At 49.7% G+C, this 71,292-nt stretch overlaps 1 protein-coding gene across 2 annotated transcripts; it reads right to left on the bottom strand.

Moving 5' to 3' along the window:
- Positions 1 to 5,595: 5,595 nt before the first annotated feature.
- Sbk1 (SH3 domain binding kinase 1) lies at positions 5,596 to 58,569 on the bottom strand. 2 transcript variants are annotated; one of them, XM_057779276.1, is made up of 4 exons: positions 57,815 to 58,569; positions 13,846 to 14,078; positions 12,592 to 12,794; positions 5,596 to 12,008 (listed from the first exon to the last, which is right to left on the bottom strand). In XM_057779276.1, exons 2-4 carry the CDS (start codon positions 14,069 to 14,071, stop codon positions 11,199 to 11,201), a joined length of 1,239 nt encoding a protein of 412 aa, XP_057635259.1. In that variant the 5' UTR covers positions 14,072 to 14,078; positions 57,815 to 58,569; the 3' UTR covers positions 5,596 to 11,198. The 2 variants fall into 2 exon arrangements, with proteins under 2 accessions (XP_057635259.1, XP_057635257.1); XM_057779274.1 differs by lacking the exon at positions 57,815 to 58,569 and adding an exon at positions 30,604 to 31,249.
- Between the last annotated feature and the right edge of the window lie 12,723 nt (positions 58,570 to 71,292).

Here is a 71,292-nt window from a genome sequence, read left to right on the forward strand (position 1 = left end):
CATTGTACCTGTCCATCAACATGTATTTTTTTCCATTTTCTTGTGTCTTTCTTTAAGTTTTTCCGTTTTCATTGTAGAGGTCTTTCACATCCTTGGCTAGGTTAATTCCAAGGTATTTACTATCTTGGTGTTATTGTGAATGGGAGAGTGTCAATAACTTTTCTCAATTTGTTTGTTGTTGGTTTATAGAAAAGTTACTGATTTTCATAAGTTGTTTTTGCACTTTGCTGAGGTTGTTCATTGTTTCTATAAGTTTTCTAGTGGAATTTTTTGGGATCTCTTATATATGATAGCACCTGCAAATAGGTATAATTTAACTTCTTTCTCTATTTGTATCCCTTTAATTTCCTTCTCTTGCTTTGTCACTGCAGACAGCAATGCCCATGGGTTGGTAAAGGGTGCTGAGATAAACCATTCTGGAGGCAGTTTTAGAAAACACTGTCTGTTTTATTGCCTGTGAACAACCACTCACATAGTGGGAGCCTTCCAACTGTGACTGGCTGGCACACTGTTTCAGGTTGGATAGTGAGCCTCATACCACCAGGATCTCTTCACGGAACACACGGAGAGTGCAGATCACAGGCCAGCTCCCGTCTGCTCACACGACTTCAGAATTCCATGTTCTGACTTTAGCAGCATAGTGTGCCATGCTTCTTATTTAGAAGCACAGCGTGCTAAGTCAGCTGCCAGGTCATGCTTGCATTTTCTCCTACTAGCTAGTGTTTCCAGTACTATATTGCAAAGGAGAGGGGAGAGTCACATTCCTGATTGTAATGGGATTGCTTCAAGTTCTTCTCTGTTTAGGATAATGTTGGCTGCGGGTTTGCTATATGCAGCCTTTGTTACAATGAGGTTCCCTTCAGCCACACTCTTTTAAGGACTTTTATTGTGAAGACATGTTGGATTTTGTCAAAGTCTTTTTCTGCATTTATTGAAATGACCATGTGATCATTATATTTAAGTCCATTTATTATTAAATAATAATTTCCCATATTTATTGACTTATTTATGTATGTTAAACCAATCCTGACAGTCTAGTCTTTATGGAAGTCAGTATGGATGGTTTTTTTAAATTATATTTTTATTTTATATATGTCCAAGTGTGTTTACTTACATGAGATTTTGTGTATCATATGTCGAAGAGCTCTTGGAGGCCAGGGGTGTCAGATCCCCTGTGGCTAGAGTTACAGGCAGTTGTGAGCCAGCGGATGGCGCCACACCCATGAGTATATGGACAGATTTTTTTAAAAAAGAGTATAGGTAGTTGGGAGAGGGTAGGGAGGAGTTAGAGGGAGGAGTGGGGTGAATAGGATCAAATTATATTGTATGCATGTATAAAAATTTCAAAAATTAATAATAATATATTAAAGAAAAAAGTGAGGTGGATATAAGTCATTGTATTTTATTTAACCATAAAAAATGGTTAAAGAAAAAAAATGGGATCATGACACTGGCTGGAAAATTGATGTGAATGAAGTCATCAAGTTAAGTGGAATAAGATCCGGAAAGACTAAAGCCATGTTTCCTTCATATGTAGGATCTGCAGCAGGGTGAGAGAGGGTCACGGCATACACATGCCATGAACATAGAAGCAGGTATTCATATGTGGGATCAGCGGCAGGGAGAATGAGGGTGATGGCATACACATGCCATGAATGTAGAAGGGGGACATTTGAAGAGGTAGGGTACCACCATGCAGGGAGTAAGGGACACAGGAGAGGACACTGTGGGAGAGGGACAAGTGGAAATAAAGTATGGCTGTGCACATGAAGATGCCAGAATCTAGAGAGATGACTCAGTGGTTAAGAGCTTGTGTTCTTCTTGCAGAGGACCTGAGTTCCGTTCCCAGAACTCACATAAGGCAGCTCACAACTGCCTGTAATTCTAGCTCCAGGGGATTCTCTGGCTTCGGGGGCACCTGCAATTAAATGCACATACCTGTACAGAGATACACGTAATTAAAAGTAGTTAATAAAAAAATGCCACAATGAAACTCATTGCTTTGTATACTAAGTTAAACGCTAATAATTGTTAAATGTTTTCCGGTGAGACTTCTTGCCTTGGAGTGTCCAGAGGCCACTTGGGGCCCTTGTAAATGCTCGCTTATAAAACAATCTGTTTATAAGAGAGGGGAACTGCATGATACACCAACTTCTATTATGGAATTTGAGAATGTACCACATTCATACACATATATGTGAATGCGTTTAAGAAATGACAGAAACTTTTTACCCAGTAATGACTACAGGCCCCTACTGAATAGGGAGTATGGACTTACTAAACAGAATGTGTTTGTGCTAGATAAAAGATGTATAATCAGAAAGTCCTCTCGTGCAATGGAAAATTGCCACATAATTGCCCATCCTGCTAACTGTGCTCTGAAAATTATCTGAGCCCAAACTGCACAAAGGCCGCATTGAGCAACAAGAAATGTGTGCCTGAAGACCGAGCTGTCTGTGCCGTGAGAAACAGAGTCACAGAACGGCCTTGCTCACAGAAAGCGGAATGTGCACTCTAATCCACCACAGAGATGCATTCCAGAACATGCCGAGAAGTTTCCCCTATGCACACACAGGCTGACATTGAGCAATAAAGGATGTTTGCTTACAGGTTAGAATCTGCGTCACACGGAAATCACCTCGGCCTGGCCTCGCTGCCTTGAGAGGCATGTGACATAGGTTTTGCAGGTTACAGTCTGTGGCTCCTGGTACATTGTGTGCCTTCCAGTTCCTGGCAGATCAATACACTCCCTCAGGCAGTGAAACATTCAGGCTGCTTTTTGTTTCTCTGTATGTTCCCTTAGAAGTCAAGGAAGCATGAACGCTCAACAGGACAGTTGGTAATAGACGTTAATCCTATGGATCCTATATAGCTCACAAATTTCATTGTATCCTGGCAACAACAACTGTATTGATCCTGACAATTGCCACTATCCTCCTTTTCTGATTAAAAAAAAAAAAAGTCTGATTGTTCTCAATAAAACTCTCACAGTCTTGGTCTTGCTGTGGCCCTCCGCCCTGGGCCTGGTTTAATTCCTTGACTGGCCGTATCAGGTAACCTTGGCCTGGTAAGTAAGCACAGACACTTCCATGCCTCAAAGACACACTCTATCAGAGTGGCAGAATGTGCTTCGTTCTTGTCCATCACTTATGCTTTTAGAAACAGTCTAGAAGCAACTTCTCCCATGTGCAGAGACCTCCACTGAGTAACTGCGAATATGTACTTACAGAACAGTCTGCGTGAGCTGCTTACAATGGATCAAACAGCTGGATTGATGGTTCCATGGTTAAGAATACTTATTGCTCTTAGAGAAGACCCGGGGTTAGTTCTCAACACCCACATGCTGGCTCACAACCATCCATAATTCAAGTTTCAGGGAATCTGATGCCTTCTTCTGGCCTCTGTGGGCACTAGACACACGTGTGATACATGTAAGTATATGCAGGTAGAACACTCACATGCATAAAATAAAAATCAATACATCTTTTAAAAAATGTATTAAAGGGGGCTGGAGAGATGGCTCAGAGGTTAAGAGCACTGCCTGCTCTTCCAAGGGTCCTGAGTTCAATTCCCAGCAACCACATGGTGGCTCACAACCATCTGAAATGAGATCTGATGCCCTCTTCTGGCTGCAGACACACAGAATATTGTATACATAATAAAATAAATAAATATTTAAAAAAAATGTATTAAATACAGCCTCTTTTGTGGAATGTTAGAATCCATCGAATTTATGCCATTCTCTATGATCTTTGAGCTAAGAAGCAGGTTGCTCAATAAAGTAGATCAGTCCATCCTGAGAGGGGAGCAATATACTTTTAAAGCAAATGACAAATGAAAGATCTACTATGTGCTGTTGTCTTAGTTGGGGTTCCTATTGCTGTGATAAAACTCTGTGATCTAGAGCAACTTAGGGAGAAAAGGTTTATTTGCCTTACACTTCCACATTGCAGTTCATCATCAGAGGAAGCCAGGACAGGAGCTCAAGCAGGGCAAGACCAGGAGGCAGGAGCTGATGCAGAAGCCATGGAGGGTGCTGACTGCTGACTTGCTCTCATGGTTTTGCTCAGCCTGCTTGCTTTCTCTTTGCCTTCCTTCCTTCCTTCCTTCCTTCCTTCCTTCCTTCCTTCCTTCCTTCCTTCCTTCCTTCCTTCCTCCCTCCCTCCCTCCCTCCCTCCCTCCCTCCCTCCCTCCCTTCCTTCCTTCTTTCCTTCCTTTCTTGTTTATTTTTTGAGAGACCATTTCTCTGCATATCCCTGGCTGTCCTGGTATTTGCACTGTAGACTAGGCTGACCTTGAATTCAGAGATCCACCTGCCTCTGCCTCCCAAGTGCTGGGATTAAAGGCATGCACCACCACCACCCAGCTCAGCCTGCTTTCTTATAGAACCCAGAATCAACAGTCCAGGGATAGCACCACCAACCATGGGCTAGGCCCTCCCTCATCCCAACCACTAATTAAGAAAATGCTTTATGGGGTTGGAAAGATGGCTCAGAGGTTAAGAGCACTGACTGCTCTTCCAGAGGTCCTGAGTTCAATTCCCAGCAACCACATGGTGGCTCACAGCCATCTGTAATGAGATCTGGTGCCCTCTTCTGGCCTGCAAGCATACATGGAAGGAATGTTGTATACATAATAAATAAATAAATAAATAAATAAATAAATAAATAAATAAATATTAAAAAAAAAAGAAAATGCTTTACATCTGGATCTTATGATGGCATTTTCTGAATTGAGGTTTCCTCCTTAAGATGACTCTAGCTTGTGTCAAGTTGGCATAAAACTAGCCAGGACATATGCCAACTTCTTTAACGGGGCTGGAGAAAGTGCCAGTCTCACGACTGTTCCCACAGGCATGTTGGAAGTGCTCTCTCAGACTTGCCCCAAGTGCATGTGACTACCCTGAGCAACAGCGAACATGTGCTTACAAAACTGTTTATGACAGGAGTATGGCATGCACCTTTAATCCCAGCTCTCAGGAGGCAGAGGCAGGTGGAGCTCTGTGAGTTCGAGGCCAGTCTGGTCTACAGAACAAGTTCCAGGACAACCAGGACTGTTACATAGAGAAACTCTGCCTCAAAACAAACAAACAAACAAATAAATAAATAAATACAGCTTATGTTCATCCTAGATGAAAGATGTATTAGCCATAAACTTCCCTAATGGAACGGGAAGCGATGCCACGCTCTCAATCACCTGTATCTGATCTGACAAACGTCTCGTCCATCAGTTCGTATATACTACATGAACTCGTGGGCAGTACGTGCTTATGAAATAGCGTCTGTTCATGCTGTATGAACGTCGCTACATACTCATTCTTCCTCGTGGGTTTTGGAAACTGGCTTACAAACTCAATGGGGGAATACTCAGCACCAGAACTGCTTGAATTAGGAAATACCTTTTTTTTTTTTTTTTTTTTTTTTGGTTTTTTCAAGACAGGGTTTCTCTGTGGTTTTGGAGCCTGTCCTGGAACTAGCTCTTGTAGACCAGGCTGGTCTCGAACTCACAGAGATCCGCCTGCCTCTGCCTCCCAAGTGCTGGGATTAAAGGCCTGTGCCACCACCGCCCGGCAGGAAATACCTTTTTTAAAAGCTACATTTACCTATATACCGGGCATGTGCATAGAAGTCAGAACACAGCTTGTAGAAGTTGGTTCTCCCTTCCACTCTATGGGTTCTGGGGATTGGACTCAGCTCATCGTGATTGGGGACAAGTGCCTTGATTTGCTGAGCCATCTTCCTCACAGTGAGTCCCTGACCAGCTAAGGATAGCCAGTAAAAATTTTATCTTGGAGAAAGAGGAGGAGTACATAAGTAAATAAGTAAGTAAATAAGAATCGTATGCCTAACGGCAGCTCTCTCTCTCTCTCTGGTTCCCACCTGAAGTGTGTACTATCCCTCATCTCTCCTTACGTGCTAACCTCACGTCACTCTGACTCTCCTGAAATTCTTCTCTGTCCTATAGGCCGGAGTGGAGTGGGACTGCTGGACTCCACTGCCCTGCTCCTACTATGGGCCTGCTTTACCTTCCTGGTGAGATTTCTCTTTTCCTTCCCTGCAAGGCTGTCCACACAGCTTGCTAGTGTGTGCCTGCTTCCTTCCACTTGGTTACCCTTCTGCTTCTCCACACTTTTTAAAAGAGACCTGTTTTCATGTGTGTGTGCATGCACGTGCGTGCGCAGACACACAGACACACACGCACGCACGCTCTGGAAGAGCAGGATGCTCTCTTGCCCGCTGCCATCTCTCTAGGCCTGTGTGATTTCTGATGTTATTTCACTCTTCTTGGCTTTAGGACAGGACAGTGTCTCTCAACCTGTTGGTCTCCACCCCTTTGGGGGTTGAATGACCTTTTCACAAGGTCACCTACAGCCATTGGAAAACACTGATATGTAAATTATGATTAATAACAGTAGAAAAATTGCATTTATGAAGTAGCAGCAAAAATAATTTCATGGTTGGGGGTCACCACCACACGAGGAAGCGTATTAAAGGGTCGCAGCATTAGGAAAGTTGAGGACCACTGGGGTAGGGTGTTTGTTGCTTGTCGGCCTGTTTGGCTTCTTCCTGTGTCAGAATGCCAGGAACCACCACTAGATGGCATACAGGACCTTCAAGCTTGCTTCTGAAAGTGCTCCCTCTGAATCCTTTGTGTTGCTATCAGGGACAGGCAAGGAGTTGGGAAACTTTACAAAGGACTCAGGAAGAATTTTGTGCAGAAAAGGAACTTACTTCTGAAGTTCAATGTCAACTGGAACTTAAAAAAAAAAACTAAACTATATTTATTTATCGGAGTGGGGACACACGTAGACTACAGGGTAATATGGAGATCAAAAGACAACTCACATGTGGTATGGCGCACACCTTTAAGACCAGCACTCGGGAGGCAGAGGCAGGTGGATCTCTGTGAGTTCAAGGCCAGCCTGATTTACAGAGTCACTTCCAGGACAGCTGAGGACACACAGAGAAACCCTGCTTGAAAAACCAAAAACCAAACCAAAATCTAAACAAAAAACCCAAACCAAACCAAACAAACAAAAGAGAGCTTACAGAACCCAGTTTTCTCCTCTACCATGTGTGTCCTGGGGACCCAACTCATGGTGGTAAGGTACTCTCACCATGTGGGTCATCTCATTGGCCCAATCAGAACTTTGGATTCCGAGTTAGAGTGAAGAATCTGGACAGGGAGGGACACTAAGACCCCAAAGTGAACATCTCAGGGGCTGTGTGGGGACAGCCGGATCCTCTGGTAGCAGTAGTGACGCTGGATTCTTTATGACTAAACATTGGCATCCATGGCAGACAATGGTTTTATCTACAGAGGCTGCAAGAGTGTCAGATTTCACAGCAGGAGGAGGTTCACGCCCCCTGGTGGTAAATATTGACATTCTCCTCCGACGACCCGGGAGATGGTAAACCGAGCTGTGTCAGCCTGCTGTTTGCATTTGCAGACTTTCCTCCGCCCTCCATCATTTCAGAGAAGGGACAGGCTCTCTGAAATAACTGTTTTATTTAATCACGGGTAAGAGTTCTCACTTCTGATCTGCTCAGAGTGGGGTTTTCTTTTTTCTCTCCCCTCTCCCAGTTCATAAACAATTACGTAACCTGTCAAATATTTTGTTTTAGAAATTGAATTTCTAAGGATGAGCTAGGTATTGTTGTCTTGCTTATTTGCGACCCTCAGCCCCTAAAATAGTCTTGGATGTTTGTTCATGAATTTGACAAATTGTGACGTGGTTTTCTTAATGTGCCCTGTCGGACACGGAAGAGACAGAAGTAGCAGCTTGCTCTCTCCTGTCTCCACTCTATGGAATTTACAGTCTAGCCAAGAGACAGGAATGATAAGCACTGTGCTGGTTGCAAGGAAGCACTGTCCTTCTGCTTGATGGAGACTTTTCTTCGCGTCCCAGCAAGGGTCTGAAGAAGGGCCTGGGAAGGTCTGGGAGATCAGAGGGAAGTTAAAAGTCCTAGGGTGTGAGCATGCTGGGTGTCCATGGAAGAGGACACCGACAGCAAGTAGTACCAGTAGAGTTAGGGGGAGGAGGCTGGAAGCCCACTCCAGGGACCTCAGCTTTGACCCGGGGTGCTACTTAGGACTTAACAAAGCAATGGATCTTTTAGTAGGAAAGAAAGCTTCCAGGTGCTAGAACCCAAGGGTACTCCAGAGTTGCTGGAGACCAGCAGGGCTGTTGAAAGGGAGGGGTGCTGCATGGAAGGTGGGTGTGGAGGGTATGTTAGGTGCTCAATTCTTGATAGGATTGGGCGTGGAGGGGCAGGCACAATGCTCTGCTGACTTAGTAGGTAATTAATATTCACCGCATACTTCCCTACAGCCCCCCTCTGAAGCATCACAACGTTTACTTGGCTCTGAGACCACTATTGCCCCACTCTGCCCTCACCCAGTTAACTTAGAATTCTCTGGCTTGTCTTTCCAGAGCTTTCCCTGCCATCTCCAAACCTGGTGACCTCCAAGCCCTGGCCTTCTGTAAGTGACAAGCTTCCATCATTAAACAGTCACTGCTGAGTGTTGTGCTGTTTGTACAACTCACTTTTGTACCACTGACATGCACACCGAATGTGCTCGCTAAATACTGTCAAGAGTGGTGGCCATGAACTTTCATTTTGGCCCAGGGTGAAGGAGTCTAAGCTGAAGTTGAAGTCCAGGCCAGGACCATTCTCTGCCCCTCCCCCAGAAAGTCCATGTGCATGCTCCCCCTTCATGGCCTGGCCACTGCAGACGCTACCTCGGAGCCTGCCAGAAAGCCGCGGCAGGAAGACCTGCATACCCCTCCCACCCTGCAGCTGAAACAATCATCTTTCTAAATTTTTATTTTATAGCAATTGTCATAGTTAGAGATGTAAATAACACATTTAAAAACCTCCCCAGGGCCAAAGGATGCCAGAGTATTTACAAAGACATGGGGTAGGGGAGGCAAGACAGGAGCGTGAGGCTCAAGGGCTTGGGTTCAACCCAGGCCCTGCCCCAGACTTGGACAGTTGCCAACCACCAGCACTGTGCTGTGGGCTCAGGGAGCATCACACAGCCTGGGGCCCTTTACTCACAGGATCTGGTGGGAGACCTCTAGCTAACTGAAGGCCCCACTTCCTATCCAGGAAGCTCCCCTACACCCCACAAGCCAGTTCAAGGGGCCCCTGGGAAGCACCAAAGGACAGGGGCAGTGTGAGGGACACACAGGCTGGGACAGGTGTCAATGGATGGTCTGGCCTGCCCTGGGGTGAGACAGAGACACACACATACGTGTGCGTACATGAACAAACTATACCTTCACAGAAAAACTGCAAAGGGGGAGGTTTCTCCTGTGGGTTTTGTCTTCTAAGTCTCCATGTCTACGATGTTATTTTTTTGCTATTATTATTATTATTTTGTTTCTTCAACAGTGACAAACTGAGGTAAACATCTGTAACCAACACCTTTCCTAAGGGGCAAAGGGTCCCAACCCAATAGACAGAGACAGTACCAGTGGTGGCAGCAAGAGCGGAGCCTGACCCAGCCTGAGTCCGGTTCAGGGTCAGGCTGGTTGCTGCCTCTGAAGGATAGGGCTGGGCTACATACCTAAAGTCTCTTCTGAGGACTACCAGATACTACAAGGGAGAGGCCTCCCACACAGGATCTCAACAGAGAGAGGGTGCACATGGGACGCGGGATGTCTACTGTGGAATCTCGCTTCCTTGTTATTGCAGATCAGGGTGGAGAGGCCTAAGGCAAGAGGAGAAGTAGCGGCTGGGAAGGAGGGCCTGGTGGCCCCAAGTGGGCCAGGGCAGTGATGGGGGCCTTCTGAGATTCGGCTCTCGGCAGGAGGAGGGGTTTGCTACTTACCTGGCATGTGGGCCCTGTGTCCACTAGGGAAGTGGTGGCACCCCAGGAAAGTGGGACCAGGCCCTGGAGCAACCACAGTTTGTAAACTGGACTCAGGCAGGGCAGGGAGACCTATAGCCCTTTGTGGTGGGAGCAAGGGGTTATGTAGAGAGGTGGGGGCTCCAGGCTGAGGAGTGGTTGGTGCCCCTTGCAGCTAGCCAGCCAGCCCCACTATGGAACCTCCTAGAATGACCCAGAACTTTTGGAGGGACCCTAAGAGAGGCAACCCAGGCTGGCCAGTTGGGTGGTGCCAGGTGGAAGGCACAGCCTCCCTGTGCTGAGGTTATTACAGGGGTTCCTTAAGCCTCCACATTGAGTAGGAGTCCCAAAGGAGAGCAGGGGCAAGGTGAAATCCTGTTTTGCTGCCGAAGAACCTGAGCCAACAGCAGGTGTCTCCTGGGATTCCCTGAGGAGTGTGGTAAAACACAGGCCTGGCTCTTGGCAGCTGCCTGGTGAGGTGTCTGGACCCTCAAAGTCACCAGACACACATCACACTCACTCTGACTTCAACGACTTCCTGTCCCATCCACGGATGCGCTCCTCCCCTGCAAGGGTACTACCCTAGAACAGTGAGGCTCACACATGTGATTGACAAACCCCAGGAATAACTAGAGCAACTGTTTCCCTGCTTGCTGAGTGCCCAGGGAAGGAGCAGCTGGGCTGTGAATGCACCCCCTTACCCTAGAGACACAGGAGTGCCAAGCCTCCCGTTCTCCTGCCATCTGTTCCCCTATACCCTCAGGAGGGGTACCTACTGGAACTCTGTTCCCAATGGCCTCGTGGCTGCGGTAATGGCTCTCCCTTCTGGGATCTAAGTACCCATCAGCAGGAAGAGGTGAGGGGGCATCTCTAATATTCGGGTCTGTTCCTGCACACAACTTTTGCTACCTTTAGGGGGCTTGGCCTCTCCCTCTGACCTCCTGGGCACCACTGTTGTCAACCCAGTGCCTGTTCCCAGCCAGTTTCTAAGGGTCTCGTGCTCATCTCTGCCCAACACCAAAGGCCCCTTTATGTGCCCAGGTTTGGATGGAAGATTGTAGGGTGATCTGCCAAGGGGTGTGAAGCGCCAGAAGTGTCCAGGTTCCAGAGCTCAGTCTGGCCCACAAGCTCCCAGCCTTTGTCAGGGGCCTCGGCTCCTCTGGGCTGAGGCTGGCCACACACATGGTCATCCGCTAACTATGTCACCAGCCCACCACCGACCCGGGTGTCTGGGCCTCCTAGTCTACACTACTCCCTCCCACCGCGCTGTGGCTGCTCCCTGTCCCCAGTACGGGTTGGAGCATACGCGGCTTCCCCGCAGCGACTGTGCTGCTCCTAGCAGCTCAGACGCAGATCTCGATGGCCGTGGCCAGCACCACCTGCCCTTTGCTCTTGTCTGCACGGCCATCGGTCCTGCCCGAGGGAGCAGAGGGAGCCAGACCAGCCTCAGGCACGGGCACAGGCACCTGAACGGCCACCACGCTGGGCGGCGAGGACCGTGAACCGCTGCCACTCTCGGTGAGCACGGTACGCTTGAGCGGTGCAGGAGCCTCGAGGCGCAGGGGCCCGGGCAGGCGGTCCCCAGGAGGTTTGCGTGCACGGTGCGAAGGCCGCCGCCTAAGCTCAGATGTGAGCTCGTGTTTGAGGAAGCGGAAGACCTCCTTGGCCGGCCCGCGACGCTCGGGCTCGAGAGCCAGCAGCCGCTGGAACATGCGCAGTGCAGGCTCGGTGAAGCGGCGCCACTGCGAAGGCAGCCCCGGCAGGCGGCCCCGCTGCCAGCGCACGAACTCCTCGAAGAAGGCATCGGCGCCCGACGCAGCCTCCCACGGGAAGTTGCCGGTGAGCACACAGAAGATGAGCACTCCGAACGCCCACACATCCACGCCTGTGTCCACCGCGAAGCCATCGGCACGGCCCGCCTGGCACACCTCGGGCGCTGTGTAGGGTATAGTGCCGCTCACACGCTTCACACGGCAGCCCACGCGCCGTGTCATGCCGAAGTCCGCCAGCTTCACACGGCGGCACTCACGGTCAAACAGCAGCACGTTCTCGGGTTTGATGTCGCGGTGCACTAGCTGTCTGCTGTGCATGAAGTCCAGCGCCAGCCCCAGCTGCTGCACACAGCGCTTCACCGTGTCCTCGGGGAGGCCCACCTGCGGGGACGGGAGGAGCTGCTCAGGGGTAGCCAGGTACGCCTGCCCTCAACCCCAGTTCCTTCTTTTAGGCCCTGCCACCGTGGGGGCCACAACTCTTCTGCTGTCCTCTGGCCCTGCCTTGATCCTGATACCTACCTGCTTGTCCTCCTCCCAGCCTGGCAGGATACCCTTCCTGTTCCTTTGCTAGGTGTCTTGACCCCAACCCTTAACAAGTGGAAAGCTCCAAACCAAGTACCAGAACCCCCTCCACTTGCTCCAGGGTTACCTGCTCTGGGGCCTCAGTTCTTGTTCAGTTGCTTATTACTTGCCGTGTGGAGGAGTCAACCCAGACTTGTATATATGCTAGGCCTACGCCATTAGAAAACTCCCAGTTTTTTGAGATAGGTCTCACTATTCAGCTCAAGCTGGTGTAAAACCCATGATCTTTCTGCCTCTGCCTCGCTTCCCAATTGTTGGGATTACAGGCATGCACTACCACACCCTGCTTTCTGGCTGATCAACCAGTCCAACTTCTTCCAGGATTTCATACTCTGGCAGCCCCAAAGGCCATCTCTCCTCTCTTTGACACTAACTGAATTACCTGGGGAGGGATGATGTCAAACAGGTCTCCAGCAGGCGCGTACTCCTGGGCAAAGACATAGCATTCCTCAGTCTCGAAGACCACGTCAAAGACCTTGATGATGAAGGGGCTGGATGACAGGCTGTTGGTGATGCTCACTTCACGCAGGAAATTCTTCAGCTTTGTCTTGCTCTTATTCACAAATTTCAGCGCCATTTTGGTGCCTGGCAGGGCCACAGCAACAATAGTGAGACCCTCTCCTTCACAGATAACCCCCACATCTAGCTGTACAATCTGTCCCCGCAATATGGCTGGTGGACCTGGTCAGCATGATGTCCTCGCGGCACAGTAAACACCTAGGTCCACCCAGCAGATACGCTGCAGCCAGGAACACTTATTGCCTCCTGCCCCAAGCCATTTTCCTGATCTACTGTCTACTCATCTGTCATATTTATCTCCCCAACTAATAACCACAGCTCCCTGAGGCACAGAAATCTGCCTTGTGTTGGTGTCTCCAGAATTCACCACACAACAGGTACTCAGCAAATACTAGCCAACGGGTGCATAAGAGAAGCCCCTGTAGGACACTGGTTCCCCAAACTGGGCATGCACGTGTAGCCTGCTGGGCATACAGATATGCAATAGCAGCAGAATGCTACACATCATAGGCCCTGTCTTCAACACTTCACGTTCACCTTCCACACCACCAGTGACCCAATAAGGTCAGCATTGGTTCCCTTCTTTCCTAAATAGAGGAACCGGGTTACATTGCCCAGGGTCACACAGAAAGCAATAAAGTGCCCCTATGCAAGTGTTCTTCCTGCTGCCTTAGCTGTCCCACAGGCTCCGCCTACCCTGGAAAGTAGAGTGCCATCCCAGCTCAAACACACTGTAGCTCCATGGCCTTGGTTGGCTGGCTGAACATCAGGGGAGAAACGTGTCCAGACCAACCCCTAGGAACATTTTCCCACGCTTCTACCTAATGAGTCCCGTTCCCAAGGACCTGTCCTCACCTCTGTCCAGTTCCCTAGGTGTTGTCAATGCTCTCCAATCACAATTTCTAGCAGTGTCCTGTCCCTGGGCACATCTGTCTCAAAGGCACCCAGATGGCCCCCAAATAGCCTACCCGTCAGTGTGGGCCCTTTGCTAACTCCTACTTACTGTGCAGTGTATTCTTTCCATACGACTATTTGCTCTGCACCCTTGCTGGCCCTCTATCCAGGCATGTCCCTACCCCAACCTTAATACCCTGCCATATTACCAACCGACACTCACCTGTGCCCTTGTAAGCCACCAGGTCAACCTTCCCGTAGGTCCCTTTACCCAGCTCCCGGACAAGCTCGTAGTGCTTGGTAACGTCGCTGGCAGTCAGTGTGCGTAGTGTCAGTGCTTGCATGTCTTCTGTGAGGAGGGGCACACCTGCACCTGGTACAGGGGCGGCCCCCGGCCCGCAGCAAGGCAGGGAGTGGAGCGGTTCAGGCTCTGGGCAGCCCACGCTCATCTTCTCCCTGTTGTGAGGTATGGCTTGGTGAGTGACAAGCAACCAAGCCCCCTGCTCCATCTACCTCCTGCTTCCCCAGCACCTAGGAAGTTCCCAGCAGGGCCACAGGAATGCAAGCATTGTGAGTCCTGTCGGCATCCCCAGAGTTTCTGGAGATGACCACTGTCCCTCGTTAGGTCACAGGCCCATCTGTCTTGTGCTCTCACCCACACAGTGCCCGGCAAGCACAGGTTTGTCACACAGCAGCAGCCACACATATGCTCCCATTCACAAGTTTTGGGTTTCTGTTGTGGGCGGTGCTGGAGGGGGTCAAATCTAGAATCTTGCACATGCTAAGCATGTGACCTGTCACTGAGTACAGTCCTAGCCTCAGTCACAGTGACGATGAAGCACTGTGTATCAGAGCATTTGGGGACCCCAGCCCTGTGCAGCTGCATGAGAACCTTTGCCCTCGTGGGTTTATGTGTCAGAAACACGGATGGTAAACACAGCAAACACACAAATGGCATTTTACAGTCAGATGCAGGGTGGGCTCAGTAGCATGAACTGGGGTCAGTTAATGGCAGCCTCTGCCATACCAAATACCTCAGCCACACCATTTTGCCCCACACAGGCAGGAGAGTGCTCGTGTGGCCACACGGTCATAACACATTGCCCTCTGGTGCATACGATACCTATGGTCCTGGGGCCTATCCCACAGCAGTCCTGCCTTTCCTCCGCCCCATTATGCCCACAGCTGGGCTGGTCTTCATGGATGTGCCCCTCGTGGCTACTGGAATTTTCCACACAGACTATCATCCTTGAACGGCCTGGCTGCTGTTGGGGGTACTGAGCACCACGTGGGGTGGAATCAGAGGCTGGAGACTGACTGTGATGGTGAAACCAATACCCAACTTGGGGCCCTCATTTCTGTTTCCCACTTTATTATGATTTGCTCCATTTTTCTGCAGTTTTACTGAGGTTTGCTTGGTATATGATAAACTACATATTTAAAACACGATTTGATGAGTTTGAACAAATGAATATTCATGAAGCCATCATTGCAATCAACATAATGAGCATATCTGTCACTCCAACAGTTTCCTTTTGTTCCTCTAAGCCTGCTCTATCTCAATCCTTATCTTCCAGGCAACCGTCCAGAACCTTCCCTTCTTAGCTATGGGGTGCATGTGTGCTAGGAGCAGAGCCTCTCCCAGGGGCGCTGGGCAGGCTGTGTGCATGCGCATGAGTGTATCGGCTGGAGGTCAGCATTCAGGCTGCCTCTCATGCACCCCCCTTGGGCCTCTCAACTCACATCACAGCTATTCTGAGTCCTCTGCTCCCTGAAGGACACAGCAAAGAGCTCCATCCAAGATGAGGCACGACATCCAAGCCACTCAGGCTGGGTTCGGAGAACAAATGTCACTTACTAGTTGGACAGGTTATATCTGTGGCTGTTTTCCTCATCTATAGAGAGATTTAGTAACAGAACCCACTTCCCATGAGCCATTGTGAGGTTAAATAGGCACGAAGCACCTGGGGCACAGCAAGTACTCTGTAGGTGTGTGCCATGCCAAGTCTCCAGTCACAGCCCCAGACAGGCTCTGTGAGGCTATAGGTAAGAATGGTGCGGCTTCTCCTTGGCTTCAGGGCTGTCAGGACCATAAGCCCATGCTCATTTGTGTGTTCACTCTTTTTGGACAAGGACTACAATTCCAAGCTGGAAGCTGGGGAGTGCTGTGAGCACCCCATAAGCTCTGGCCAGCCACTCCTTTCCAGGTCAGACCCTTTCCCCTGCCTTCCCTTCCTTCCTGGCACAACCCAGCCTCCCACTTCACACAGAGAGGAGGAACATCAGGAGGGAACTTCCTGGCCTCCCACCAGACATAGGCGGAGCTCCATCTGTGCCATCCTCAGCAATGGCTGGGATGAGAGAGCCCCCGCCCCGCGCTGGCTCCCACTTCTTCTGCTTCCCCAGGCTCCTGTTCTCTCCATTCATGAACGCACTCTGTTCATAGACCCCGTCCCGTTCTCCCGCCCCCAGCTTCAAGCCTTTTGCTGAGTTTATTTTGACTCTAGCTGAGATGCCACAGCATCACCCTGGGAGTCTAGTCTGTGGCATGGTGATGTTTTCATAAACCTGCCAGACGATGGCGGAAGAACCAGTTCTGCTTCCCCAATGTCCACAACGTCCCAGTCCCAGGCTAGGATTCTGTCACAGCCATGACTGGACTATACTAGGGAGCTGGGAAGGGGGAGGGGCGTTTTCCTCAGCTTCAGGGCTTCTGGGACCATGAGCTCTGTCAAATGTCCACCAACTATCTGAGGAGGACAAGTTAGTACCCATGGTCGGCTTCCTCTCAGAAGGGAAGGACCACCAGTTTTCAGGGCATTCTCAGGCCACTGTCCCTAGCCATTCAAGGGCAGTGTGTGGTTTTTCCTAAGGGTTTCTGGTAAGTACACAGTCCCCTTAATCTGGAGCCTTCCCCACTCCCCAGGGAGATGCTGGGCTGCTGGGCTGGCCATGTGACATGTGTACACTCCTGGAGACGGAGACAGACAGCCTGATGTGTAGACCTATGTACTTTCATGATGCAACTCCCACTTAGAACATCAGCCCTGTTCAGTCCCCTCACACTGCTTCTGTGTTCTCTGGGACGCTGGCAGCTACAAGAGGTTTTATTCCTTCCGTACCCAGACCCGAGGGTGCCTCCTTGTGGGCCTCACAACTGTCCCTGGACACTCAAGACAGTTCTGACCACCACCCCACACTGCCTCTGCAAAATTTAGAGGCTGCTAGTCAGGCCAGTGTTCCTAAGCAACCTTTACTTTCCACTTCCTGTCTCCCTGCCTGACCTCCATAGTGCTACAGTCCTTGGGTCCCTTTCCTCTATGAACCTCTGCTGCCCTGGCATACTGGTATGGAAGAGCTTAAATCTGTGTGTCCCCTGCTGGGCATGTTGGGGAAAATGTCTCAACTGTGCCCACCTGTCAACAAGCCAGAGGCCAGACCAATCCATCCTCTCTGTATCACTCCCGAAATCTACTGGGTAAGTTCTGGGGATACCCAGCCACCCTTTTCCCACTGTCATGTTCTCCACAAGGTGTTAGCAAGAGGCAGTGTATGAATCCACATCTATTCCTGCTGCTGTGTCAATCCCTCAGGTACATACTGCCTCTGACCCAGTTATCAAACATGACAGACACACAGGAGAGAGCGACAGAGATGGCATGAGCCTAGAACAGTCATGGCCTTGATCCTATTGTGAGCCATTTCAGTTGGGTGACCTATAGACAGCCCTGGGCCTCAGTTTACACATCCATATGTTAAAGAAAACAAAATGCCTTAAATCCTAGCACTCAAGAGGCAGAGGCAGGTGGATCTCTGTGAGTTTGTGGCCAGCCCAGGCTACAGAGTCGAGTTCCAGGACAGCCAGGGCTACACAGAAAAACTCTGTTGAAAATTTAGAAAACAAAACAAAACCAACTAACCTAACAAACAATCAAAAAACCTTAACCAGTCTGTACCTACTGCAGCAAACCTGTCGTAAGGACTCAGCTAATCTTCTTAACTCCATAGTGCAGTGCTGCTATTGTATGATCAAAGGATGCATAACCACAAACTGGCTTGCCCACAGTCACACAGCTAGCATTGGAACTGGATCCAAATTCCATCCTTTAAATCAGTTCTCTCCCAAGACAAGTGTTGGGAACAATACACCCAGATCCTGCAGTAGCGGGGTGGAGTCTCAGCCAAGCATACCCATATAATCCCAACAGTTCCTGTTGGCTGTCTCTGTCTGGTGCCACCGTTGGTTCCTCAGAGCGATGTCACGCGGCTCCTGGTATACTGACAACTTGAGACCGAGTGCAGCACGACGTGCCTAGCTCCTGAGTGTTTGGAAAGATAAAGACACATCTGCTGGCAGTGGTGGTGCACGCCTTTAATCCCAGCACTCGGGAGGCAGAGGCAGGTGGATCTCTGTGAGTTCGAGGCCAGCTTGGTCTACAAGAGCTAGTTCCAGGACAGGAACCAAAAAGCTACGGAGAAAAAAAAAAAAAAAAAAAAGCTACGGAAAAACCCTGTCTCGAAAAAAAAAAAAAAAAAAAAAAGATAAAGACACATCTAACATCAGGCTAACACTGTCCTTCAGGTCCTGACAAACGTCCTCTCGAATGCACTTAGTTATAGCCCCTATACCTCTGAGCCACCAGTACCAGGAAGCAGGTTTCTGCTGACCTCTGCTTCCTCCCTGCTTGGCAGGGCATCCACCCACACTCTGGGTGACTGCTGCCCCAAGAGACCCTTCGGGTGGTGCACTTCCAGGGTGTGTCCCCTACTGGCCCTGAGACTCATCTGGAGCTTTCCCCAGCCACCAGGTGGGCAGTTGTCCTGACCATCTGATATGTATATACTCCAGGAGATGGAGATGGGCAACCTAGTGTGCTGGGATGGCAGTCTTGGCTCTGCCACATGCTGGAAGGCCACCATAATGGGGGAGGGTTTCCCAAGTGAGAAGCAAGACTGAACCGCCTACCACTTCCTGTTGGCAGGCAGCCTGGGTTGGGCGCCACCCTGTGATGCTACACCCAGCACAGTGCTTTGGAACTCTCATTCCTTACCATAAGCAGAGACAAACACACACAAGACATAAATGTATGCACACATAGAGACATACAAACACACACACATGGAGACATACAAACACGTACACACACACATGCAATGGAACTAGCTTGGCAAATTTTTCCTCACTGAGTCCTTGCAACACCTTGAGGAGAAGGCAAGGAACTGCCTGTGTGGTACAGAAGCAGCTTACTTGCCGTGTGACTTATATATCCATGAACACCTTAGTTGCCTGGGTAAACGTACAGACCCAAGCAGCCACTGCAGCTATCGAGTGATGTTTTCTGCTCTACAGATAATAACAGCGGCTCAAGAGTCTTTTGACTCGTCTGTGGCTATGGCAGTCAGCCAGTTGTTAGCAAAGTCTCCTCTTCTACAGTACAAAGACACCACATTTGTTAGCTTCCTTCATGTGGCCATGTGGCTGGCTTCCCCCACTGGGATGGGAACACAAGTGACGTGTGTTATTGCCAGCTCAGGACTTTTTCCAGTTGCAGAAGCCTCCTGGATGCTGGCTTGAACAGAGGACCCCCAAACCCTCAAACGTGGTGGAGGCACAATGGAGGTGCAGCAGCTCGAGTCCCCAAGGAAGGGGGTGAAGATTACCCACCCTGTATTGTTCTATGAGCTTCTAGTGTGCTCCAACCCGAGCACGGCTTGTCACAGCAGCTACTGCTAGTCTCAGCCAAGGGGTATGGAGCCAGGAAGCAGAACTATGCTCTGCACCTGCCTGGAACACGGCTAGACTCCCCAGAATGGTAACCAGAGACCAAGGACAACCATGCAACCACAGGAGTGGGTGGAGCGTGACCCATCTGCAGAGAAGAGAGCTTGCTTCATCTTGCCTTGTGGGAGAATAATGTCACTGTGTTTATTGAGCATTTACTCTGTTCTTGGTGCCCTATGCTGTGTGCTAGATTTAAATCAAGGAACCACCACAGCAAGTGATATGGCTGCTACATCCTCACTTTATGGAAATATCACCTCCGAGCCACATAGTGACACCTAATTGCCCCCTCCTTGTTCTTCTGAGATAGTGTCCTGCATAGCCCAGGCTGGCCTCAAACTATTGCTCCTCCTCAGCTTCCTGGATGTTGGGATTATAGGCCTGTGCCATCATACTCAGTCCCAACAGCCATTTTAACAGTATTAAGAGGTGAGACCTGGCCAGATGCTGGGGCACACACCTTCAATTCCAGCACTGGGAGGCAGAGGTAGGTGGATCTCTATGAGGAGGATGAGACCTGGACAGGGCAGGTGAGATGGCTCAGTGGTGACCAGAGTTTGATGCCCAGAATCCTCTTTACAGTAGGAGAGAACTGACCTCGCCAAGTTGTCATCTGACCCTCATTCATGCGGTAGCACACGGATGCCCACCCCCTACACATGTGCCATGTACACATTCATACGCACCAACACTAACACGTATGATCTTTAAAACCGACAGACCTTGGAGGTTGTTTAGAGGCTGGGTCCTTCCAAGGGCTCATCCTGACCTTTCCCTTTTCCCCTCCCACCTTCTATGGCAGGATGCCCCTTGACTTTGACATCCTAGCTTCTAGAACTGATATACAGCTCTGCCCATTATAAACCACCTAGCCAGAGGTCCTCGGTGGCAGCAGAACTAAGCAAACCAGAACAGATACGGGGGCATCCGTGGACTCAAAATGGCATTAGGCAGAGCTGGCTTCAGATCTGAGGCTCCTCTCCTGTGAGACTTTTCAAGGCAGACACAGGCAGATGTGGCGCAGAAGAGTGGATTCTCTATCCCTGGGAGTGTGCAGCACAGGTTAGCGCCTACCCATGTGTGTATGTGGGGGAAGGATACGTGAGGTGCGAGGCAGAACCTAAGGATTCCAGCCAGGCCTTGTTTTCTTGCCCTGATTGACCTGGACTTGGTGTGCAGTCCAGGTTGGCCTAGAACCTGTGGTTTCCTTGCTCCTGACTTCTAAGAGCTGAGAGTACAGGAGCCACAATGCCTGGCTCTAGCCAAGCCTTATACTAGAGTCCTATGTTCAGGTCCCCTCACTTAGGTCCTGGACCTTCACTGTGTCCCTGGCAAGAGCAAACTCCAAGCAAGTCTTAACAAAAGCCTGGCCTACAAGAATTCCCAACTGTAGGATACTCCAGCAGGTCACTTCACCTCTCTGGATATTACTCAAAGTCCCTGTGGGGGGAAAAAAAACAGCATGTGGTGGAATTTCAGAGCCGAGTGGAGGGCAGCACAGTGACCTCTTCCCCCTCCATAAGTGGAAGGCAAGGGAGCTGCAGGTATATAGCCCTGGCTTTCATGAGGAAGCCAGCTCTCTACACTTCAGCCCAGGCTGAGGTCAGATAAACTGCTTTTTTTGTTCTATCCTGTACTTGTTACAGTTACCACACACAAGGTAACGGGCCTGTGACATTTTCTTACATGTCTGTCATTGCACTTTGTCCCACACTCCACCCCAGCCAGACTAAAAGTCAGATTTGACTCAATCCTTGCCTTGCTCACACAGCTGCAATGGAGTTTCGTTCATTTGACTGTTTTTTTGAGACATGGTCTTGCCAGGGTGGCACTGAATTCACCATTCTCCAGTCTCCACCTCCCATGTGCGAGGATTACAGGTGTGCAACACCATACTTGGCCTTTGCAGTGTTGCTGTGGCTCCTTGAATAACCATGTACCATTTCCTTGCTCAGCATCAGTTCCCCTTTCTTTGGGTAGCAGCCCCACCCTCTGCCCATGTGTTCACAAGGGTGCTTTCTACACTGTTAGGGGCGGGCTTGACCCAGGCTTGCCAGACCCATGGGTCAATTAATCTATCTACCACAAGACGGACATGTACCCAAAGGTGACCCGCTGCAGTCACGCCCTGGGACTTCTGCTGGAGCTCAGGAGAACCAGCATCCTCCACGCTGGGTGTGCCACGGAACCAGAGGACACAGGGGTACAGCTGCTGGGAGCTGGCTGGCCACACCAAAGGGGCAAACCTGCCTGACAGGGAAGCAAAAGAGATGTGCTGACAAAGCATGCCTGAGGCCACTCTACTCCTGGACATTTATTTCATGAATCAGTGGGTTCTGTTCTGGCTTAATTAAGCCAGTTGATTGGGTTTATATAACTCTCAAGCTAGACTCCAGACAAGTGTACCTAAAACCCAGCGAGAAAGCCACGAGCTCCTTGAAAGCCAGCCCCTGCCTTAATCATCTTGCTATTCCCAGCACCGAGCCAGGGGGTGACAAATACGGGTGAATAATTCCTTCGTGTTTGGGAAGTTGTAACTTTTTATATCTTGGCTTTCCTGAATGTGACCCTGCAGGCACAGTTATTTCTCTAGCACCACATGAAGGACTGTTGGCCCCATCCTGCAGATGGACAGACTGATGGCCAGGGGCACTGCACCTGCTCTCAGTCATACAGGTAGGTCAGTGGCGGGCTGGGTCAGAAGCCAGGATGTCCTTAGGGATGAAGCGCTATGGCCTTCTACCAGTCCCAGGATGGAGGTGCCAACAGAAAGTGACAATAATGAGCTGATACCTACGGATCATTGACCCCTTATACTGCCCCATCCATGGAGACTATTACTGACTCCAATTTACAAATGAAGAAACTGGGGCAGGGGTGTTGTCTTTTTTTTTTTCCCTTCTGTGTTTGATGCTTGGGATTGAGCCTAGGGAAGTGTTGTATCCCCAGCCCTTTTCATTCTGAAACAAGAGGCTTGCTATGTAGCTCAGTCTATCCTCAAGCTTTTGACCCTCCTGCCTCAGCCTCCCAAGCAGCTAGGAGGGTAAGCATATACCACTAGGCCCAGATTGGTCGTATCATTACAGCAAAACCACCCATCCAGGAAGCAGGAGTACCAGGCATAATCCTGAGCTCAACCACTGCTTTACTCTCTCTAAAGTGAAATGCTAAAAATTGCCACTTATTCTGCCACTTAATCTCTGCAGCAATTCCTTTCTCATAGCCGAGGGTCAGAGGGGCCTGCCCAAAGTCATGCAGCCCATCAGTTCAGGACCAGGACCGAATCCTTGGCTTCTTAGGTTCTACATCCTCTTCTTTATTCTTAAGTCTTCATTCAGCTCTGGGTACCAGGTTTTCCAACACATCTTCAGCACCACAGGCCTGGACAGCACCCAGGGTAGTGCCTACTAGAGGAAGCGTGGGGGGTAGTAGGACTGCAGGGATGAGAAAACTACAGAGCTGGGTCTTCAGTGCCAATGCCCAAAGTTCTCACAGTAGACACACCCATGATGTGCCTAGCTTTCTACTATTGTAAAAGTAAGTGGCCTTGTACAGAAGCAATTTGACACTCAATGGATACAAGTGTATCTATACAGTAGCTTCTAGAAATAGGCTTGCAAGTTAAAGGGTAAGTGGGTTTGGAATTTTTGCAGAAAGTGGGGGACCAAGTTGCTATGTTGTTGGACAACCTATCAAGTAAGGAGGCTGCTTCTGGGAGAACACAGCAGTGGCCATCAGCTCCCCTGCGCTCTCTTGGGCCTCCATATCGCTTCAGTCAGATGGTTAGTGTTTCTTTGACAAGGGGAAAGTAAAACAGGTTTCTCATTTGCGTGCACTTACATTGAGTAACTCCAGATGTCACACATTAGTATCAGTGCTTGACCTTGACCCAAACTGTCTTCCAACTTCCAGTCCTCCTGTCTCAGCCTCCACAATAACTAGGATTGCAGATGTGTGCCAATGTGCCAAGCTACAGTCTATTCTAGAGACAGCATTCAGAGTGTCGCCCCCATTTCCACTCCGTCCACTAGTCCCTGTCTCATTCCAGTCTTTCCACTAGTCATGTCCCCTGTGACTTGCTTCTGTGCCCCACCCCCACCCAGGTTTCCCTGCTGTTCGCAGGCAGTCATATTCCAGCCTGGGGCTGTTCCTTCTGCCCGGACAACTCTTCCCTCTGTGCCCACGTGGTTCTTCCCTCAGTGTTCTGCTTGGATGACACCTTCCGAACCAGGGCCACATCCCGCCCTTCCTTCCTTCCCCCGCACCTTGTTCTAGTTCTCCCCAGTAGAACGTAGCACCTTTGGAATGCATTACATAATTTACTGACTATAATGACATCTATTAGCTGTGTCTTTCTCCCACTTGAACTAAAGCACCCAGAGGGCAGGGATTTTGTGGCTGGCCTTATTAATTGTGGAGTCCCCAGGAGCTGGCATGGTACCTGGTAAAAATCAGGTGCTTAGTGAACATCTATTGGATGAACAACTGGATCTCTCTGGAGGTAGGGACTAAGTGAGGAAGGATGAAACCTTACCAAGCACAACTCTGCATGGTTTGGGGAGCAGAAAGAAAAGTCTGGGTGAGGCTAGGTGGCAGGTATCATCAGAGGATGGCCAGATGACCATCCATTCCTGAATGGTCTCCCCGAAGGCTGTTACTACGCTCATGCTGGCTTACCCAAAACCGCATCTGCCTGCACTTGGACTCTTTTGCTTACTGCTGAGAACATCATCATGACACACACCTGTTTCTACACCCAACACGTGTGGGTCAGGCCCCCTAGGAAACCAGGATTCTAACAAGTCCTTTCTTTTGTCTTATTTTTTGGGTCAGGGTCTTGCTGCTAAACAGCCCAAGCTGACCTCAAACTCAAAATCTTCTTGCCTCTTCCTGAGTGCTGTGTGTACAGACAGGCATGCAGCCACCATGCCTGAATTGTCTCAGTCCTTTGACAATAAAACATAACTCATTAAGTACTGCACTCTGGTCCAAAAAGCAGAAGGAAGAAGGGGACATTCACTTCAGTCCCCTTCAGGGTGCAAGACGCTGTCCCTTCTTAGCAACATGACCCTAGGTAGGGTGTGCCCTCTACTGATAACTCAGTTTGCTCATCGGCAGGAACAAGGCTGAGATGCCCAGTGGACACAGTGGGCTACAGTGAGAACTCAAAAGGTAGTTCTCACATGCCTGGCAAGAAGCAGATACTTGGTAGGAACTGGCCAGATGGAGGGATCTGGAGCCTAGTTCTCCTGCTGACTGTGCGGGGAAATTTGTCCTGATCCACACACAGAGGCCATCTTTCTGCTGCTAAATCTTACTCCTGAACCAGCCACAGCTAGAAAAGTCTGTGATTACCAGGCTCAACCTCCCCAGGTGCCAAATCCAGAAAGTGGAGACTTATGAGTGTCACCAGGTCAAGCCACGAGACACAGCTTCCTCACCGTCCTTGCCACCAGAGCCACCTGCACATCACTATGCTGTGAGGCTCCAAGACTGACTTAGCGTCTGCCTCCCTCTCTTCTACTGGCAGCCCAACCTTCCCTAGGCACATCCTCGGTCGCTACTGAAGTCGCTGACTCTGTTACCAGATAGGTTGTCTAGACTCTCTGGTCCTGTGGAAGACAGGAGCCCCAAGCTCCAAGGAGCAGGGCCCTCAAAGAGGCCCAAGGGCAGGCCCAGGGCTTTGCACCTAGAAGAAGCAGGCAATCTGGCACTCAGGACTTAGAGGGCACAGAGGTCATCGACCATCGGCTGATGGGCCAGTGACCTTGGCTAGGTTGCCCCCAGTGAACAAGCATGACTGAGAGATGGTTGGTTGAGGCTCTCTGGGGACCTGGGCTCCTCCCCAACCCCAGATCTTCCCTCAGCTACAGAGGGAGAGGGACAAACAAGCCTGCACAGAATAGTGGCCTACACGAAGGCTCAGGTGTTCACTACTATTGCTATCAGAGGGTCCTGTGCAAGCTATCTGACCCTGAGTTTCAATTTCCTCCAGCAGACGGGTGTAAGAGCTAAAGATGCAGTTCAGTGGCAGAGCACCTGTCTAACATGCCCAGGGCTCCAACAGTAGAAGGAAAATGGGTAGAAAATGGTTCAGGTTCAAGCAGTATTTACAAAAGCCGCCACTTAGAAGCCACTTAAAACTGCTTTAGACACACTGACTCATTTAAACCTCAAATACCCTTGGGAGGAGCTATTTATGTCTTTACAGCCAGGGAAACTAAGGCTCAAAGACAAAGATTAAGTGGTTATGTCCTGGGTCACACAGCCAGTAGCTGCTTAGAGATGACAAGTTGTGCACCTGCTGTGTGCTCTGTACCTACTGTGTGCTGTACACCGCCCCTGGATCTGAGAGTACCTGGGAGTTGTGCAGCACAGACTTGAAGAAACTTGCACTGTGCTGTGCAGCACCCAAGGCACTGATGGGGAAACAGATACATGTCAGACAAGGTGTTATCCTGGGGGAAATGCCAGGGAGGAGAGGGAAAGACGCTGCCAAGCATGGCAGCACAACCCTCAGCGAGGAACCGAGGCCTGGGGACACTGTGCTGGGACAGCAGAGGACACGGCAGAGGCCCAGAGTGCAGGTGCTAAGGGCTAATTGATTAGCAAGCTGAGTCAGGAGGAAGTGAGGAAGGGTGGTCACTGTCTGGGAGGAACTCGGAAGACACCCCAGGGAAGTGGCTTTCCCTCTTTCCCTCTCAGGAGCCTGAGAAGTCCTCAAAGAGGCCAAGCCTTGTTCCCCGAGGGTGAGGCATAGCATGTGGCCCTGACCTGGGCCTGGAACAGGCTGGTGCCCAGATGACATTATAGAGAACTTCAGCTCCACCAAGCCTTGGGCTGTGTGTTTGAGAGAAAAGTGACCAGAATCTTGCCTGAACCTCAAGACCGAGAGCCTTGGGGAAAGTGCCTCACTTCAGAGTCTGATTTCCTTCTTCTTTTTAGACAGGGTCTAACTATGTAGTTTTGACTAGCCTTGAGTTTACTATTAGACCAGGCTAACCTCAAATTTAGAGATCTGCCTGCCTCTGTCTCTCAAGTACAGCAAACAAAGCTATGTGCCACCATGCCTGGTCAGAGCCCATTTCCCTTTCTGCTCAGGGCTTTCGAGGACTGCATTACAGACAAACCTTTGGGGTACACCTGTTGCTATTCATAGCACTTCACAAACACCCATTCCCTTAGCCCTCCTAACAGCCCTGCTGGACAAGCGCTAGGATCCTTTCTTACAGAAAAGAGTTCTGAGGCACAGAGAGGGCGCCTTGCCCGAGGCCACACAGCTAGACCCAGAGTACTTTTGAAAACTACGCAGCCCTAACTACAGAAGAGGAGAGCTCCCAATTCCTGGGTCAGAACTGGCAGGCACCCCAGGGTAGTGACAGCCCTGGTGTAATCAGAGTCCTATTCCAGGGGGAACAAGGGCAGCAACCCCTCAGGCCAAGGAGGACACTGACAGACAGTAGGAGCTGCACCAAGGTGGGTGGAGTTATACAGCCACTATGGGGTCATTCTCTCTGGTCTGACAAGGGGAAGAGGTGGTTTTATGACGCCCAGCCCTGCCCAGTCTACCACCTGGAAGCCCAGAAGCCCCTGGTATATTCTAGAACCCTCTTGCGGCTATTCAAGCTGCAGGGAATGGGTGCTAGGAGGTGGGAAGTCACAGCAAGTCCCCTGACTGGGATCCGCTCCTCTGCATATGGCAGCAGGGAGTGGGAGAAGACAAAGGCGGGCAGAGCTAAAGCTCTGCCTGCCTGGCTCCAGGCTTCCAGACCTTTCCAATCACCTTGTCCACCGGGAGCTCCGAGCACCCCTCTGCAGTCAGCAAACACAGGTCCCAATGAGCCTAAGGTCAGGCTGATTACTAGACAGGCAGCTGGTGCCAGTTCAACACAACCCCTTGGTGAACACAGGGCTGGGCTCAAATTCTGCCATGGGCTCAATGCAGGGTTGGTCTAGGGGCACAAAGAAAATCTCTCCATAGTCTGGAACTGCAGACTGACAGTGAAAAGGGCTCCACTGCTTTCCTCCAAGCCTGACATTAATGACATGGCTTCTCGGGTGGGGGAGGAGCTAGGAGTGGCAGGGATGGGAAAAAGGAAGAATGAGGTGGCCGAGTCTGAACTAACCCTACAGACCTGGCTTTTACAGGGTTCCAGGGCTGGGCTAGGAGTCCTCTCTACTCTACCAACTACTGCTTCTAATGACTCCCTGCCCCAAGCCCTACAACCTGCTGTGACCTCAGTTTACCCATCTGTTCAGAAAGGACTGAAGTGAAGGCCCTCCAAGCTTTCTCTTCTCTGGCTTTCCAGGATGGAGTTCTGTGCTTTGTTGGTGACCGGGTGGGGGCTTGAACACTGGGCAAAGGACGCTGCTCATGCCTACCATATGCAGGGGTTCCATTCTCAAACCAGCAAACAAAACAAAGTAACCTTGCCTCTCCTGGCTTCTGACATTCCCTTAACATGAAACTGATTGCCAAATAACTGGGCCAGAGCCAGAGGCCAGCACCAGGCCCCAGTCACCGGCCTTGGCTTTGGAAGGTATGCCATTCTCCTGGTTGGAAGCCTGCTGTAGCCCGAGGTCAAGAGAGATGGCAGAGTGCCATGTGGAGAGCACCAACTCCGCACTCCCCCTGGGCTGGGATGCCCTTAGCTGCTTATCTATACGACAGGGAGAATCCTGTATAGGGTGAACTAAGGTCAGAAGTAGGCCAAGGCCAGGGTCTGCCACATAAATGAGGTGAGAGACTGTTAGATCTTAGGGGCACACAACAGCCACCGCCGAGCAATCATTTTCCCAGCTTCCCCTCCACCCTGCAAACCTGGAGGTCAGCAGCAAGGCTGTACGGTCACATCAATAAAGAACAGGTCAGGAGTCCTTGGGATACCTGGGGGGGAGGGGCGTGTGCCCTGTCCAAACAAGATGGCTCTGGGCCTGAAGCTGCCGCATCCCCTGGTTTTTCAAGAGCATCCCCAAATCAGCATCTGAATGTGAAATCTTCCAGAACATTTTGAGCACTAATAACAAATGCAGACGTGTGAAATACACTGATCAGCAGAATGGGGCTCTAAGCTGTAGTTTCCCAATGCTAAGGCATCAGGCTGAAGGCTCAACAGTGTCGGTGTGGCCGGGACAAGAGAGCCCCAGACTCCTGAAGCTGAGCCTGGATGTGCAGTCTCACAGCACATGGAGACATATGCCACTGTCATCTAGGCTGCTCAGCCACCAGCCAATCAGACTGTGCTCTCTGCTATGTGCCAGTCCAAGCCAGAACAAGACAGGAGGCAGAGGTAGAAACAGCCGCCAAGCCACCCTAGAGTGGGGTTCTGGATGTGGAGATGAACCAAGTGTAGTGGGGGTACATAAATTAGGGCAGGCTGCAGAAAGCTGGGCTGCCAAGCTACTTTATTAGGGCTACTCAATGGGGAGTCACTGCAGGTTAGAGAGGAAAGAAAGTCTTCCTACCAGTCCCCTGCTGGCCTCATAATGGTTCTCTCTGGCCATCGTTGTTTGAACCTCTGCTCTCCAGCCTCTGCTTCCACTTCCTTGCCTGTGGGGTGTATGACAAAGCCCCGGGCTCCAACCCACTGCACAGAATACTTCCAAGATGGTTAGGACACACCCAGATACTCCTGACAGTCTGCCTCCAATCTATAGTCACCATGCTGGCTGCAGAGTATGTGGTTCACTGCCATTCTCTCAGGGAAATGCCACAGGCTTGATCAAGGTCACCCAGTCTTCAGGGCAACTGGTTTCCGCACATCCTCTGCTGGGGGTGACTGCCTTGACCGTCCTTGAGTTTGCAGAAGTGCTGACCCACGCTACATCCTCACTCGTGGGGCAAAGCCAGCAGCAGGGTGGAGTCCAGGCAGTGGTGATGGGAAGGCATCAGCTGTTCAAGTCTGATATGGGGGATCAGGTGTCTCACGGATGGGGCCAAGGGCTGGGCAGGTTAGTCCCGAGAGCATGGTCTGGGCAAACACAACAGCCCAGGGCTGTGAGGCCAGATAGTTGGGAGGAGGTGAGGGAAAGCCTCGATTCCAGGGCTGGAACTTCAGACACAGCAGAGGTTTCAATGAATGAATAGATAAATGAACAAAGGAACTTCTAGAGGGCTCTGCGGTCAGGGTCCTGCCTTCCCCACCGGTCTACTCACCTAGTGCCTGACTCTGCACCAGCACATGTCTGTGGAAAACTGAGAAAGACTTCCTACCCTTTCTTGGGGTCTCTGATTCAGAATTCAAAGGTACACCACCCCCAGGGTCTTCCAGCTTCCCCGGGGCCTTAGGGTTTAGGACTTTGTTGAGGGCCTCTTGATTGCGGATGCTTTGGAAGCTTAAATAAAAACCCGGGCTCACTCCTTCATTGTAGAGGACACAGTGTCCCAGTCCTGGACTTTGGCCCTAGGTGTTCCGAGGAGGGGGGGGGGCGAGGAAAAGGGAAGGAACTCAGGTTTGCTGTCCTTGGGACTTAGGAGGGACAGAAAGGTGCGCTGACCTGAAATGGCTTCTTCACTTAGGGTACCTCCCCTACCCAAAAACTAGCTGCTCACTTTGAGAGGGCTTGCCTTCTCCCTGTTCTGAAGGAAGCACAAAGAGGAAAAAGAGGAACCCAGGTAAAGAACCCCACTGTGATCCAAGTTGGGATATTGGAATCAGAGAAAAGAAGAGCTTTCCTCCGCTCATTCTCTCAAACACGCCCCTTCCTTGCCCTCTCAGACAAAGGCACACACCCAAAGCTCCAGCTGTCACCTAGAGCTGCAGAATGCAGGCACCTCTCACCTGTGGGCGCCTCAAATTTTCTTTCGGGGTTGGGAAGGCTGGCTTAACAACTCACCCTGGCCTTTGGGGGTTGGGACATCTATATTTCTTTATTCTTCAAGGACCTAGGGTCTAACGCTCCAAGCTCGATTTATAAAGGAGACTCTCCAGCCTCTTCTCCCTCTCCAGGGCATAGCGACTACTCTCTCTGGGCGTCCGGAGCTGTGCCCAAACCTCAGAGTTGGGGTGGAGAGTGGGGGAAGGGAGAGGAGGAGGGGGCGGCTCCTCCAAGCGAGACACAAAGAGACGTCCTTCAGCCTGGGCTCCATGGCGACGCTGAGGAGGGGGAGCGCGCACTCATTACGTCCTTCCCCACCTGCAGGGCTCTGGGGACCTCGGTGGCTACTCACCTGCCGCCCCTCACCTGAGTCCCGCTTACCTGGGCTGGGGCCGCGGGGACGCCGCGGCAGGGGGTCTGGGCGCCGTGTCGGTCTTCGTCAGCCTGGCCCGAGAGGGGCTCAGGGCACCACCACCACCATAAGCCGGGACGCGGAGGGCGTCGCTAGGGGCTCGGTCGCCCAGGTCCCGGGGCTTTGGGGTGCCCGCGGCTTCTCGTTAGCAAGAGGATCTGATCTCGCTGTCCTAGGTTTGGGGGACCCTGTGTACCGGAGCAGCAGGGAGGGCTACCGCCCCGAAGCTGGGTCGCTCTGTGTCTTGAGGTGTGCGGTTGCAGCAAGCAGATCTTAGGGGGCCCGGGTTGGAGCGGTCGCCGCGCGCTGGGTCCCGGTAACCGCGTGCGGGGCTGGAGGTCACGGCTCAGCCGCTGGGGGGCTCGGGCGCCGCCGCTGCAAGCAGCCCGGCCCTGCGGGCCCCTGCCCCGGCCTGGCGCGGGCTGAGGCTGCGGCTCCTGCTTCGGCTCCCGCTCCACCCGGTGTTCGGGCTCCAGCGCCGGCGCCCGCCCGGGCTGCGCTCCATCGCGGCCTCGCGGCTCCGCCTCCCGCCGGCGCGTACCTGCCCGCCCGCCGCTCCGCCCTCCGTCTCGCGCGCCACTGCACGCGCCTTTGTCCGCCGCGCCGGGTGCGCGCCCCGCGCACGCGCACTCCCGCCGCGCACTCCCGCCGGGCGCCGCGGGAACCAAGAGATGCCCAGCCCGCTTTCCGTCCGCGCCGGGTCCTAACGCCCGCCCGAAGCTGCCATAAGCTCCTTTTTCTAGGTCAGAGCCCAGGAGGGGGCGAGAACGAGGTTAGAGAGGGCTCCGGGGAGTCGCAGAGGGTCACCTGGTTCAGCTGCTTGGTCCCCGAGGGACCAGACTGTCCCAGACTCTTCCAGCCTGTGCTTGTGGGGCGGAGCCTGGATTTGTTCCCAAGAAGGAAAATATATCCGAGTTCTCCTATTCAGAATGCACTCACTCATTCAACCACCGGTCCATCTGTTCACCCGCCTGTCTGCCCATTCATCCTTCCACCTATCCATCCGATCTCCACGAGACCTCAGAAAACTACCAGGCTACTCAGAGACCTGGGGTCTGCGTGTCCGTGTATGTCTCAGGCTGAACCTGCGAGCCCTGCTGTAAGGAGTCGGTGAGGAGTTAAGGTGTCTAGGCAGAACGGAAGGAAGGGGGCTCCTAGCTGAGGCAGCAGCTGTGCAAAGACACCCGGGTGCGAAGAGCTTTGTTCATTAACCGGAAATTGGTAGCCTGGGTGCAGGTGGGGCGGACAAGCAGAGATGGCGATGGAATGGGAACACCGTGTTCTTCCGGAGGCCCAGTCTCTTTTTCGCGCCTCATCCCCGCAGCACACTATTTTCTTCATGGAAAAAGCCCCCAGCACACCCAGAATCTCCCTCTCCTTTTAATCACTGATCAGATTGTTTTCTAAAACCAGCAGCCTCTTCCCAACCACTCTGTCTGCTTCTGGAACTTTCAGAACAGGGTATTGCAAACTTAAGTAACCTTAGGTGGTCCAGGGGAGATGGTTTATTAGGTACAGTGCGCAAGCATGAGGACTTGAGTTCAGTCCTCGCACCCACATAAAAGCCAGGAACCCAGTGTCATGACAACTGTCGTTCCAATACTAGGAAGGCAGAGACAGGTGGATCCCTGGAGCCGCCTGCCTGCCTGCCTGCCTGCCTGCCTGCCTGCCTGCCTGCCTGCCTGTCTGATCAGTGTGCTCCGGGTTCAGTGAAAGACGCTGTCTCGGGGAGAGGGGAGGGAGAGGGATGGGGAAGGTAGGGATGGGGAAATGAATGAGAAGCCTGAATAAATTGTTTCCGGCAAGCCTAAAGAACAGGGTTCAGATGCTCAGAACTCACATGGGAGGCAGGCAGGATCTCTAGAGTAAGCTGACTCGCAAGAGTAGCCCAATAGGTGGGCTCTGGGTTCAAGTACGAGTCCAGGTATTGCTACATAAAGTGGAGAACAACTAAGAAATAAATAGTGCACCTAACCTCTGTCTCTACATGCACACACGTGTACATGCAAACACACATATGCATGCACAGTACACATACATACCCCTGCGAAAAAATAAGCTGGGGAGTGATTGAAGAATACACCTGATAATGTCAACTTCTAGCCTCTACACACACATACATACTACACACACATTACACACACAGACACCACACACACACCCCTAAGTTACATGAATTGCTTTACAGGAACTGGAGATGTGGCTCAGGAGAAGAGAGTTTGCCTGTATGTATATGGAAGGCCCTGATTGGATCCCCTGAACTGGAAGAAAAAAAGTTGATGCACAGATTTTTGCTTGGCAACCTACACTCTCAACACAACTATGTCTAATTCCTAGCCCACCCTCCTCCAACCTTTACCTAAATCCGGTTTTCTGGAAGTCAAATCTTTTGTGGCCACCAGCTCTGTTGAATGCAATTTTGGTTGGGTTGCATCCTTAATGAACTTGCCAGCACTCCCTGGACCCTCTAGGGTAAAGCCTACCTTTCTTACCCTGCGTGGTGGTCTGAATGAAAAAGGCCACCATAGGCTCATAGAGGGTAGCACTATTAGGAGGTGTGGCTTTGTGAGAGTAGGTGTGGCCTGTTGGAGGAAGTGTGTCACTGGAGGTGGACTTTGAGGTTGCACACGCCCAAGACAGGCCCAGTGCTGCTCTCTCTCCCAGCTGCTCACAGATCCGGACATAGAACTCTCAGCTCCCTCTATGTCACCATGTCTGCCTGCATGGCACCATGCTTCGCAGCGTGATGATGATGGACTGAGTCTCTGAACTGTAAGTCAACCCCACTGACATGTTTTCCTCTAGAAGAGTTGCCGTGGTCGTGGTGTTTCTCACATCAATAGAAATCCTAAGACACCCCATGCTGAAAACTGCCAGCATCTGGTACCCGCTTGCCACACCACCCCCGTGATCCTCTCTTCTCCACTCAGCCTTGGCCTCAACAAGTTTTTCTGGAACATCTGCTTTCTTGCTTTTCCACATCTTTGTACATTTGGTTCCTCCTGTCTACAACACATTCCCCTTCTCTTCTGTTTTCCACACACATTTACCCTCCTGTGGCTGCCTGTTCTCTCCGCTTCATCCTCCAACGTCAGAGCTTTCGAATGGTCTATCTTTGTCCTATACTCACTAACTGAGGTATTAGTGCTCCAAACAAGCAAACTGGGGGTGTTCGTGTGAGTGAATGGGGTAAGTACGGGAGACTGCGGAAGAAAGGGTGTCTTCTGTGTTTTATAACTGAGTCCCCAGACACTAGAGCTTAGAAAGTACTTCCTCATCCAAAGAAACAGGCCTTGGCATGTTCTTGGCTGTGGTTATTGCTATAGCCTGACTTTTAAATGTGCCCCAAAGGCTTGTTCCTTGGGCTGGAGAAATAGTTCTAGTTAAGAGTACTGGCAGCTTTTCCAGAAGACCCAGGTTAGATTCCCAGTGCCAGAGGGCAATTTACAACCATCTGTCACTTCAGTTCCAGAGAATCTGATGCCTTCTCTTGGCCTTCTTGAGTACCAGGCATGCAAGTAGTGCACAGACACGTATGCAGGCAACACACTCACGAAGTAAAATGAAATAATTAAAAATATCTTAAAACAGAAAGAGAAGCCAGGCAGTGGTGGTATATGTCTTTAATCCTAATACTTGGGAGAAAGAGGCAGGCAGATCTCTGAGTTTGAGGTCAGCCTGGTCTATAGAATGAGTTTCAGAACAGCCAGGGCTACACAGAGAAACCCTGACTCAAAAAAAAAAAAAAAATAGAAGAACAAAAATACCTAAACAACCACAATGACAGAAAACTAGAAAGAGAAGCTCAGTCTTAAAGCTTAGCATTGTTGAATGGTGATGGGAACCTTTAAAAGGCGGGGCCTAGTGGGAGGCTTTATGTAATATGAGGACATGCTCTCAGAAAGAATTGTGGAAGACTCCTCTCTTTTTGTTCCTGGCCATGTTGTAAGCAGGCTGCCACGGTGGTCTCATTAGGTACACTATCTTGCCACTGGCCCCAAATCAACAAGACCAAACAGACAGTTAAAGCCTCCAAAACTTTGGGCCAAAATAAAGCTGTCTTCTTTATAATCCTTTTATTGCAGGTGTTTTGTTATAGCAACAGACATCTGACTAACATTTGGCAAGAGTTTCCCAGCTGAAGGCTTCCCCTTGCAAAAACTTCCTTGATTCCTCAAATGGGGCCTTGATTGCCCACAGTGCAGTCAGTAAAGGTTTGCCAAAATGCATTGTGGGCAATCCCTTCCCCGTTGTCCTCTCAGCAATGCAAGGTGGGAAGTCTTTATTCCCATAGGCAAAGTACTGTTGCAGGAAACACATATTGTCCTTAAAACTAAGCTAGGAAGCTGTAGGCTCTGTATGTTTGGGGGCCAGCAAGGAAGAGGAGGCATTACAGCCCTGCTAGAAGAGGACCAGGATGCTTTCACATACAGGAACAAGAAAAAAATCATGAAGAATCTGGGTATCTATTGCTTCTGAAAGCCAAGCATCTGGACTTGCTAGGTTGGGTGACGGGAGCGGGGTGGGGTGGGTGTGGGTGTGGGTATGGCACTGGGTAACCTGTCACAACCAAAGGCTGTTGTTAATTTTGAATGCTTGTGGGGAGAGGAGGAATGGAAGCCTGCTCTGGCCCCCAGCTGCCGGCAGCAAGGTGGAGGGAGCACAGCTCCTTTCTCTCACTTTCCCCTTCAAAGGTTTCCCCTAGGAGGAGGCTCACGGGATCCATGGAATTGTTATTCAGTGAAAGTGGTGGGATACGCTAGCCTGTGCTTCTCCCACTGAGACTGAGCCATTTGGGGCCGGAATTAATCACCAGTAGCAGCAGCAGTAGCAGCCGTGAAACTGACCTATGGTTCACAAAGGAGTCTCCCATTTGCTTTCTGTGGCTGATCCCCAGCCAGGGAACTAGGGTCCAGCCATTCCTTGGGGACACAAGATTCCTTTAATGGCAACTTTGGGCCCGGGGCTTCCCATGGGCTTTATGGAAGCATTCTAGGCTCTTGGTACCCAATGTCGCCCTCCCCATTCCCCTTCTTCAATTGCTAGGTCTCTTGCAATCTGGCACTTGTCCAAGCCTCCGCTAGTTCCCTCCCAATCATTTTCTGCAGTAAATTGCTTGTCTGCCTGACCCCACCAGGACCTGTGTCGGAACCAGCTCAGTCTATCTGACCGGAGGAATTAGGAAACTGGCTACAGTCCCTTGTCCTTGATGCCTAGAAATGTGGCAGTCAACGCTGTCCCCATAGTAGTGTGCCCTTCTACAGGGCCATCGTGAACGGTAAGTAGAACGTGAAGATAAAACTTGGCCACGACTTCCACAGCCACACAGAATACCGGAAAACAGATCTCCATGCAGACTGCCTCTGTCCAAACACACAGCTCTCTCTGCAGTAAAGAAGTCAGTTTGGTTCTGTTTTGTTTGAAGCACTGCCTGGCCATGTAGCTCAGGCTGGCCTTAAACCCAACGTCTTCCTGTTTCCACCTCCCACGTGCCGAGATTCCAGGGGCTCCTGAGTATCTAGAGACTGCTTCCTGTACAGGGAAACATGGGAGGCTTGGAACCTCAGAACCCCATGGTCACTCCCTGTGACTGAGTCAAGTTTCTAGTTTTTAGGGTGTGGGGGAGGGAAGATTCGGGGAGAAATCACATGATCTAGACCCTGTACATGACAACCCTCAAACTAGAGTCTGAGTAAGGCTCCTAGCGAAGAAAGTGACCTTGGAAGTGCTTGTATTTGGTATATTAGTCATCTCCGTGATTGTGGGGGGTATTGGGGCATCTCAGGCTCCTTCTTTCGCTCTTGTCCCAGTCATGACACAGAGATGTTCCTGAGTTGTTGATCCATGTGGCTATGGTATTGTTGTACAGAAAGAACCCCTTAGAAACTGATCCCAGGACCAGCACATATAGCTCAACAGGTCAAGGATCCTAGTGATCTGGTGACTGGGTAGTTCAGGAAACTGGTTAGATTTAAGATGACAGATATGATGTCATTTGGGTGCACAGATATGAAAGGCACAGGCAACTGGAGCAGAAGTGTCCAGGGCCCCTGAGGACAGAGGGACAGAGCCAATGAGCTGAGGTAGGGGTCCATCAGAACCCAGGGTACTTCAGAAAGAGAGGGGCAGCCGGAGCACAGTGGCTGGGAGGCAGCAGGTCTCTGAAATCTGTTTGGAATGCATCCCACGGGAGCAGCAGAGTGTTCCAGCCGTGTTCTTGTGCTCTCTGCCCCACGTGGAAATACAGCTGCAACCGTGGGTGGCCAGCAGGAAGCCACTGATGCTGACAAGTGCCGTGTGATGGTAGTTGGAGCAAAGACCTGCTTCTCTGTGGTTCTGCAGGCCTGCTGCGCTTTGAGGCAAGAACTCCACTCCTTGTTGCTGAGCCAGCCAAAGGCAGGAGGATGTCTGTAACGTCAGGGGAGTGGCTGCTCGTGGAATATATTCAAGATCCGGGATTGGGAGGGAGGGGGTCTGATGGGATTCATGTTGGTTGTGGTTAGTTTCTTAGTAAAACCATGGGGTGCAGAGATGATAAACCATTCGCATTGGCTTCTAGGGTAGTTTCCACTTCCTGCAACTATATACATTTTTCAAAACAACTGAAAATTCCTCTGTGAAAGTTTTGATAAATGTGATTTCTCCCCTTAAGACAGAGTCTATATATATGTGTGTGTGTGTATGAGAAAGAGAGAGAGTATATACACACATGTGTATGTATGTGTGTATGTATGTATGTGTGTGTGTGTATATGTGTATATATATGTATATCAGGATAAATCAGAACCCACTGTCCATCCTCTTACCTCAGCCTCCTAAGTGCTGGGATCACAGGTCTGTCTGTCTCCTTCCCTCCCTCCTTCCTCTTTCTTTATTTGGGGCAGAGACTCATGTAGCCCACACTGGTCTTGAACTTGCTGTATGACTGAGCGTGACCTTGAGCGTCTTCTGACCCTCCTGCCTCTACTTAAGTGCTAGGACTACAGGTGGGTATCACCAGGCACAACTCTGAATTTTTCCACTCTGAGTATGTTTCCTAAAGCCAGGTCCTAGAACTATCCAGAATAAACCCCAATGGTGAGGTTTCTACCCACAACCTTAGTGTTTCAGGTGCTTAGGCAGGGGGACTGTCACTAGGTCAAGGCCGGCCTTGACTGTGGAGTGAGACCCTGCCTCAAAAATAAAACAAAATAAAAATATAAACACATCAAGAAAAATACTCTGGATGAACTCATTGGTCAATGCTTTAAGAAGTACCAGGATTGGGGAGACTTTGGCACTGCTAGCCCCTACCAACCTGCCATCTTGTCACCATAGTGATAGATGCTGTGCCCTTAGGGCTGGGATGCAGCTGTTGCTTTTGAAAATGATGGAATGAGGACCCGATGGGACCTGACTCCAGCCATGTTTACTGCATCTCTAATCCTTCAACTGAGGCCTGGACTCTCAGAGCTCACTCAGTCCCTGATCCTTGCAAAATGACCCCCCGGGAACACAGACATTTATAGGGAATCAAGTGTGTCTAGTACACTTCCCTGGAGGCTGGGGGAGGGGCTGGCTTCATTGGCGTCCTAGTTTGTGTTCTGAAACAGACCCTGAGACGAAGAGTTGAGCAAGTCCTTTATCTCGTAGGTGACCTCGGGGAGGGGAGGACAAAGAGAGGGGAGAACATAGGCAAGGGTGTATCCTGGAGTGGTTCACCACTGTGGAGAACGCAGCAGGCATCACTGAGGAACTTGAGATAGTGTAGGGCATGCTGGCCACATCCTGGAGGCAAGGATGGATAAGAGCTGCTGGGGTAGGAGTAGGGATGGGGGTGGAACCAGAAAGCCCTCAGGAAAAGAGATGAAGATGCAGGAGAAGCTGGGAAAGAGGCCAAGGACATCTGGGTGGGGCCTGGCAGAGACTGCTTCACATGCCTGCATTTGGAACTTTGCTAGGCTTGGCGCGATGCCCACATAGTCCAAGCGGCACAGAACCCGTTACCTAGCATCTGTCCGCACGTTCTGGTCCAGACCCCCGGTTTCCCTTTAGGAACCAACATTCCCTGCCGTACCCTTCCTTACTCACTAGGGAGCTGATGATGAGGGCGCCCAACAAGAGGAGCACCTGTCCGACTCCTGGCCTGGTCTTGTGACCCAGCTCCACCAATCAGTGTATAAAATATTCCTGGCTACAGGGATGGGTCCTTTCTGATGTGTACCTGCCCCAGCTAGGCCACAGTGAAAGGCAGAGAGTGAGAGCCTGGCATTGCCTCACCAGGGGGAGCTTCCAGAGGATGAGGCCAGCAGAGTAGATAGAGAACCAAGAGCTGGGGTGGGTTCAAGCCTTGTCATTATCTGGACTCCTTGACACCCCTGTACTTGAGGACTTGGACCATTTAGTTCTGTGACCCAGTAAAGTCTCCTTTGAGCTTAAATCAGAGTGACTTGGGTCTCTGCTACTTACAAACCCAAGCTCTCTGCTCTGTGGAGGAACGTGAATTTCTGAACCGGTTAAAATCCGGGAGTGAACACCTGCTCATCTGACCCAGGTGAGCACCTAAACACCTGCCCATTTGACCCAGGTGAGCACCCCTCCCCCGCCTCAGTTAAAATCTGGGAGTGAACTAAACACCTGCCCATCTGACCCAGGTGAGCACCTAAACACCTGCCCATTTGGCCCAGGTGAGCACCCCTCCCCACCTCAGTTAAAATCTGGGAGTGAACTAAACACCTGCTCATCTGACTCAGGTGAGCACCTAAACATCTGCCCATCTAACCCAGGTGAGAACTCACCTCCCCCTCACCCCATTCTCTGGCTTTTCTTTGCATGTGAGGCAGAGCCTCACAATGCAGTCCAGACTAGCCTCAGACTTGATCTCCCTGTCTCAGCCTCCACAGTGTTGGGATCACAGGTATATACCATCACGTCCAGATCTGCATGCCCTTTCCTCTTTCCCAGGCCCAGAATGTTCCTGGCATACTCCAGACAGACCATAGACCGCAGACACGGTACTCACCTGACTATCCCCACCTTTCCCCCAGTTCCTCAAATTCCCACCCCTAGCTCTTCTCAAGGCCACCTGCTTATTTAATAAACATAGATTCGCGCCAGGCCACACTCTGGACATACTAGCTCCTTGATACCTGGCTGGCCCCTTCAGTGCAGGAGCTTTCCCTCTGCATCAGGGGCACAGAGAGAGGGGAGGCTGGATAGCGCTTTCCTACAACCTGGGACTCAAACCACATTGCCTCCAGGGTTCAGGCTCTGCTATTCCCTCCTGCTCCCCAGCCCAGCTGCTCCTGGCCCTCCTTGCCACCATGTTCAGACTCCTCTCATCCCATTTCTCCTCTCTGCATCCTCTGCCCTGACCTGCTTTCATCTCTGTCTTGTGCTGCTGCAGCAAAAGGCAGAGTCCTGGTGTCCCGTGACAGGGCAGAGGACATGAAGTGAAGGCCAGCGCACAGAAGGTGCTCGGGCAACACCTACCCCTTTCCCAGTCTGTTGGGGGCTTGGCTTAGCCGGGGCCAGGAAGAGACAGGCAGGGGTGGGAGCCAGAGGGGGCTGGGTGGAGCTGGGTCTGCAAGCCCTAATTAAGTGAGTTAATTAGGAGGGGAGGAGAAGCCTTGTGGGAGTTAATAAGCTTGGCTAATTAAGTGTATCCTAGAGAATGGCTTGAATTCTAGTGGCTGGGGAGATATGAGGGCTCACCCAGAATGGAGGACAAGGAATGAGACAGTGGCACCTCCCAGGTGTCACTGGGACTTGTCAGAGGCTGTGCTCAAGGTCTACAGCTACCACCAGGACCTAAGGACACGACCAAGTCCTGCAGCTTCCCCCAAGTATGTCTGAAGTCCTCAATGAAGCCAGTACTATTTCGGTTTCTGGGCCTGAAGTCACTACTGAACTCTAGCTTGTCCCTTGTCACCCATCCCTTTGGAAGTAAAAGCTAGATTGCCCCCGAACATTTCAAGGAACAGGGATAGAAATAGAGACTTGACATCTGGACTGTTCTGAATAACCGTAAACACTATCCAGGGTGGGTCAGGGCCACACTCTCTGCGACAGTCAGGAACCACGGCTGCTGAGCACTGAACTCCCCACCCGCCCTGAGGTTCAGGGTACAAAAGTTCTTGCCTAGTTCATAGATGTGACAACAGAGGCCCAGAGAGGAATCCAGTGCCCTGCTCCAGCCAATTCTCAGCCTGCTGCTTAAGCTACCAGGGGCAAGGCCAGATGCCAGTCATCCCAAAGGTCGTGTCCCAGGAACCTGGGGGCTCTCTCTTGATTAGCCTGGGTCTCTCTAATGTGAGGTTCAAAATGACCCCAGTTCTGACAGCTGTGGTGGACAAAAGGTCAACCTCCACAGTGTACCTGGACCCGGGGCTGACCTGGGTCACTCTGTGCTCAGAATGCAGGACAGAAGGGTCTCTTCTAGGATCTTCCCTGGTGGGTTTCACTCCTATTGAATACCATACTCGCTTGGACATAGGGTCATTCGTAGGATGGTGTAGACTCTTACAGGTACTTAAGCCTCCCTGACAGAGATCCATCCCAATTCAGTCCCCAGTGGGAAGGTCCCGTGAGCCTTACGTCACAGAGTCAAAAACAAAACAAATGGAAAACTTCAAGATACCAACCACAGGGTGTTCAGCCTAAAGGCAGGCTCTGTACTTCTGTTTTGACAGGTCCAGCGGCATCCCACAGCATCCCACAGCATCTCACAACATCCCACAGCATCCCAGAGCATCCGACAACATCCCACAGCATCCAAAAGCATCCCATAGCATTCACAGCATCTACAGCATCCCACAGCATCCACAGCATCCCACAGCATCCCACAGCATCCACAGCATCCCACGACATCCCACGGCATCCCATGGCATCCACAGCATCCCACAGTATATCACAGCATCCCACAGCATCCACAGCATCCCACGGCATCCCACGGCATCCACAGCATCCTACATCATCTACAGCATCCCACAGCATCCCACAGCACCCACAGCATCCTACAGCATCTGACAGCATCCCACAGCACCCACAGCATCCTACAGCATCCGATAGCATCCCACAACATCCCACAGCATCCCACAGCATCCACAGCATCCCACAGCATCCACAGCATCAGGCCTGGCTGGATCTCCTGGTATCACCATTGCCTCCACTGCACACTTTCATCCACCCACTAAACAGGCAAATTGTTCCTTTGCTTGCTTATTTGACACAGGATCTCACTGGCCTGGAGCTCACTACCAGGCTGGCCTCAAAATCATAGAGATCTGCCTGCCTTTGCCTCCAAAGTGCTGAGATTACAGACATTTGCCACTGTGTCTTTATCTTTTTGTTTCCCTTGAAGTTCTGGGATTCAAACTTGGGACCTCTGACCTGCCAGACAGGCACTCTGCCACCGAGCTACAGACTGCCCCCAACTGTTTATCAAGTCCTCCCATCGTGCTAAGTAGCGTTTCCAAGTGACAACACAAAAAACCCCAGCTCTGCAGAGCCTCAGCTCTAGTAAAGAGAGGCACTGGCAAATAGGACCCAGACATAAACAATACAGGTCAAATCATTAATGTGAAAAAAGAGATGAGGCAGGAAAAGGGGAATGGCATGCTGGAAAGTCCTCACAGAGATGGTAATCCCTAAGCAGAGACTTAAATGAGGTGAGAGAGGGGGGCGTGCAGACAGGGGAGCCAGGTCAAGGAAATGGCGGGTGCAAAGGCCCTGCAGTCAGAGTGGGATGTTCAGCAGCAGGGAGACGGGCTGGGACTGAGGCAGCAGGGCAGCGGTGTGTGTGTATGTGTGTGTGTGTGTGTGTGTGTGATGGGGTCGCTGGAAGTCTTTGACTTTCACTCTGAAGGGTTTTGAGCAGAGGAGGGTTGGATGTGTAGGGAGAACAGACTGTGGGGAAGAGGACTCGGAAGGACCAGCCGGAAGGCTGTCGGCTTCAGACGGGAGACACGGCATCAACCTGAGCCAGAGCCGTGGGAGTGGAGTGACCAGAAGGGATGCCCCTCCATCTGTGTGAATGCACAGCAGTGTGGGAGGCACGGAGGTCCTTGTTTGTGTGCACAGATAAACACGTGGGAAGCTAGGCTTGTTAAATACACAGGGCTGTCTCTTCAAATGGAGGGGTGTATAACCTGTTTGCTACCCAGATGGCTGGGAGCGACGTGACGAATAGCCTGGTGACCTTTGTGCTATCTGTGTGGCTGAGACCACACTGGATCCGTCCCTAGACCCTTATCATGAGCTGTCAATCTGTGGAACCTATCTTTACGGGAGGTGTCACCTGAAGTCAGTCTACAGAGACTGTCGTTATGACAGATGCCTCATGCACTTTACAAAGAGTTTTGATGTGGTCATGTCTCAAGCCTTATTGTGCACACAGGACTGAGTTGTCATCAGGAAAGTTTTGTTTTGTATTTATTTATTTATTGAGACAGGGTTTCTCTGTCTGTCCTGGAGCTTGCTCTGTAGACCAAGCTAGCCTCAAACTCACAGAGATTTGCCTGCCTCTGCCTTCTAAGTGCTGGGATTACCAGGAACTTTTTTTTTTTTTTTTTACTAAACTGTGCTATGCTTAAACATGCCTAAAATAAACTACTGAGGGTCACACTCCCAAAGTTTGAGCCAACACTGGCTACTCAGTTGCGTTGAACCAAGCTACCCTCTCACCTTCTGCGGATCACCTCTGTATGGCTGCGCCCAGGGTGACCAAGGGTAAATGTAGATTCATGTTCTCAGGGTTTCCAGCTCTCCAAAGATGTTGAATATTTTGATAAAAGGTCAGAATGTCCTGGGTTTTTTTGTTTGTTTGTTTTTGTTTGTTTTTTGAGACAGGGTTTCTCTGTAGCTTTGGTGTCTGTCCTGGAACTCGCTCTATAGACCAGGCTGGCCTTGAACTCACAGAGATCCACCTGCCTCTGCCTCCCAAGTGCGAGAATTAAAGGCCTGTGCCACCAGTGCCCGGCTGTGTCCTGGGTTTTAAGTGCTGCCTCTTTTATCTATCTATCTATCTATCTATCTATCTATCTATCTATCTATCTATCTATCATCATCTATCTATATACTTATTTTTATATTTTTCTCCTTTGATCCAGGGTCTGATTATATAGACCAGGTTGCCCCTGAACTCAGTGTGTAGCCTTTGTAGTAACTCAGGCTGGTCTCAAATTTACTATTCTGACCCAGCCTGCCAGAGCTGGGATAATAGGCATATATCACTACACACGTTTCTATGTCTGTTTTATGACTGATGAAACCACATGACAGAACTTTTGGGTTACTCTGTCGAGGCCACATAACCCAGAAGTAGTGGACCTGTAATACATGTGGTTTCAAAGTCTGAACTTGGTTAGTCATTAGAAAAAGAAGCCAAGGTTGAGCAAACGGGCCAGTCCCTGCAAATATGAGTTCAGCACTCCCTCTAGTGGCCAATATTGTACAGTGCAGGACGGATCAAAGAATGTGAGCGCCCGGCAACCCCAACCTTCACCCCTCAACTCACTATCCCGATCTGGGAGAGAAGAGCGTGTTTCTATCCTCTGCTATCCATCACGCAGGATTCAAGCCCAGGCCCTCTGGTCCACTCAAAGTCCCTCCCCTGGCTGTGACTGAGCAGCGGCAGCCCCTGGAGCACTGTGTTGATCCCCCGTGACTTTTTCCTTCCTTCAGGAACTTGGTCTCTGTCCACACTCTAGTCCTGAAGCCCTGCTGCTCAGTGTGACATGCCAAGAGCCTTCAGAAGTCCCACACCAGGCCATGCTCCAGAGCAAATGACTGTGTTTAGAATAGCGAGGGACAGAGCTTAGAGAACAAAGTCACATAAGAGAGCTGTCTTCTCAGTGCCCGGATGTCATGATGTCACCTCCAACCCACTCTGTCTCTCTGGGCTACATTCCCAGGTACAAACCCCAGACCTCATGATCTTACCTTTCCAGAATCTCTGAACTGCTCCTTTGGCATCCATGCTTACCGCATTGTTTATCCAGTTCCTGCATGTGACAGCCCTTTGACCTCACAGAGACAGCTACCCGGTGCCATTTCACTTTCTCCCTGCCTGTCAGCCTGGCAGTCACCACCACCCACCTTGTCCTGTATGGAGTCCACTCTCCATCACAGGACTGACACCTGGAACGTGCCCCACTTGCTCACCCACCTCTCCCATTGGGCATCTCCTTGGAATGCCACAATTCACCCACCCTGACACTGCCTACACCAAACAAGTGGTTCCACCAGGAACAGGTATATACCAAGCAGCCATGCCCCTTAACCTCGACAAGTGTGTCTAGAAGGGGAACTCCGTGCTGCCCCACAGGCCCCGTTCTCTCCTGTCCCCTCTGAGCATTGCTACCAAGCTCCCCTTGTGTCTGTGAAGGATCTCGAGGGGGCAGGGGGAACAACCCGCACTTGCACCAGCTCCAGGAGATGCCCTTGTGGTACCCGTAGACCCACATAGCAAGGCATGGCTGACTCTTGCCGGCTCCTCTTCTCATCCCAACACATGGCTCTTGCCTCTCTGGGGCAACACGGGGAACTAAGTCACTACACTGACTCCTGCTGCCAAGTCACAAACTCAACAGCCACTGTGAAAGTCAGTGTGGAGAACCCTCACAAACTTAAATAGAACTATGGCATGGTCTAGCAAAGGGACCTGAGTCAGCATAACACAGAGACACCTACATGGTGTATCATTGCATTACACATAACAGCCAAGGTAGGGTACCAGCCTTGTCCACGGAGTAATGAGCAAAAAAGTATATATATATATATATATATATATATATATATATATATGGAAAACTCATATATTTGAAGCTGTCACAATGAAATCTATTACTTTGCATACTAACTAAGCAATAGTAATAATAATAAATTATAAAAGAGGAAATGCTAGGGAAATGGTGGGTAGGTAAAGTACCTGCTGCATAAACACAGGACCTGAGTTCAGATCCCCAACACCCATGTAAAAGCCAGATGTGACAGCCCATGCTTGTAACCCCAGCACTTGGGACAGAAAAAAGATAGGCAGATAATGAGGAAAGGGGGAGGTCTATGAGCCACTCTACCAGAAATGGCAGCCACAGGTTCAGTGAGAGACCCTGTCTCAAAAATAACACAAAGACTGAAAGGGAAGACAATCGGTGTCAGCCCCCAGCCTCCAAACACACAGGCGCAGATGAACACAGCTACACACCCACAAACATATCAAAGGCATCCAAAAGAACAGTCCCTATGCACAGTGAGATTATTAAGCCATAAAGAAGAATGAAATGATGTCATTTCCAGGAAAATGGGTGGAACCTGAGATCATCATGTTGAGAAATTAACCAGACTCAGAAAGGCAAATATCACCTGTTCTCTCTCATGTACTTTTTTTTTTTTTTTCGAGACAGGGTTTCTCCGTAGCTTTTTGGTTCCTGTCCTAGAACTAGCTCTTGTAGACCAGGCTGGCCTCGAACTCACAGAGATCCGCCTGCCTCTGCCTCCTGAGTGCTGGGATTAAAGGCGTGCGCCACCACCGCCTGGCATCTCATGTACATTTTTAAAAAGGAATGAAAGAAAGGAGACTATTTAGAAAGAAGAAAGGGGCCAGTAGGAAGGTAAGAGGGGGTTGTGGAGTGTGTGGATGTACTCAAACATTTGATATGCATGCATGAATAATCATAATGAAATACACATGTGTAAAGAATGCATAATGAAATTTTGAATAAGTAACATGTGCAAAAATTCTTTAAAAAGAGACGAGGCTAAGGAGATGACTCAGAAGTTCAGAGCAAGCACTACTATTTCAGAGGGCCTGAGTTTGGTTCCTAGCACCCACATGGAATGGCAAGTGGGAAACTGAGTTCTATCTGGCCTCCTTGAGCTCTGGCATTCATGTGCACACCCATACACACACATAAAATCCAGGGCTAGAGTGTTGACTAAGAGATTAAGGACACTTACTTCTCTAAAAGAGGACTAGAGTTCAGATCTCAGCACCTACATCAGACAGCTCACAAATGCTGTAAGTCAGGCTCCCAGAGTTCAAACACCCTCTTCTGGTCTACACACACACACACACACTAAATAAACAAATAAATAAAAGTAAAAAACAAAATTTAAAGCCAGAACCCCCACTAGCTCTCCCCACAGCTTAGCCTCTTCTCGATCGCTGTGCAGTGTCCTCAGAGTAACCACAAGTGAGAACAGGAGCTGGTTTGAGTGCTCCCTGCCTCGGCTCATCACCCTCGCCCATCCTCTGGTCTGTCCTCCCATCCTCTGGTCTGTCCTCCCATCCTCCCCATCCTCTGGTCTGTCCTCCCATCCCCTGGTCTGTCCTCCCATCCTCTGGTCTGTCCTCCCATCCTCTGGTCTGTCCTCCCATCCTCTGGTCTATCCTCCCCATCCTCTGTCCTCCCATCCTCTGGTCTATCCTCTGCTCATCACCCTCTCCCATCCTCTGGTCTATCCTCCCATCCTCTGCTCATCACCCTCACCCATCCTCTGGTCTGTCCTCCCATCCTCTGTCCTCCCATCCTCTGGTCTGTCCTCCCATCCTCTGCTCATCACCCTCACCCATCCTCTGGTCTGTCCTCCCATCCTCTGTCCTCCCATCCTCTGGTCTGTCCTCCCATCCTCTGGTCTGTCCTCCCATCCTCTGGTCTGTCCTCCCATCCTCCCCATCCTCTGGTCTGTCCTCCCATCCTCTGGTCTGTCCTCCCATCCTCTGGTCTGTCCTCCCATCCTCTGGTCTGTCCTCCCATCCTCTGGTCTGTCCTCCCATCCTCTGGTCTATCCTCCCCATCCTCTGTCCTCCCATCCTCTGGTCTATCCTCTGCTCATCACCCTCTCCCATCCTCTGGTCTGTCCTCCCATCCTCTGGTCTGTCCTCCCATCCTCTGGTCTGTCCTCCCATCCTCTGGTCTGTCCTCCCATCCTCTGGTCTGTCCTCCCATCCTCTGGTCTGTCCTCCCATCCTCTGGGGGTTCTCTCTATTTGCCTCTAGTCTCTTTTGTTCCCACTATTACCTCTTCTTGCAGAAATAAAGCAGGGCATGGTGGAACAGGCCTGAAAGGCTAGCGCTGAGGAGACTGGGGCAGGGGGATGGAAGGTTCTGGGACAGCCTGGGCTACATATTGAGATGTATCAAGAGAAATTAAAGTTTTATTTATGAGATACATTTTATATATTGTTGTTTTGACATGAGACAGGGTATTCCTAGACCCCAGCTCAACCTTTTGTTTCTGTTATTTCTGTTTTTGTTTTTGTTTTTTGAGACAGGGTTTCTCTGTAGCTTTTGGAGCCTGTCCTGGAACTCGCTCTGTAGATCAGACTAGACTCAAAATCACAGAGATCCACCTGCCTCTGTCTCCCAAGTGCTGGGATTTTAAAGGTGTGTGCCACCACCGCCCGGCTGTTTCTGTTATTTCTGGAGATGACCCCCATTTTCTTTTTTTAAAAGCTTTTTCTAAAATTGTTTTTATTGAGCTATATATTTTTTCCACTATCTTTCCTTCCCCCCTTCTTCTCTCCCTGAATCTCTTTCATAGTTACAATGTATGTTTTCAGTCTCTGCACACAGAGCCCATGGCTTGTTTGGAAGTTTTTGTCTCTGAATACTGTTTCCATGCTTGCTTTGGTTCTGTTTAGATTCCAGGCTTTTCTCAAAAGGGTCCCTGGTTTCTAGCTCATTTCCAAAACTTCAAAGGCATGTGGTAGTGAACCCACCGTGTGTGTGTGTGTGTGTGTGTGCGCGTGCGTGTGTGTATGTGGTATGGGTGTGTGCCTGTACACATGCATGCGTGTGTGTGTAAATATTGACGCTGCAGCAAGAGAAACTTTCTGAGAAGACAGAATGTTCTATGACTGAATGGAAGCTTGGGCTACCCGGATGTATACATTTGTCAGAACTTCTTAAGCTCATTGCTAAAAACTCTGTGTTCACTGTGAATAAACTGTGGGCCCAACTTTAAAAAGTGAAATTTATAAAATTTATGCGCCGTTGAGAAACCCAGTAGTTGCAGGGAGGGGGGTCCTGGGTGACAGAGTTTCAGCATAGAAGTCTGGGTTGGGCCACCACATTTAGATATTCCTTCCTCAACTAATCAGAGGCACAGCACGTCCTGAACATGCTGAGGCCCTGGGTTCGAACCCACCACCAGAAAAGACCAATTTAACACAGACCGGGGGGCATACAATTGGAAGGCTGTAGCACCTTAATGGGGAGAAGAAAAGCTGGATCAAACAGAATGACTGCCAAACACTCATCACTCACAGAGAGATGGAGGGGAATCCCGGAAGCTCCTGGAAGGTCAGGCTCGAGCCCACTGTACAGCAGCAATGTGGAGGGAGAAGGCTGGATGAATAGGTGTGGGGTTAGCACTTCTCACCTTTGCATAGCCTCCCAGGTGGGTGCAGAAACCCTCATCTAGACTCCCTGTCTCATCATTTCTGTGGAAATGTCTAGTCTTTGTGGACCAGAAGAGTCTTTTTTTAAATTTTATTAATTTATTAGGGATGTTTTGTCTGTATGCCTGTGAACCACATGCAAGCCTGGTAGCCCAAGGAGACCAGAAGAGGTGGTCACATCCCCTGGAACTGGAGTTACAGATGGTTGTGAGCCACCATGTGACTGCTGGGAATTGAACCCCTGCTCTGGAAGAGCAGCTGGTGCTTTTAACCACTGAGCCACCTCTCCAGTCCCAGAGTTTTGAGATAGGGCCTCTCTATGTAGCCCTGGCTGGTCTGAAACTCTCTATGTAGACTATTCTAGCCTCAAATTCACAGACACGTGTCTGCCTTTATCTCCCAAGTGTTGGGAGCAGAGGCATATACCACACCCACCTAGCCAGAAGATTCTCAAGCAGTCTTGCTGTACCCAAGCTTCAAGCATTGTCCTCCCTTCTAACTATGCCGGCACCTTTTGGAGATCTGAAGAGTTAACTGAAGCTTCATGGGCTTAGGGATTATGCAAGGCATAACTTCCTTATCTGTTATTAAATTAGTCCCCACACATGCGACCACTGTCCCAACCCCATGCCACCCTTGTCTCCTTTCCCGGGGAGTGCTTCTCAGTTGATGTGTGCTATAATGGGCAAGGCCAACCCCTCACAATCCCCAAAGTTTGGGGGGTTATGGGAGTCATAACCCCCAAAGCCACAAGTGTGCTCCATCACGTGGCAGAACTGCTTTGTAAGTGGGGATAAGGCTGAGGGTCATGAGATGGAGTCTAGTTGTTGTGTTCTGCGTTCAGGTGCTGGAATCTCAGTTTCTTGGTGTGGCAGCATTGGGAGGTGTGGCCTAGTGGGAAGGGTTTGGACCATGGAGCCTCAGACAGTTGGCTGGAGCCAGAGGGAGGAGACTGGGCTGTTAGAAGGTGAGGCTGGGTTCACTTTCTTATTTAGCTTCTATAGGATCACACATTATATGCTTAATGTCTTTTATTTTATGGTTAGAAACCGATTATGAGTGAGTACATCCCATGTTCCTCTTTTTGAGTCTGGGATACCTCACTCAGGATAGTGTTTTCTATTTCCGTCCATTTGCACGCAAAATTCGAGAAGTCATTGTTTTTTACTGCTGAGTAGTACTCTAATATGTATATATTCCACACTTTCTTCATCCATTCCTCCATTGAAGGGCATCTTAGGTTGTTTCCAGGTTTTGGCTATTACAAACAATGCTGCTATGAACATAGTTGAACAGATACTTTTGTCATTTGATGTGGCATCTCTTGGGTATATTCCCAATAGTGGTATTACTGGATCTTGGGGTAGGTTGATCCCAAATTTCATGAGAAATCGCCACACTGATTTCCAAAGTGGTTGCACAAGTTTGCATTCCCACCAGCAATGAATGAGTGTGCCTCTTTCTCCACAACCTCTCCAGCAAAGGCTATCATTGGTGTTCTTGATTTTAGCCATTCTGACAGGTGTAAGATGGTATCTCAAAGTTGTTTTAATTTGCATTTCCCTTATCGCTAAGGAGGTTGAGCATGACCTTAGGTGTCTTTTGGCCATTTGAATTTCAACCCAAAGAAAATCATATAGTCATCCGCATGGAGAGGGGGAAGTAGACAAGATTCCAGGGCAAAAACTGGGAACTTGCGGGTGAGGTGGCATGGGGCAAAGGGGAAATGGGATGAGAAATATGAGAAGGGGAGGATGGGAGGAGCTCGGAGGATTGGGATGGTTGGGATATAGGAAGGATGGATACGGGAGCAGCGAAGTATATATCCTATCTAAGGGAGCCATCTTAGGGTTGGCAAGAGACTTGACTCTTGAGGGGTTCGCAGGTGTCCAGGAATATGTCCCCAGCTGGTACCTTGGGCAACTAAGGAGAGGGAACCTGAAATGACCCTATCCTATACTGATGAATATCTTGCATATCACCTTAGAACCTTCATCTGGCGATGGATCGAGGTAGAGACAGAGTCTCAATTTGGAGCAACGGTCTGAGCTCTTAAGGTCCAAATGAGGAGCAGAAGGAGGGAGAACATGAGCAAAAAATCAGGACCACGAGGGATGCACCCACCCACTGTGACAGTGGAACTGATTTATTGGGAGCCCACCAAGGCCAGCTGGTCTGGGACTGAATAAGCATGGGTTGATTCCGGACTCTCTGAGCATGGCGGTCAATGAAGACTGATGAGAAGCCAAGGACAATGGCACTAGGTTTCGATCCTAATACATGAACTGGCTTTGTGGGAGCTTAGCCTGTTTGGACGCTCACCTTTCTGGACGTAGATAGAAGGACCTTGGTCTTCCCGCAGGGCAGGGAATTTGGACTGCTCTTCAGTAACGAGAGGGAGGGGGAATGGAGTGGGGGGAGGAGAAGAGGAGTGGGGATAGGGGGAGGGAAGTGGGGGGAGGGCAATATTTGGGAGGAGGGGAGGGAAATGGGAAATGGGGAGCAGGTGGAAATTTTAATTAAAAAAGAATAAAAATAAATAAATAAGTTAAAAAAAAAAAAAAAAAGAAGGTGAGGCTGGTCTGTGTTTGTCTCCTCTACACATGTCCACTGCTTTCCAATTTTCTGCCATGGACTAAAGCACCATGAAGCCTTAACCAAAGACTGGGCAGATGCCATGTTGTTGAGCTCTTAGACTTGTGAGCTGAACGAGATGAGATTGTCTGTAAATCACCAGCCTTGGGTATTTTGTTAGAGCAACAAGAGACTAAGGCACCAATCTAATCACATGGCTCATTAAAAGCTCTCTGTGCTGTGATTCAGAGAATAGACATGGCGATCCATTATTGAAAGGGGAAATGGAGCAAGGGAGCAGGTACCTTCTGGAAGCCGGAGAAGTCAAGTGGCTTGCCCCCTCTAGTTTGTAGAAATCTCTTCTGAGCCTGGACTCACGACCCTCTGGTCTCAGCCTCCAGGCATCGTCTCCCATGCCCAGACTGTGTTTCCAAACAAAGTGGACGGCTTCAGTTATTTCATTATAGTGAGGAAATGCTGGGAACAACACCTTCTAACCTGTTTGGGAGATACAGGCACAGATTCTGCTGCTTATTCCTCTTAGAGGGAGAAGGGAATCAAGAGCGACTGAGCTGATTGGGATCACGTCATATGAAACAGGGATCAGGCTCACCGAGATAACTTAAGAATTTCACTACATGGGCTGGAAATGAGTATCAGTGGGAGAGTACCTGCCTAGCACACATGGGGCCCGGGGCTCCATCCTAGCAGGAAAAAAAAAAAGAGTACCACCGCAGAGATCTTCCCCCTGAGAAGTATGATAGTTAGCTTGCCCTTGACTTGATGAAATCCCTGAGATGAATTTAAAATAGGAAAGATTTGTTTTGACTGGCGGCCTCACAGGTGTCTGCTCATGGATACTCCGTACCATTGCTTCCGGGTCTGTAGGGCATCATGATAGGAAGTACCATGCTGAAGCAGAGCTGCTGAGGGAGGGTCCAGGGAGAGGGAAAGAGAGGGGAGGGGGGAGGGGAAGAGGAAAAGAGAGAGAACACTAGGGTCCAACATCCCCTGTAAGAGCATGTCCCCAAAGACCCGACTTTCTCACACCAGGCCCAACATCTTACAGACTTTACAACTTCCCAGTAGTATTATGCCGGGGACCAAGTGAACCAAGCCTTTAACGAATGGGCCTTTGGGGTCCATGCAAGTTCCAAAATTTAAAAAGATTTGCAGGCAAGTCTGTCCTGCGCTGCTCACGACACTCTTTGCAATGTTCTAAATAAACTTATCCTTTAAAAAAATTCAGAAAGAAAAGGGAAAGTTTGTCAGAGGCCAGTAAGATGGCTCTGTGGGTAAAGGAGCTGTGGCCAAACCCGATGACCTGAGTTCGAATCCCAGAGCCTACCTATTGGAAAGAGAGAATCGACTTCCACATTGTTCTCAGACCTCCTCTCCCATCATGGTGTTTTGTTCTCCACCACCCTCAGGGATAAATAATTGAAAAAAATAGAATTAATTTCAGCCATATTTTATACCGGCCTACCCTGAAATTCTTTTTTTTTTTTTTAAATATTTATTTATTTATTATGTATACAATATTCTGTCTGTATGTATGCCTGCAGGCCAGAAGAGGGCACCAGACCCCATTACAGATGGTTATGAGCCACCATGTGGTTGCTGGGAATTGAACTCAGGACCTTTGGAAGAGCAGGCAATGCTCTTAACCTCTGAGCCATCTCTCCAGCCCTACCCTGAAATTCTTAAAAAAAAAAAAAACAAAACAAAAAACCAAAGATGGAACTGAAGAGATGGCCCAGAATATTTGCTGCTCTTGCGGAAAACCCAGGTTCATTTCCCAACATCCACGTCCTGTGGCTCACAGCTGCCTAGAGTTCTATAACTCCAGCTGGGCTCCAAGGGCACCCACACATGCACAGCACATGCTTACACAGACATAAACATACAAATAAAAAAATAATCTTTAAAGAAGTTTGTGCATAGGGTTGCAGCCTGTAAGCCTAAGTAGCGTTGTACAGGCTCTGATGGGGACAGGAAGGTGTTGACAGGTGCATTGCATCACGGCTGGAGTACACAGACACCTGGACAGGCTCATGGAGCCTCACTCCCTCCTCTTATGAAGCCACCATGAGTCACGGGAGCTTCCACCCTAATGACCTAATCTGATGCCATCACCATCTCCTCTCTAACACCACACCGAAGTGAATTTTCTATCTTTTGATATCATTGACATAAGCCTTTTGGGATTGAACTCCTGTGTGAATTCTTGGGACCAACCATATTCAAAATGTGCTAGCGGCCATCTTCTTCCCTTGATCCTGGCCTGCCTACCTCCTGCACATCCCTCCATGATCTCAGTGCTGGTGTCCTGTATCCACGCTGGCCCCGCAGCCATTGATTTGCCGAGAGCAGCCTCAGGGATCTTTAAAATGTCAAGCAGATTTTATCGTTTCTCCCACTTAAAAGCTTCTAAAGGATTCCCTGTCCCATCTAGTAGAAAACCCAGCTCCTTAGCAGAGCTATCAGGGCCGAGTGTGTCTGACCTGTTCCTGACTCACGCATGTCACTGTCTCACCATTCTTCTCTGCTTGTCCGCGTTGGCTTCTCAGAGTAAGCCGTCACTGTATGCCAGCGGCCTCTGTTCCATCTGCATGGATGGCCACTCCCCTCCCTTTGCCAGGTCTGGGATGCCAGCTTCCCTTGTCACCTTACACAAAGTGTGTGTTTCCTGTGTGTCCCTGTTCATTTCCTCCCCAGTAGGTCTGAACCAAATGATCCCATTAGGGGTTTACTCGGGTGTCCTCTGACCCTCATTAACCCTAAACTCCAGGACCACAGAGCTGGTGTTTCTCATGTGGCGCCTAGCTTTCTCCTGTGCAGGATGCCATCCACTTTGCTGAGTGAATGAATAAGCCCAATTTGTACCTATTATGAGGTAATTTGTCTTCACATATCAAACTATCCCACTTTCATAAAGCCCCAGTAAGGTTGTTGCACTGAACTACCTTTCCCAGCACTCCTTGCTGTTATAGGCAATGCGTGTATACACAAGTAAAAGAGACTTCCTCCACCTGACTCTCAAAAACCTAGGGTGATATTTTAAATTTAATGTATTTGTTTTGAGTAAGACTATGGATAACCTAGGGTGGCCTCGAACTCACAATTCTCCTGCCTCAGCCTCCGGAAGGCAGGCATTGCAGGCATGCACCCCACCTAGCTCCTCCACCCTCCCTTCACTCCCTACCAGTGGAATGCAGATTCTAGCAGTGGATTCTGAGGTTCTGAATGCTGCCAATGCCAAGATGAAAGGAGCCAGGGTCAGCGAAAGAGGGCTCGGGGCAGAGCCCTTCTCACTGGACTCCATCTCGAGGACATCAGCTGTGAAGAATGCAGCCTAAGTTCCAGGCTCATGGGCACAGCAGCTGCTTCACCTAATTAACACATCGGCACAGCACGAGCAGGTGGCTGGTGACACTGTCGTTGGCCTGTGGCACAGTGTGCATGAACCTACAGGAGAATCCATTGGCATGATGTGTGCTCTCATTACAGCTCACAGAGGTTCCTGGCCACACAATAGCCGTTTGTGCCCACAAGGCAGTGAGCCCCATCAGGGCGGTGTCTGCATTCTTCCCATCTCTGTGGCTTCAGCATCCAGTCCCTGGAGGCTTCAGGAAGTTTGTTCAACCTACCAAAGAATGAGCAGGTTGCCTATACTCCTTACAGCCTCTCTGTCCCCATTTCGCCTAAGAAGAGACCCCAAAAGACTTCAGAGTCACAGGAAAGAGGACAGTGGCAGACTCAGACTGGCCCAAGGCTTTTAAAGATGGCAGCTGGGTGTTCTAGAGAAACCCTGGCCCCAGAGAGAGGCTAGGAGAGGTGGTGAGGGCGTCCAGTACACCACACACTCTCCGAGTCCAAGGTGACCTCACCCAATCTTGCTGCCCCTCCCAGCCAGCTTTGCCTGGCTCTTGCAGCCCGGCTGTCCACATCACTCAGTATTTTTAGCTTCACCACCTGGCACCTGTGGTCACCATCTCTGCCCAGCCTGGCAGTGTCCCTCCCTTCAGCCTTAAAGAGCCAGAGTGTCAGTTAGAAAGAATATCATCCCCTAGAAACATAAGCCATTCTATCCCAGAGCAGGAGACGGAGGGACCTCTTCGACGCGGGAATCCTCTAAGCTGCAGGTGGTGGTGGTGGTGGGGAAGCTGAGGAAGAAGAGGGCAGAAGATTCTAGTCCTAGTGCGTTAGCCTCTTCTGGGGCTTCCTGAGTCACTCACCAATTGGGATTGATTAATATGTATGCATTGACCTGAAGGCCAGGGCCATCAAGCCGAGCTTGGCAGTGTGTGCTGGTGATAGTCAGCCCAGGGCTGAGAATTAGCCTAGCATGGGCAAGGCCCTGGGTTCCTTCCCCACCGAGAGAAGGAGAGACAGAGGGTCTGAAATAGCAGATGATGCCCTGGCCCTGTCTCCCTTGTCATTTCACTCAGTCATTCACCCAGCACTCCAAACTCCCTAGGAAAACAATGGCTCCATGGAGCCTGTAGAGTTCTGTGAAGTTAAGTACCTCCCACCTAGCTTCACTGAGGCTCCTAACCTGACTGGCTTCCAGCCTTCCCATGACTGCCCTGGTGTCTATAGGCCAAAGTATGTGATTCGGAAGTCCGGGCCTATGTGATCTGATACTACTGTCTTTGCCGTCCTCACCCCATCCCCGGACAGTGATTTTTCCAAACCGCTGACCTTTACCTTGCCATCGCCACAGCTCGCCGACACCTTTTCTTGGATGCCCCCATCTCCTGGGAGGCACCTGTACATCTGGATAGACTTAGAGTGTGCTGTGAACAGAGGTGCTCTATCTTGTAGCCTGACTTAATGGGCACAGTGTACCCATTCCCACTAATGTGCCCTCAATCTATGCCGAACCCATCTGCTGTAGACCCCACCAGGGCTGTGCCAGCATTCCAGGCCCCAGCCGAAGCCTGGCACTCTGCAGGTGTCCAGTCACCTTGCGTGGTCAGCTAGCAACCAGGCAGGAAGCCTCTTCCCATCACACAGGTGAGAGCACAGAGGGCCCCAGCAGAGAAATCATAAATGTGGGGTCCAACAGTCATGAGGGGCACCTGGCCTGGGATGTGAGAGCCCACATTTTTTTCCTCCTATTCTTTTTTTTTTCTTCAAGACAGGGTTTCCCTGTAGCTTTGGAACCTGTCCTGGAGCTAGTTCTTGTAGACCAGGCTGGTCTCGAACTCACAGAGATCCGCATGCTTCTGCCCCCTGAGTGCTGGGATTAAAGGTGTGTGTCACCACCGCCCGTCCTTCTCCTCCTATTCTTTACTGGGCATAGAAGAGACCCCAGCGTGGCCTTGTGTCTGCCTTTGCCATGGTGGCACTGACTCAGGAAGGCTGGGCTGGAGCAGAGGTGACCCGGCCAGCTTGTACATTCATTCCCCCAGAGCCTGGGCCATGTACTTGATGGGGTAATGTACTTGACCGGAGCTAAGGTTTCCCTGAGGGTCAGAGTGAGGAGAGTTGGGAAAGGCACACCAACCAGTGTGAGGGTCTGAACTCCACCTGGCCGTATGCACTCTCATCACAAAGGTACACAGAACTCACGTCTGCTCCCACAAACCTGTGTATACAATCACACACAACACAAATACACAGTCACAGCCCCAGAAACCTTTATCTTCTCCCTCCCTCTATCCCTCCCTTTTACACATGTGTGAGTGCTCACACCTGAGCACACGCACACATACACATTTTCGCTTATTAATCCAACCAAAACCGGTCACCTGTTAAATGCCAGGGCAACTCGAGAAGCACAAGGGGCTTTTGGATTGAGTGGACCTGTGGCTTCAGGAAGGCCTCCCTGGGAGAAGAGGCATTTCATCTGGGCCTAGGTGGAGGGGAGCCAGGGTATCCCTGGTAACATAGGGGAACAGAGTGAGATGGGGTGTCAACCCCAGTCACACAGGTCTTGAACTCTGAGAGCTGACTTTCTGTTGTAGGGGCTGAAGAACCATGGATGTCTCTAAATAGGGACAAGAAATGGCCACAATGGGAATGAAGGTACAGGCAAGTTGATCTAGGACCGGAGTAGGAGTGAAGAGAAGGTTGTGGTGACAGCCAGTGAGCTCGGCGGGATGGTGGAGGGGGCGGTGAGAGTGGGCGGATAGGTCCCATACGCATCATAGCCAGCCTGTAAGCCCAGGGGAGGCTGCACCATGGTCCTGCCAGCCCGCTGCCCACCCCAGGACTGACCTCTGCAGTGGCACCTCTTCCAGTTCCTTCTCCTCTCTGTGGAAGCAAACCAAGCAAAAAGCTGGGACATCATCAGTTCCACAGCCCAGGGGCCAGGCAGGAGGCAACCGCAGGACAGGGCCGGGGTGGCTGCTGGTGGTCTCCACAGCATCTTCCCCAGCCAGGGCACGGGTCTCTGAGCCAGTGTGCTCCAGGGTCAGCAGCCTGTCGGCCTCAGGACCCCGTGCCTGCCTGCCTGCCACCTGCGCCTTCTCACTCAGGTTACCCGTTTTCTCGGTAGGTGGAAGAGCCTGTGGCTCTCTTGGGGCTCCTGTCCTGAGGCACAGGGGTTTCAGCCGCAGGAGCCACACTTAAACAGCAGCTAGCAGCTGCCTGAACTCAAGAGGTGACCGGTAGTGGCCAGAGGGTCTATCGCTGCCTCTGGAGGAGTCCTCAGCACCTCAGCTGTCCGCTCTGCTGATGTCTGCTAAAGGTAAGACTTTGAGGACAGGCCCACAGCTGCCTTGGCCTTCTGTCTGTGTGTCTGTTCAGTTGTCTGTTGCTCCGAGTTGACCAGCAGACGCGGAGGTGGCTGACAAAGTTTGTTCTCCTCTGCTGGAGTGAATGGTACAGTGGCCTCCAGGAAAGCCAGCTGACACTTAGAGCTGGAGGGTTGGTGAGGGTCAGGTGAGGCTGGTACAGTGTCTACACTGTCCCCAGGAAAAGTTCTGACCCTTGAAGTCAGGTGCCGCTTGGCAAGAGTGGAGGCTGCTCTGCTCCCTGCTCCCTCCGCTCGTGCTCCCTCCGCTCAGCTCTGGGGCTCAGCTCTGTGGTGGCTCTAGATGGCTGGGCTGAGGGTATTAATAGCTCCACATTCACGCTGAGAAGCCTGGAAGTTAACTCCTTCTCTGCCAGAGCTGGGAGGCTGCGGCTGGCCACAGTGAGGCAAGCAAGGACCACGCCTCTGCTGGGAGCCTGGTGCGGCAGCAGACTCTCCGGAACACTGCGCAGTCCCTAGGGCTCGGTCAGATTTCCTGTGCCACCTGGACCCTCCATACACAGGTAGGAAGGATCTGGGTAGGACTCAGAGTTCTGGGCTCCAGGGAGCATCCCCAGTCCCCCCCCCCCACCGCCAGTTCACACCTCCACAGTCAACTAACCGAGACCTACACATTCCCAGAAATCACCATCTCTGATGACTCTGGGTCCAATTGCATGGCCACTCCAAATGGGAGCCAGAGAGGAGGCAGACACAGCACCAGAATGGACCCTGTTGACCTGTTTCCTGATCAATCATTATGTATCTATCAGGTACTGGGCAGGACTCCGAGCGCACAGTCATCAAGAGTCAGAAGCTCCTTTTCCTTTGGTGGGCTTGTACCCCACAGGAGACCCAAGGGGCCACGGCTGGTCTATACAGGGTACTCTCTCCTGGCACCTGCCTTCAGTGGGGACCTCCACTGGTTTTCAGCCCCCACCCCCAACCTATGCAGAAATTGACAACACATACAACCCTGGGAGCAGAAGAAACAAAGGATAAAGAAATTCAGGTTGTGGAAAGGGCAGGGGACTAACCAGGGGATATGTGATGGGGCTGATGGGCCGGCAGGTAGTTAGGCTGCTTTGAGAACCAGCTCCCAACAAGGGGACATCAGAGCAGCAACATGCAGGAGAGGGAGGTACCAGCTGGAGGATCTGGAGGGAGAACCTTCCAGCTCAAACACGCGAACTAGCTGGCACTTGGGGAGGAGAGTGAGAGGCAGGGAAGGTCTTGAAGAAGGCTTTTTGGATGGAGCAGAGTTTCTCAGGGGCTCAAGAGGTGGGGCAAGACTAGCAAACAGCGAGTATGATAGGGTGTTACAGAGCCTTTCAAAACAAGAAGAGATGTTCTCTGAGCCACCCTGCTCAGCGTAGGTGAGGAAGAGGGAGGCTGGGTGGGGAAGACAGGCAGGAACTTGGCTTGAAACTGGGGATCTGGGGAGTTTGGAAGTAGGAGAGTTAGACGCCTGGAACTGAATTGCGACAGGCCCAGACCTCTTTGGCTAAGAAAGAGTGGGGGCTGGCTCCTGAGCCGTGGACAAAGTCGTGCTGGCAGATAGCAGCTTGACACTGGAATCCAGCTCTGTCCATGGCTCGCATGTTCGCGTGGGACTTGGCTTTTTCCTAAATGGTTCACCCCAAAGGAAGGCTTTCTCTCGTAGATTAGCTTGGAGGATGGTTTGCCTTAATCAATCTCCCTCCTTCTCTTCCCTTTCTTCTCTCCTGTTCTTTCTCACATCTCCTCGTGTAGCCCAGGCTGACCTTAAACTCACGATTCTCCTAAGTAGACTTCCCTCGTGTTGAGATGCCCACCTGCCTCTAGGATGTCTCTGGGTTGTCTGTGCCGAGAGTCTGCTTCCTTCTACACTGGATGGGGCACCTTCTCTGAATTGGCCTATGTGAACCGGGTGCTTCTTTCTGTTTGTTGGAGATTGAGCTGGGGAGATGATCTGCTGGCCCTGGGTCCTCACAAAAGCTCTGCTGCAGAGTGCTATGTGGTTTTAGATTTTTGTCTCTATCTAGAACCACAGACTGAGAAGACACAGCTAGAGACCGGCTGTGCTGCATAGCAAGGAGAATGCATTCAGGAAGGAGCAGCATCTCCCTTAAGGTTGTGACACTCAGGGCTTCCCTTCCCTGTTCAAGGGTCAAACTTGGGTCTCTGGATATGCAGAATTGGCAGGTTATCCCTCCAAAAGGAGGGCATGGAATGAGAAGGGACAAGAGACAAGGTGGAAGAGGAGAAGTAGCCCATGCTACAGTCCCCGAGGTGGGAGTCAGAGGGGTCAGATTGGCCTCTGGACGTCCCTTCCCCCTTCCCAGGTCCCGTGGGGTTGTCATTTGCAGATGTTAATTATTCACGAAGCTGTGCTTTGCCGGGTTTTAATGCACTCTGATAGCATTCTTTAGCTAATGGGGAAAATCGATAGGTTTTAATTCTTAGTGGCTGTGAAGCTCTGTCTGTCTCTTGTTTGGGTGGTTGAGCCTGGATCTTGGGTTAGGGGCAGGGTGTGGGCTCAGACTCAGGCACAAGAGCCTAAGCCTTCCCCTTCCCTCTCCTACTTACTGTTGCCTTCTGCCTCCAGTCTGCGGAAAGAGGATTGTGGTTACCATGGCATTTCAAACTGCCCCAAACTCTATGTAAAAGCTGAGCCCTGTATCTCAGCCATTTGTCATTCTCCCAAATGCATGGTAGCCATGCTAGTCTTTGGACTACAGATAAGACAGAGCAGTGCCGCTCCTCCAGCTTTGGGGTCCTGCCTGCAGCCCTTGACCTTGGAGTTTGGGGACCCAATGGGGGTGTAGCTTGTCTACTCACTGCTCAGGGTTTGCTCTGGGCTACCTTCTGGCACATGGGGAAACTAGTCTGAGCCATATTCCTGAAGAGCTATAAGCATAGGCCTCCAATGCTCTTTCTGTGGGCAGTTACCCATGTACAAAGACAGACAACCATCCTGGCAGGACTGAGAGCCGGTACACTCAGCAGCCATCATTACGAGAACATCCCACTCCCAGCCACATCCTGTCCCCGAGTAGATGCCCTTCATGATTTCTGTTCTTTCTTTGTTTTTTTTTTAAATTTTATTTATTTATATTTTCGATTTTTTTTTCAAGACCAGGCCAGCCTGGTCTACAAGAGCTAGTTCCAGGTCAGGAATCAAAAAAAGCTACGGAGAAATCCTGTCTCGAAAAATCAAAAAAAAAAAAAAGTGTTGATGTTTCCAAAACACAACAACCTCTGAAGATGAGCGACCTCAAAATGGGGTGGGGGTGGGAGGATGGGTGCTGAGTGCTCTGCCTGCTTCCCATAGTCCTGCCTATCCTGATGGCCCAGAGTCCACTCCTTCTGGTTGAAAGGGCTCTGGCCATCTAAACTGCTGGAGCCTGAGCCAGATGTTGTGACCTTCATGACCTGGGCTTGAAGAGTGGTGGTGGCCGGCCTCATTTAGAATATTAGACATTCCCCTAAAAGCTCGTGTGTTGAAGGCATGGTTCCCAGGACAGCAGTGTCCTGGGGTAGGGCTTCTGGGAAGTGACTGAATCAGAAGGCTCTGTCTTCATCAGTGGATTCATAATACAGTGGTGTTGTTGGAGGTAGTAGGAGTGGGACATGGGTCTTGGTTGCAGGAAGCAGGTCACTGGGGTGTGTTTTGGAAAGTCCTGGTCTATGACCTCTTCCTGACTCTCTACGTGTTTCCTACCCTCCATGAGGTGCATAGCTTTTCTCTGCCATGCCTTCTGCCATGGTGTTCTGCCTCACACAACCCATAAACAAGGGAGCCAACTGACCGCGGGATGAAACTTTTAAAACCATGAGACGGAGCCTAGGCAGTTTGGATGCTCATCTTACTAGACCTGGATGGAGGTGGGTGGTCCTTGGTCTTCGCACAGGGCAGGGAACCCTGATTGATCCTTGGGCTGATGAGGGAGGGGGACTTGATCGGGGGAGGGAAATGGGAGGTGGTGGCGGGGAGGAGGCACAAATCTTTAATAAACAAACAAACAAAAAAACCCATGAGACGTAGTGAACCTCTCTTCCCCAGATAGTGAGTTGACTCAGCTGGTACAGGCACTGGCCACAGGGACAGTCCAGCCTGACAGCCTTCGTTCAATTCCCAGAACAACATAAAAGTGGACAGAAGAGAACTGACTCCACAAAGTTGTCCCCTGACCTCTACATGTGTGTCATGGCGTACATATTCACACACACACACACACACACTCACACGCTCATACACAGACCCACACTCACACACATATACACACACATTCACACACATACACTCACATACACTCATACACACAGTAATATATATAAATTTGAAGAATGCTTTTTTTTTTTTTTTTTGAGACAGTGTTTCTCTGTAGCTTTTTGGTTCCTGTCCTGGAACTAGCTCTTGTAGACCAGGCTGGCCTTGAACTCCCAGAGATCCGCCTGCCTCTGCCTCCCAAGTGCTGGGATTAAAGGTGTGCGCCACCCTCGCCCGGCTGAAGAATGCTTCTTATTATTTCAATTGGGAAAACTTACTTACATGTGGGTGTCTGACCTATTACAGGAGTGAAGAGCCACCTGGAAACTAAGCTCAAGTCCTCTGCAAGAGCAAGAAGGGCTCTTAACTGCTGAACATCTTTTCAGCCTGGCGAATAACTTTTAGTTAATCAATGTTTTGAGACAGGGCTCACTTGAGAACCCAGACTGGTGTGGAACTCATGGCAATTCTCCTGATTCAAGACCCTGACTTCTAATATCCCCCAGCTCAGCGATGGTAATCCAGCTGTCGAAGTGCGCCATAGGCTCTTACCTGCGAGGCCATGTCTCCAGCCCCAGAACAGTGTTTTTCAATTTTTGCTCCCTCACGTTATTTCTGTCAGGCATTCTGTCACAATGACAAAACTCTAACTTACTTCCTCTGCCCATTCGGCCCTATGCTGGCCTCTGCCCTGTGCCCTCTTAGAACCCAGCAGATGCCAGGCTCAATCCCATGGGGCACAAACTACATGCTGGACCTACTTGCTGGTGGAGGGGTCCTCTCCAGAACTAACTCACACCCCCCTTTCCCTTTGACTCTCATGTGCAGAAGGCTGAGAGATTGTTAATTTACAGCCACCCTGCTCTTTGTGGTCCATGTAAGACCCCTCCCTCGTTTTAATCCAGATTTAGATTCTCCACCCCACCCCCATGGATACTTGGCAGGAAAAAGCTTTCTCCAATTCCTACCTTGTGGGATCACTGATAATATTACATTAGCCAAAGTATGGAAAATGCTTAGGTTGCTGTAAACATACAACTGACTCAATACAAATCCCATTCCCCTGCCTCCCCCAGGGACCTCGGAGGCTCAGACAAAACACCTTTCTGTTTGATGCTCTTAAGCTTATACTTTTTCAGAGATGCTCACTAAAACCCAGGTGAGCCTGTGGGATAGAACCTAGCTTGCCCATAGCTGGAAGAGAGGCAAATACTGTTGCAACTAGCTCTTTCTGCCCTCTCTGCTGCTTCTCTCTGCCTCTCTGTCTCTTTCTCTCTGTGTGTCTCTGTGTCTCTCTCTGTCTCTGTCTGTCTGTCTGCCTGTCTGTCTCTCTGTCTGTCTGTCTCTCTCTCTCTTTCTCTCTCTCTGTGTGTGTGACTCTGGCACTTACATAGCCCGGGCTAGCCTCCAACTTGTGATTCTCCTACTTCAGTCTCTTAAGTGTGCGTCACCGTGATCACTGTAGTCCTTTCCCTTTTATATAAGAGTGTTTAGATATTCCTTGTTCAACAAAACACAATAAAAAAAGAAAGTTCAATTTCAGATCGCTAAAAGCTTGACTGATGGCTGACTGACAGCTATAAAGATGGGAAGCCAGCTTCCTGGAAGGGACCTCACTTAAAATTTATCAGAATATGGCTTAAGCATCTTGGCAAGAATGCCAGTGTCTTCCTAGAAGGAGCCTGTGAATTATCCCACATAGACAAAAAGTTACACCCCAAACCAGATCTGGTTCGGCCTGTATCACTGAAGAGATTTTGTTTTCCGTGCAGTTGTGCAGGGGCTGATGATCCTCTTGCTTGAGCGTACCTTACTTCTGTTTTAGTCCTTAAGAAAGAGGGGAAATGGGGAACTGTACTTCCAAATGTTTCTATCAACTAGCTGCAAAGGAGTCTTAAAAAAAAATCAGTCCCAGCTACACGTGTAGTCATGGGCATTGCAAACATCGGGACAGAGGTTTACAGAAAGGAGGAAGGTAGTGTCTAGGGTACAAGCAGCAGTAAGGGGGACCTAACTCAGAATGGAGACTCGGAACCCTCCTATCTGCTCCTGCCATGTCTGTGGAGATATATGGAGTAACTAGTCCATATTGGACCCTGACGACAGGGCTCCAATAGGTAGGGTCTTTTTGTACAAGGTCTTGCTTTGTGGTCTTGGATGGCTGGAGGTCATTATGTAGACCAGGCTAACCTCAAATTGATAGAGTTCTGCCTACCTCCATCTCCATACTGGGACGACAGGTAGATACCACATGCTCAGTTTCTATATAGATTTTGTGGTGTATTTGAGTCTACCGAGAAGAGATTTTCAGTTTAATCTGAAAGTTTTGTAAATTCTTTAATAAAAGTATGGGGGGTGTCAATAATTAAATCTAGGAAGATAAAAGTAAAATAAGAGTTGAGCAAGAAAGGAAATGTAATCACACCATAGTATGTGGCTAAGGTGTCACTATTATCTATAAAGGTATTACAATGTAAATACTAAAATTGAACCAAAAAAGTATATTGCTGTATTGGAAGGATAAGGATAGGATTTGTATGTATGGGAGAGGGGGATAATGGTAGAGGAGAAATAAAATTTTGTTTTCTACAGTGGGAAGAAAGATCAAAACCTGAGAAATGGAGAAATAGCTGCATCAGCATCTTAGTTCTAATCAGGCCACTCAGAGGACGGTCCATAAACCAGCATCAGCAGCAGCACACGAGAGTGTATTGGAAAAGCAGAATCTTTAAGCTGCCTTGGACCTCCTGAACCAGACCCTGCTCTGTAGGGAGGAGAAGAAGGAGGCCAGTGCACTTCAGTCACACCCGCAACATCACGAGTGCTAGGCAAGTGCTCCTCCACACAGCTACACCCCGGCCCCAGAACCGGAAGTAACCAAGGTCCTCCGGTGCCATGCATCACTTGGCGACCTGGATGTCAAGCTCAGAACCTAGCTTAGAAAGAGAACAGCAAACAGAAGGGGCAAACATGAAGGTTGAGTGCACTGCCTTTAGAAGTACAAGAACTCAAGCATGGGGTGGGTGGTAGAGAAGGGGACTGTTATTTTCTTGATATGAGTCCTGAGGTTTTGTTTTAAATTTTCTGAAAATTGTTGAAAAGAGGAGATCATGTACAAGATTTTACATTTCAACAATGTAAAACGGATAGCAAATGCTCCAGGAAGAGACTCTAAGCTCCTCCAGAGTTCCCCAGACCATTTCTCTGCACAGCCAGCCTTGCAGTGTAAGGCTGTTCTATTTCTTTCTTTCTTTTGAAAACACTTCCAATGCATGCTGGGGCATCTTGGTTTTTCACTCACTAATATCCTTGAGGTCATTCCATAGAAGCACATACAGATCTGTGCTAATTCACTTACAGACCATCACAGGAGGCTGCAGATCGTCACTTGCTTATTTCCCTATAGGTTCACTGGAGCATTCCATGCCACCCAGAGTGGCAATCAACCACGTGTGGCCACAGTGCAATCTACCGCTAAGCACATGGAATATCTGGGCTTGGAATCTGGGGATGCTGCGAAAGCCAAGTGTTTCCCCTGCAAACCTCAGTTTCTGTAGCTGTGAGACGGCGATAAGATATTCTCAGTAGCTACTGTGTGCACTCCCATTCCAGACATGGAAGATTTGACTCTAAACCAAACAGATCAGGACCCCTGCCCTAGTGGACCTCAGAGTCTAGCGACAGAAGACAGATTACAGGATAACTCAATGAAGTAGGTGATGCTGAGGGCTAAATAAGGGGGGCAAGAAGGAACAGATGGGAGGTTTGAAGTTTCAGATGAGGGAGCTGCAGGTGACTCCACTGCAAAGGTGGCATTGGGTGACATGGGTCCGAGGAAAGAAAAGTGAGGTATAGACACGTGGCAGAGAGCAGAGGGGCAGAGATGGGGAACACATCACCTTCTACACAGCTTCAGGCTATAGGAAGGGGTCCCTGTGCCAAGGATCTCCAGCTCTGAGTGTGTCCTTGGGGACCTCTAAGAAATAAGTAGGACCCTCCCCTGGATGAGCACTCCATCAGTGCCAGCAAGAGAGATGCCCCTGCCCTGTGACCTTGTGTTGTGATGGAGCCACTCAAAGAATGACCGTGGCATCAGCCACCTCTCAAGTAGTTTGGTGGCGTCAGAGAGGGTGCAGGATTCCCAGCCCAGTAGGATCAGTCCCCAACAACACAAAGGTCTTAGTTTGCTTTCTATTGATAATGTGACAAAACCACCATGACCAAAACCAACTTGAGGACAAAAGGGTTTAAGGACCTTGAGCAGAAACCTGGAGGTGGGAACTGATGCAGACTCTGTGGAGAAACTGGCACTGCTCACTGGCTTGTCCCTATGGCTTGCTCGGCCTGCGTTCTTATACAAGCCAAGTGCCACCTGCTCAGGGGTTGTCCTATCCCCAGTGGGCTGGATCCTCTCACTCCAGCCAAGACAATACCCTGCAGACTTGCCTACAGGCCAATGGATTTGTGATTTTCATTTAAGGTTCCTCTTCTCAGATAACTCTAGCCTGTGATGGATTGAAAAAACAAAACAAAACAAAACAACCAGGACAACCAGATTCTGCTCTGGGTTTGGATTTTTTTTTATTAATTTATTTATTTATTAAAGATTTCTGTCTCTTCCCCGCCACCGCCTCCCATATCCCTCCCCGTCCCCCTATCAACTCCCCCTCTCTCATCAGCCCGAAGAGCAGTCAGGGTTCCCTGCCCTGTGGGGAGTCCAAGGACCTCCCACCTCCTTCCAGGTCTATTAAGGTGAACATCCAAACAGCCTAGGCTCCCACAAAGCCAGTATGTGCAGTAGGATCAAAACCCAGTGCCATTGTTCTTGATTTCTCAGCAGTCCTCATTGTCTGCTATGTTCAGCGAGTCCGGTTTTATCCCATGCTTTTTCAGACCCAGTCCAGCTGGCCTTGGTGAGTTCCTGAAAGAACATCCCCATTGTCTCAGTATGTGGGTACACCCCTCATGGCCCTGAGTTCCTTGCTCGTGCTCTCTCTCCTTCTGCTCCTGGTTTGGACCTTGGGGTTGTAGTCTGGTGCTCCAATGTGGGACTCTGTCTCTGTCTCCTTTCATCGCCTGATGAAGGTTAATATCCAGGAGGATGTCTATATGTTTTTCTTTGGGTTCACCTTCTTATTTAGCTTCTCTAGGATCACGAATTATAGGCTCAATGTCCTTTGTTTATGGCTAGAAACCAAATATGAGTGAGTACATCCCATGTTCCTCTTTTTGGGTCTGGCTTACCTCACTCAGGATAGTGTTTTCTATTTCTGTCCATTTGCATGCAAAATTCAAGAAGTCATTGTTTTTTACTGCTGAGTAGTACTCTAATATGTATATAGTCCATACTTTCTTCATCCATTCTTCCCTTGAAGGGCATCTAGGTTGTTTCCAGGTTCTGGCTATTACAAACAATGCTGCTATGAACATAGTTGAGCATATACTTTTGTTGTATGATAGGGCATCTCTTGGGTATATTCCCAAGAGTGGTATTGCTGGGTCCAGGGGTAGGTTGATCCCGAATTTCCCGAGAAACCGCCACACTGCTTTCCAAAGTGGTTGCACAAGTTTGCATTCCCACCAGCAGTGGATGAGTGTACCCCTTTCTCCACAACCTCGCCAACAAAGGCTATCATTGGTGTTTTTGATTTTAGCCATTCTGACAGGTGTAAGATGGTATCTTAAAGTTGTCTTGATTTACATTTCCCTGATCGCTAAGGAAGTTGAGCATGACCTTAAGTGTCTTTTGGCCATTTGAACTTCTTCTGTTGAGAATTCTCTGTTCATCTCCTTGCCCCATTTTATAATTGGGTTGATTAGCCTTTTACGGTCTAGTTTCTTGAGTTCTTTATATATTTTGGAGATCAGACCTTTGTCAGTTGCGGGGCTGGTGAAGATCTTCTCCCAGTCAGTGGGTTGCCTTTCTGTCTTAGTGACAGTGTCCTTTGCTTTACAGAAGCTTCTCAGTCTCAGGAGGTCCCATTTATTCAATGAGGCCCTTAATGTCTGTGCTGCTGGGGTTATATGTAGGAAGTGGTCTCCTGTGCCCATGTGTTATAGAGTACTTCCCACTTTCTCTTCTATCAGGTTCAGTGTGTTCGAACTGATATTGAGGTCTTTAATCCATTTGGACTTGAGTTTTGTGCATGGTGATAGACATGGATCTATTTTCATTCTTCTACAGATTGACATCCAGTTTTTCCAGCACAATTTGCTGAAGATGCTCTCTTTTTTCCATTGTATACTTTTAGCTCCTTTATCGAAAATCAGGTGTTTATAGGTTTGTGGGTTAAAGTCCGGGTCTTCTATTCGATTCCATTGGTCGACTTCTCTGTTTTTATGCCAGTACCAACCTGTTTTCAATACTGTAGCTCTGTAATAGAGTTTGAAGTCAGGGATGGTAATGCCTCCAGACGTTCCTTTATCGTATAAGATTGTTTTGGCTATCCTGGGTTTTTTGTTTTTCCATATAAAGTTGATTATTGTCTTCTCAAGGACTGTGAAGAATTTTGATGGGATTTTGATGGGGATTGCGTTGAATCTATAGATTACTTTTGGTAGAATTGCCATTTTTACTATGTTGATCCTCCCAATCCAAGAGCAAGGGAGATCCTTCCATTTTCTGGTGTCCTCTTCAATTTCTTTCTTCAAAGACTTAAAGTTCTTGTCAAATAGATCTTTCACTTCCTTGGTCAGAGTTACCCCAAGATATTTTATGCTATTTGTGGCTATCGTGAAAGGTGATGCTTCTGTGATTTCCCTCTCTGCTTCCTTATCCTTAGTGTACAGGAAGGCGTATCCTGCCACATTACTAAAGGTGTTTATCAGCTGTAGGAGTTCTTTGGTAGAGTTTTTGGGGTCGCTTATGTATACTATCATATCATCTGCAAATAACGAAAGTTTAACTTCTTCCTTTCCAATATGGATTCCCTTGATCCCCTTATGTTGTCTTATCGCTATTGCTAGAACTTCAAGCACTATATTGAAGAGGTATGGAGAGAGTGGACAGACTTGTCGTGTTCCTGATTTTAGTGGGATGGCTTTGAGTTTTTCTCCATTTAATTTAATGTTAGCTGTCGGCTTGCTGTAAATAGCTTTTATTATATTTAGGTATGACCCTTGTATCCCTAATCTCTCCAGGACCTTTATCATAAAGGGGTGTTGGATTTTGTCGAATGCTTTTTCAGCATCTAATGAAATGATCGTATGGTTTTTTTCTTTCAGTTTATTTATATGATGGATTACATTGCTAGATTTGCGTATGTTGAAGCAGCCCTACATCTCTGGGATGAAGCCTACTTGATCATAATGGATAATTTTTCTAATGTGTTCTTGGATTCGGTTTGCCAGTATTTTATTGAGAATTTTTGCGTCGATGTTCATGAGTGAGATTGGCCTGTAATTCTCTTTCTTGGTTAAGTCTTTGTGAGGTTTTGGTATCAGGGTGACTGTAGCTTCATAAAAGGAATTTGGCAATGACTCTTCTGTTTCTATATTGTGAAATACCTTAAGGAGTATAGGTATTAGCTCTTCTTGGAAGTTCTGGTAGAATTCCGCATTGAAACCATCTGGTCCTGGGCTTTTTTTGGAAGGGAGGTTTTTTATAACAGCTTCTAATTCTTCGCGACTCACAGGTCTATTGAGATTGTTCACCTGGTCTTGGTTTAACTTTGGTATATGGTACTTATCTAAAAAATGTCCATTTCTTTTGCATTTTCCAGTTTTGTGGCATACAGGCTTTTGTAGTAAGATCTAATGATTCTCTGAATTTCCTCTGTGTCTGTGGTTATGTCCCTTTTTCATTTCTGATCTTATTTATTTGCGTGTTCTCTCTCTGTCGTTTAATTAGTTTGGATAGGGGTTTGTCAATCTTGTTAATTTTCTCCAAGAACCAACTTTTTGCTTCATTGATTCTTTGGATTGTTTTCTGTGTTTCTATTTTGTTGATTTCAGCCCTGAGTTTGATTATTTCCAGTCTTCTACTCCTCCTAGGCACGTCTGCTTCTTTTTTTCTAGAGCTTTCAGGTGTGCTGTTAAATCTCCAATGTATGCTTTCTCCGTTTTCTTTAAGTGGGCACTTAGTGCTATGAACTTTCCTCTTAGCACTGTGTCCCATAGGTTTGAGTATGTTGTCTCTTTATTTTCATTAATTTCAAGGAAGACTTTAATTTCTTTCTTAATTTCTTCCTTGACCCAGGTGTGGTTCAGTAGTTGACTGTTTAGTTTCCATGAGTTTGTCGGCTTTCTGGGGGTAGCATTGTTGTTGCCTTCTAACTTTAATCCATGGTGATCTGATAAGACACAGGTGGACACTGATATTTTTTTGTATCTGTGGAGGTTTCCTTTATTACCAAGTATGTGGTCAATTTTCGAGAAGGTTCCATGAGCTGCAGAGAAGAAGGTATAGTCTTTTCTATTTGGGTGGAGTGTTCTATAGATGTCTGTTAAGTCCATTTGCTTCATTACCTCCAATAATTCTCTTAGTTCTCTATTAGGTTTCTGTCTGATTGACCTGTCCATTGGTGAGAGAGGTGTGTTGAAGTCTCCTACTACTAGTGTGTGTGGTTTGATGTCTGCCTTGAGTTTTAGTAATATTTCTTTTATATAAGTGGGTGCTTTTATATTAGGGGCATAGATATTCAGGATTGAGACTTCATCCTGATGAATTGTTCCTGTTATGAGTATAAAATGTCCATCTCGATCTCTTCT

The sequence above is a fragment of the Chionomys nivalis genome, chromosome 8, assembly GCF_950005125.1.
Source record: "Chionomys nivalis chromosome 8, mChiNiv1.1, whole genome shotgun sequence".
NCBI classification, from domain to species: Eukaryota; Metazoa; Chordata; class Mammalia; order Rodentia; family Cricetidae; genus Chionomys; species Chionomys nivalis.

Excerpts from the sequence above, each read along its gene's own strand:
- Sbk1 (XM_057779276.1), bottom strand. The coding sequence starts at position 14,071 with ATGAGCGTGGGCTGCCCAGAGCCTGAACCGCTCCACTCCCTGCCTTGC. Across the intron at positions 12,795-13,845 it reads GGTGGCTTACAAGGGCACAG|GCACCAAAATGGCGCTGAAA; the intron begins GTGAGTGTCGGT and ends TGGCCCTGCCAG. Across the intron at positions 12,009-12,591 it reads TTGACATCATCCCTCCCCAG|GTGGGCCTCCCCGAGGACAC; the intron begins GTAATTCAGTTA and ends CCGTCCCCGCAG.